The following is a 72,089-nucleotide window of genomic DNA, read 5'->3' on the forward strand; positions in this document are numbered from 1 at the left end:
TCCTTTCTTTAATAGCGGTGTTACATTTGCTACCTTCCAATCTACTGGTACCATTCTAGAATCTAGGGAATTTTGGAAAATCAAAACCAATGCATTCACTATCTGCAGCCACCTCTTTTAGAACTCTAAGATGTAGGCCGCCAGGTCCAGGGAATTTGTTAGCTTTTAGTCCCATTAGTTTCTCTTGTTCTTTTTCTCTACTTATATTAATTATGTTCAGTTCCTCACGCTCATTAGACCCTTGGTTCCCCACTGTTTTTGGTCTGCTTTTTGTGTCTTCTTCTGTGAAGACAGATACAAAATAATTGTTTAATGTTTCTGCCATTTCCTTATTCCTTATAATAGTTTCTCCTGTCTCAGCCTCTAAGGGACCAACATTTACTTTTGCTACTCTCTTCCTTTTTACATACTTGTAGAAGCCCTTCCAATCTGTTTTTATATTTCTTGCTAGTTTTCTCTCATTCTATTTATTCCCTTTTTATCAATTTTTTGGTCATCCTTTGTTGGTTTCTGAATCTCTCCCAATCCTCAGACTTACTACTATTCTTCACAACATTATAAGCTTCTTCTTTCAATCTAATGCTATTCTTAACTTCTTTAGTTCGAATCGAACTTATCCAAAATCAAAGAGGTTCTACAACAGGCAGCCAATCCGCTCCGACAGGTTACTGCGCAGACAGTGAAGTTAAAAATTATCATCATGGTCTTTTCATGATTAATTACCAGTGAAACTCAATAATGACTCAACAGGAAAGACATTTAAAGATTTAAAGATTTTTCTCATGGAAAGTTAACAACCTGAAACATTAGCACTGTTTCTCTCCCAACTGATCTGCTGCGTGTTTCCAGCATTTTTTGTTTTTATTTAAAGAGTTTTTATGGGAACTTCATTTCGGTAAGGAGTTGTCTTAATGAGGTTAAACAATGCTGTTAGGTGTCCGGAGGCTGTTATGGATTGCTAGGCCTCACATAAACACAAAAATGAGTTTAAATCTTGCTTTGTTAAAGGTGTTCTAAGGCCATTTTTCCGGTAATAAGTTCCTATTGATTAAATAAAGCAATGTGTTGAATTTATCATTTTTACTGCAAATTATCACGATGTCACTCCTCAGTACCTGGCATGCTACATCAAAACAGAGTAATTATAGAAACAAAAATCCAAAAATCCTGAAACATTTTTCCTTTCCTGAGTTCCAGCTGGAAGAACAGAGAATCTTTGGACCGTTCTGATGGAGCTTTTCTCTGAAGATAAGCCAACAGGAGATGTGTTTGCCTAAGGCAAATAAGGATGAATCTGAGTCCTGCTGATGCAATATTGGCATTGAACATCAAAGGGAATGTTGTGTCGCTTTGGAAGCAACTACTGGGAGCTAGGCATTGAAGGTTCCTAATGTGTTGCTTTTATTCTACATGGGGTTTTGTACAAATAAATTTAGTGTCACTTAAATCACTATTCATACAGTGTGCAAAACTCTTTATTGTCTAAACATAACACAGATACAATGACATTAAGTATAGATCTGCTGCATGTAAGAAAAATAAAAGTCCACATTTAAGTTAATTGACAAAAATCTGCATTGAGCATCCTTTCATTTATCTTTTCTTGAAAACTTGATGGCACACTTGGTCGGTACACGTTAACTCCTGCATGGGAAAAAAGAACAATCAATTAAAATACATTATTTAGCATATCACCAATGAAATAGCATATTCACGGGGTCAGGCTTGACTGTGATGCCCCAACAGATGAATAGCCCCTAACACTTAAATTTCTGAAAGATGGCCATTTGGACAAAGTATCAAAGGGCTCCAGGTGCTAACACAACATATTCCCTTCAGGGGAGGAAAGGTGACAGAAGAAAATTGGGGAATAAAAATTAATGAAAGAAAAAAAAATATTCTTTACCACACATTGAAGGGGAAATTTTAACTCAGTAAGCCAGCTGGGCGAGCGGACAACCCCTGAGCAGCAGTGAGAATTTGACTGATTTTAAAGGCCAGGCCTCATTTACATCCCGGTCACTGCCCATCTGAAGTGAACAAAAAGAGGCAGTTGGCTTCGTGTGTGGAGAGTGGGAGAGCCCAGTGCAGCAGAGGCCCAGACTTTCCTTGTGGAGCCCAGAGGAGCACTCCTGCTCCTCCTAGACCCACAAATGAAAGTTTTCGACTGACCTTGCTGGGCTTCTTCTTCTTGCAGACCAGGTTTCACTGAGGGGTCGGCCCCAGTCAGCATCCCGCTCAGTCAGCTGTTCAAATGCCATTGGCGTCCTATCTACATCGTAGGACCTAACTTTTCATAAATGTAGAAGGTTCCTACTGATTCAGGTGGCTGCCTTGGCCACTTGAAGAAATAGGGGGCTTAAAACCGCTGTGTGGTGGGAATAGAGCGGGAAATTAACTCAATCTATTTTAACTCCTACTCTGCCTGATTTTCCTTTATTTTACAATAACCACTGGGCTATATTTGCTTCCTTTACTGCTGAGGTATGTTATTGCTGGTGAATGTAACACTAATCTGTAATATATACACCTGTGAGTATGTTCATAGGTTTGTAGAGCTGTTGAAATGGAATTCCTCATCAGCGCCAAGCTCCGAAATCTCCTTCGGGAGCCGGCACCTCACAACTCGAGCCGCCTCGGGGAAATCCCCTCCGTGCCTTTCAGTTCTGCGCGGAGGGGTTTCCTGTACGGGCTGCTCCTGCACACTCTCAACTTTGCCATCCTCGTCTGCCGTCCGGACACACCATGGCGTACCATCTTGCCGTCCGGAGGAGGCGGGGGTCCCCGATGGAGGGCACTCTACGCGGGAGTCCTCCCACTATTCATCGGGGACTTGGCCTGGAGGGTGGTGCATGGAGCAGTCCTGTGCAATAAATTTTTAAGTCGGTTCATGGACTCCCAGGCCGCCTGCAATTTCTGCGGTCTGGAAGAGTTCGTGTTCCATGTTTTTATTGAATGCATGAGGTTGCAGCCCCTGTTCCATTATTTAAAGGGGCTGCTCCTCAATTTCTGGCTGCACTTCAGTCCTACACTCCTGAACTTTGGGCACCCTGTGTGGAGGTGAGCGGGTAGGTCCGAGGGCCTCCTCGTAGGACTGCCCTCGGACCTACTGCCAAGGCTGCCATCAGCCGGTCCAGGCAGTGGGCAGTCGAGGGGATCGTTCAGCCCAACTGCCTGCCTCTCTTCCGTGCTTACATCCAGGCCATGGTGTCCCCAGAGATGGAGCACGCGGTGTCCACCGGTACGCTCGCGGCCTTCTGCGAGAGGTGGGCGCCGGAGGGACTGGATTGCATTATCACCCCCGGCAACCAAATTTTAATTTGATTTTATATGTTTTAAAGTTTAATTTGTTTTAATTGCCGGTTTTAGTGTCCCCCTCGCCTTTTATAGGGGGCACTTGTAAATTTATGCTTTTAGTGCCCCAAAAAACCCCACAAAAAAACCAAAAAAAACACAAATAAAGGGCACTTGTTTGAAAGTGAGTGGAGTGTCCCCCAAATCAGGGGGCACTTGAGTTAATGTTTATTTTCTCCAATCAAAAGAGTTGTAGAGCTGTTGAAATGGAATTCCTCGTCGGCGCCAAGCTCCAAAACCTCCCTCGGGAGCCGGCACCTCACAACTTGAGCCTCCTCGGGGAAATCTGTGCCTTTCAGTTCTGCGCGGAGTGGATTCCTGTACGGGCTGCTCCTGCACACTCTCAATCTTGCCATCCTCGTCTGCCGTCCGGACACGCCATGGCATAGCATCTTGCCGTCTGGAGGAGGCAGGGGACTCCAGCGGAGTGCACTCTATGCGGGAGTCATCACTCTATTTATTGGGCACTTCGCCTGGAGGGTGTTGCACGGAGCAGTCCCGTGCAACAAATTTTTAAGTCGGTTCACGGGCTCCCAGGCCGCCTGCAATTTCTGCGGTCTGGAAGAGTCCGTGTTCCATGTTTTTATTGAATGCATGAGGTTGCAGCCCCTGTTCCATTATTTAAAGGGGTTGCTCCTCAATTTCTAGCTGCACTTCAGTCCCACACTCCTGATCTTTTGGCACCCTGTGCGGAGGTGTGCGGGTAGGTCCGAGGGCCTCCTCGTAGGACTGCTCCTGGGCATGGCCAAGGGTGCCATCAGCCGGTCCAGGCAGCGGGCGGTCGAGGGGGTTGTTCAGCCTGACTGCCTGCCTCTCTTCCGTGCTTACATCCGGGCCAGGGTGTCCCTAGAGATGGAGCACGCGGTGTCCACCGGTACGCTCGCGGCATTCCGTGAGAGGTGGGCGCCGGAGGGACTGGAGTGCATTATCACCCCCGGCAACCAAATTTTTATTTGATTTTGTATGTTTTAAAGTTTAATTTGTTTTAATTTCCGGTTTTAGTGTCCCCCTCCCCTTTTATAGGGGGCACTTGTAAAATATATGATTTTAATGCCCCCCAAAAAATCACAAAAAACCCCCCAAAAAAACCCCAAAAAACATTAAAAAAAGAGGGCAGTTAAAAGTGTCTGGAGTGTCCCCCAGATTGGGGGGGGGGGCACTTGATCTAATGTTTATTTTGTCCCCCCAAAAGAGTTGCAGAGCTGTTGGAAAAGAGGCAGTTGAAAAATGTTTGGAGTGTCCCGCAGATCAGGGGGTACTTTGATTTAACTGTAATTTCGTTTTCAGCTAAAAGAGTTGTAGAGCTGTTGAAATGGAATTCTTCGTCGGCGCCAAGCTCCAAAACCTCCCTCGGGAGCCGGCACCTCACAACTTGAGCCTCCTCGGGGAAATCTGTGCCTTTCAGTTCTGCGCAGAGGGGATTCCTGTACGGGCTGCTCCTGCACACTCTCCACATTGCCATCCTCGTCTGCCATTCAGACATGCTGTGGCGCACCATCTTGCTGTCCAGAGGAGGCGGGGGTCCCCAGTGGAGTGTACTCTATGCAGGAGTCATCACTCTATTTATTGGGCTCTTGGCCTGGAGGGTGTTGCACGGAGCAGTCCCGTGCAATAAGTTTTTCAGTCGGTTCACGGGCTCCCAGGCTTCCTGTAATTTCTGCGGTCTGGAAGAGTCCGTGTTCCACGTTTTTATTGAATGTACAAGGTTGCAGCCCCTGTTCCAGTATTTGAAGGGGCTGCTCCTCAAATTCTGGGTGCACTTCAGTCCCACACCTCCTGATCTTCGGGCACCCTATGCGGAGGGGAGCGGGCAGGTCGGAAGGCCTCCTCGTAGGACTGCTCCTGGGCATGGCCAACGGGCCATCAGCTGGTCTAGGCACTGGGCAGTTGAGGGGGTCGCTCAGCCCGACTGCCTGCCTCTCTTCCGCGGTTACATCCGAGCCAGGGTGTCCCTGGAGATGATGTCCACCGGTATGCTCGCTGCCTTCTGTGAGAGGTGGGTGCCTGAAGGACTGGAGTGCATCATCACCGCTGACAACCAAATTTTAATTTGATGTTTTTTGTCTAAAGTTTAATTTGTTTATTGTGCCAGTTTTAGTGCCCTCCTTCTTTTAGCCAGGGGACACTTGTATAATTTGTGTGTTGGTGCCCTCAAAACAAAATGCAAAAAAACAAAAAAACAAGGGGGCACCTGAAAAGTTTTTTGGAGTCTGCCCCCCCTTTATTCAGGGGGCTTTGTTTATTGTCTCACAAAAAAATAGTTGTAGAGCTGTTGGGATGGAATTCCTCATCGGCGCCAAGCCCCGAAACCTCCCTCGGGAGCCGGCACCTCACAACTTGAGCCTCCTCGGGGAAATCCCCTCCATGCTTTTCAGTGCAGCGTGGAGGGGATTCCTTTACGGGCTGCTCCTGCACACTCTCCACGTTGCCGTCCTCGTCTGCCGTCCGGACACGCCATGGCGCACTATCTTGCCGTCTGGAGAAGGCGGGGGTCCCCAATGGAGTGTACTCTATGCGGGAGTCCTCCCTCTATTTATTGGGGACTGGACCTGGAGGGTGGTGCACGGAGCAGTCCCGTGCAATTAGTTTTTAAGTCGGTTCACGGGCTCCCAGGTCGCCTGCAATTTCTGCGGTCTGGAACAGTCCGTGTTCCACATTTTTATTGAATGTGCGAGGTTGCAGCCCCTCTTCCAATATTTGAAGGGGCTGCTCCTCAAGTTCTGGTTGTACTTCAGTCCCACACTCCTGATCTTTGGGCACCCTGTGCGGAGGGGAGCGGGCAGGTCGGAAGGCCTCCAAGTAGAACTGCTCCTGGGCATGGCCAAGGGGGCCATCAGCCGGTCCAGGCAGTGGGCGGTCGAGGGGGTCGTTCAGCCGGACTGCCTGCCTCTCTTCCATGGTTTCATCCGAGCCAGGGTATCCCTGGAGATGGAGCACGCGGTGTCCACCGGTACGCTCGTGGCCTTCTGCGAGAGATGAACGTCAGAGGGCCTGGAGTGCATCATCACCCGCTGTGGTGTATGTAGCACACAAATCACTGACTCCACACGGTCTGATGTAAGTCTAACTGCTGTGACCTTTGTCCTTTATTGTTCAGCTCCAGAGTGCCTCTCAGGTGTGGTGGTCAGCCTTTTATAGTGCCTGTTGCAGGTACTTCCAGGTTTCCCACCACAGCGCCCTCTGTGGTGTAGCATTGTGCTTACATTACATTTAAGGTACCAGGACGATACACACATCAATACATAACACCCCCAGCAACCAAATTTTATTTTGAACCTTTAGTGTCTAAAGTTTAATTTGTTTAAGTTTGTCAGTGTTAGTGCCCTGTCCCCTCCCCAAAAAAACAAGGGGGCACTTGAAAAGTTTTTGGAGTGTGCCACCTCCCCCCGCCCCCTTTAATCAGGGGACACTTGATTATTAGTTTACAACAAAATAATTGTATAGCTGTTGAATTGTGAGTGGCTTAGCCAGTCATGTGACGTTCACAAGACTCAATAAAACCACAGTCAGTTGGGTTTGGGGAATCCACGATGGGGCATACGATTTTGAGCCAAGTGGATGAATTGGTAATGTGTCGTGTGATTGTTAAACCTTTGTTAATCAACCAACTAGTTCTTAATAGCAATATGAATGCTTAAGCAAAGAACTCATGAAGCAAATACATTACATAATCCATCTCAGGTGCATAAATGGGTGGATATTAACTCACCTAAATCGGCATTAATGAGGCACTAAGGGCCTCAAAATGGGATCGTAGACTTACCAATTCATTAACGGTGACACTCAAGCCATTTTGAAAGCCCACCTGAAGAGAGCATCTGAGCCCATCGTCCTCCACTAGTCGGCCGACCATAAGTTAAAATCTACCTGATAATGTCAGCAGCAATTGCTGCCTCATGGGCTAGATGCAGAGCAAAGTCGTCTGTACTCTGCTGTGCTCCAATAGTGTGCTTTTACAGCAACCTAATGATTAAACTTCCCAATTAATCTACGTGAGACTTTTTCATTTCCCATACTACCTACCCTGTGGCCTTTCTGAATAACGTACCAATCTAAAGCCAAATTATAAGTGGTTTTGCACAATCTATTTGTGCCCACTAGGAACTGGATTCAAACTGTCAAACTCATTTTACATGAGACCCCTACAGTAAGGAAACACTTCTGGCTGGATTGAAAGGATAGTGCACTAATCTCTTTTATTATTCAGTTCTAACTCATTTTTCTTCTAAAGTCATTTTTCTCCTCTCTTATTCTATATTGTGTCATTCTCTTCTCCGTCTATAACTTCTTTTGTGGGGGGATGTGGGGAATGCTGGCAAGGTCGGCATTTATTGCCCATCCCTTGTTGCCCCGACAACTCTTTGAACGATTCAGTCCTTGTTTGCCACGTGTGATCCACAGGTGAATGATCTATACATCAGTGCCTCCAGTGACATGAAATTCACAGGAACCATTAACGTATATTGTTCATAGAGAGGCAACTGGTGAGATATAGGCAGTGCATCAGAAGAGATGCACAAAGCAGAGCCAGTGGCAGTGCTTTCGTTTTACTCTCTGCAGGTAGCAGCATCCTCTTATCGTGACACCCAGATGTATTTTATACTTGAACTGAAAATACTGGAGCGTTAACTTCAAAGCAATTGTTCATCCATATTTTATAAGTAATCAACTGAATGATCAGTTTTGTTTGGCAAAGCATTTGACCCCAGCATTCATTTAAATAATAGTTCATCACATTAATGGGACGCTTTACTGAGAATGCTGCGTAATCATCCTGCATAACATTTCCTACCAAGTGCAGTTTATCACCCTCGATCCAGTGCTTCCAGCCTCTGTTGGCCTTCTCACCCTGCTGAACGCAGACCAGTTTGTCACCGTCCCACTTCACCAGTGTCTGCAAGAACATAACATAAGAACATAAGAATTAGGAACAGGAGTAGACCATCCAGCTGCTCGAGCCTGCTCCGCCATTCAACAAGATCATGGCTGATCTGGCCGTGGACTCAGCTCCCCTTACCCTCCCGCTCCCCATAACCCTTAATTCACTTATTGGTTAAAAATCTATCTATCTATGATTTGAATACATTCAATGAGCTAGCCTCAACAGCTTCATTGGGCAGAGAATTCCACAGATTCACAACCCTCTTGGAGAAGAAGTTCCTTCTCAACTCGGTTTTCAATTGGCTCCCCCGTATTTTGAGGCTGTGTCCCCTAGTTCCAGTCTCCCTGACCAGTGGAAACAACCTCTCTGCCTTTATCTTGTCTATCCCTTTCATTATTTTAAATGTTTCTATAAGATCACCCCTCATCCTTCTGAACTCCAACGAGTAAAGACGCAGTCTACTCAATCTATCATCATAAGATAACCCCCTCATCTCCGGAATCAGCCTAGCGAATCGTCTCTGTACCCCCTCCAAAGCTAGTATATCCTTCCTTAAGTAAGGTGACCAAAACTGCACGCAGTACTCCAGGTGCGGCCTCACCAATACCATATACAGTTGCAACAGGACCTCCCTGCTTTTGTACTCCATCCCTCTCGCAATGAATGCCAACATTCCATTCGCCTTCCTGATAACCTGCTGCACCTGCAAACTAACTTTTTGGGATTCATGCACAATGACCCCCAGGTCCCTCTGCACCGCAGCATGTTGTAATTTCTCCCCATTCAAATAATATTTCCTTTTACTGTTTTTTTTCCCAAGGTGGATGACCTCACACTTTCCAACATTGTATTCCATCTGCCAAACCTTAGCCCATTCGCTTAACCTATCTAAATCACTTTGCAGCCTCTCTGTGTCCTCTACACAACCCACTTTCCCACTAATCTTTGTGTCATCTGCAAATTTTGTTACACTACACTCTGTCCCCTCTTCCAGGTCATCTATGTATATTGTAAACAGTTGTGGTCCCAGCACCGATCCCTGTGGCACACCACTAACCACCGATTTCCAACCCAAAAAGGACCCATTTATCCCGACTCTCTGCTTTCTGTTTGCCAGCCAATTCTCTATCCATGCTAATACATTTCCTCTGACTCCGCGTACCTTTATCTTCTGCAGTAACCTTTTGTGTGGCATCTTATCGAATGCCTTTTGGAAATCTAAATACACCACATCCATCGGTACACCTCTATCCACCATGCTCGTTATATCCTCAAAGAATTCCAGTAAATTAGTTAAACATGATTTCCCCTTCATGAATCCATGTTGCGTCTGCTTGATTGCACTATTCCTATCTCGATGTCCAGCTATTTCTTCCTTAATGATAGTTTCAAGCATTTTCCCCACTACAGATGTTAAACTAACCGGCCTATAGTTACCTGCCTTTTGTCTGCCCCCTTTTTTAAACAGAGGCATTACATTAGCTGCTTTCCAATCCGCTGGTACCTCCCCAGAGTCCAGAGAATTTTGGTAGATTATAACGAATGCCTCTGCTATAACTTCCGCCATCTCTTTTAATACCCTGGGATGCATTTCATCAGGACCAGGGGACTTGTCTACCTTGAGTCCCATTAGCCTGTCCAGCTAGTGATAGTGATTGTCTCAAGATCCTCCCTTCCCACATTCCTGTGACCAGCAATTTTTGGCATGGTTTTTGTGTCTTCCACTGTGAAGACCGAAGCAAAATAATTGTTTAAGGTCTCGGCCATTTCCATATTTCCCATTATTAAATCCCCCTTCTCATCTTCTAAGGGACCAACATTTACTTTAGTCACTCTTTTCCGTTTTATATATCGGTAAAAGCTTTTACTATCTGTTTTTATGTTTTGCGCAAGATTACCTTTGTAATCTATCTTTCCTTTCTTTATTGCTTTCTTAGTCATTCTTTGCTGTCGTTTAAAATTTTCCCAATCTTCTAGTTTCCCACTAACCTTGGCCACCTTATACCCATTGGTTTTTAATTTAATACTCTCCTTTATTTCCTTGGTTATCCACGGCTGGTTATCCCTTCTCTTACCGCCCTTCTTTTTCACTGGAATATATTTTTGTTGAGCACTATGAAAGAGCTCCTTAAAAGTCCTCCACTGTTCCTCAATTGTGCCACCGTTTAGTCTGTGTTCCCAGTCTACTTTAGCCAACTCTGCCCTCATCCCACTGTAGTCCCCTTTGTTTAAGCATAGTACGCTCGTTTGAGACACTACTTCCTCACCCTCAATCTGTATTACAAATTCAACCATACTGTGATCACTCATTCCGAGAGGATCTTTTACTAGGAGATCGTTTATTATTCCTGTCTCATTACACAGGACCAGATCTAAGATAGCTTGTTCCCTTGTAGGTTCTGTAACATACTGTACTAAGAAACAATCCCGTATGCATTCTATGAATTCCTCCTCCAGGCTACTCCGTGCAATTTGATTTGACCAATCGATATGTAGGTTAAAATCCCCCATGATTACTGCCGTTCCTTTTTCACATGCCTCCATTATTCCCTTGATTATTGCCCGCCCCACCGTGAAGTTATTATTTGGGGGCCTATAAACTATGCCCACCAGTGACTTTTTCCCCTTACTATCTCTAATCTCCATCTACAGTGATTCAACATTTTGTTCATTAGAGCCAATATCGTCTCTCACAACTGCCCTGATATCATCCTTTATTAACAGAGCTATCCCACCTCCTTTCCCTTCTTGTCTATCTTTCCAAATTGTCAGATACCCCTGTATGTTTAATTCCCAGTCTTGGCCACTCTGCAACCATGTTTCTGTAATGGCCACCAAATCATACCCATTTGTAATGATTTGTGCCATCAACTCATTTACTTTATTTCGAATGCTGCGTGCATTTAGGTAGAGTGTTTTAATACTAGTTTTTAAACCATGATTTTTAGTTTTGACCCCTCCTGCAGCTCCTTTATATTCAGTGGCCCTTTTTGTTTTTTGCCTTCGGTTTCTCTGCCCTCCACTTTTACTCATCTCCTTTCTGTCTTTTGCTTTTGTCTCCTTTTTGTTTCCCTTTGTCTCCCTGCATTGGTTCCCATCCCCCTGCCATATTGGTTTAACTTCTCCCCAACAGCACGAGCAAACACTCCCACTAGGACATTGGTTCTGGTCCTGCCTAGGTGCAGACCGTCCAGTTTGTACTGGTCCCACCTCCCCCAGAACCGGTTCCAATGCCCCAGAAATTTGAATCCCTTCCTGCTGCACCACTGCTCAAGCCATGTATTCATCTGAGCTACCCTGCGATTCCTACTCTGACTAGCAAGGAAACAGTAAGTTTATTACGGGCTTCAAGACTAATGAGTATAATTACTTTGTGTAGCTGAGCAATACAGATCAGGAAGGCCCGAGGTTCTCTGATCTGTGCTGAACTAGCTTATCTCAGTTAGGTTGCTACAAGTGGCCTCTTTGTCCCTGGGGTAGGGAGTGGAAGTTCAGGAAGCGTTTCTGTTCTTGATTGGTGTCCAGTAACATCTATAAGCATATGGATGTGTGAACATTGGTGAGGATGGGGTCAGGATTGGCTCTGATGCCCCTGCAGTCAAATAGTCTGCCTGCACTCACTGTCAAGACTCACTCCTGAATGTTCGGCACTTGGGTGTGGTGCCAGAGGATATCTGGCACTCGTGGAACTATATCCCAACATTTTTGGGGGTGAAGCACAAGAATTATTATTTTTTTAAAATCTACCTTTGAATCGGTATAAAACTAATCTCATTTACTCCACTGCCACAAATGCCGGCTGGACTCCAGAACACCAGTTCCCCAGTAAGTACCGGTAAAGCTGTGTGTTCAAAATAACATTCAGTGCCTGACTTTACCTGACCAATAAAAAACACAGATGTTTCCAGTCATTGATAACTAAAGAGGCATCAAACTATCGAACATGGTCGGGATTTCTCTCTTCTTCCAGCCTAAAAAAATGTTTTGTTTGGATGGTAAGTGAATGTAGTACCTGTTCATTTGGAATTTAAATGACAACAGCTCCGACACCTGTTACTTCGGATAGCTGAAACTTATTGACGAGGGTTTGCCAATGCTGAGGCATAGGTAATATACAAATCAGAAAGATGGAATTCTTATTTACAGTCCTTAACTAGAGGGAGTGATATGATTCCTACAGTAGGTTCACCTATATTAATCAGCAATGGTTCTAACTATTGACATTAACATATGAAGGAACATGAAGAAGTGTGGGATCATAGGAAGCCTGCATTCAGCTATTGATAGAGGCTTACAGAGGATAGGATATAAAACATTTTTACCTTCTGGAATTTAAGGGGAGGATGGTGAAGATCGACACTAATCATAGCTGCCTACCCCGCTTTGCCATTGGGATCTCGGAGAGGAACCCTGTTCTGCGCAGTCATGGAAACCATGGGAACTAACAAGCCTAAGTTGGGGAGATTTTCCGGGATAGCCCACAACATGTGACCACACTGCTGTCAGCACACTGGGAGGGCAGGCAGAAGAAGCACCCGCCCTCCTCCAGGCTGTGATTTTCACCTTAACATAAATAGGGTGGAAACTTGGAAAATCTGGATTCCACCCCACATCGTGACTCCCCTGGCACAACTACCCTGGAATGTTGCCCCCCTGAGGACAGACCTTTTACCAACAACAACAACAACTTGTATTTATATAGCGCCTTTAATGTAGTAAAACGTCCCAAGGCGCTTCACAGGATATCCAGTACTGGATGTCGAACAAGCAGTCTGACAATTACGAGACCATGGAGGGGTCAAGAAAAGTGGTGATGAATTAGAGCTGGGTGTCGTCAGCGTACATGCGGAAACTTTTCAGAGGTCGTCACCAAGGAGTCGCATATAGATAAGAAGTAGGAGGGGGCCAAGCATACCTTAACATGTTTATATATTGTAAACTTGTTTATTAAGGGCAACTAATTAATAAGCATCATTGTGGAATAAAATCTTGTAAAGTTCTCAGTTGATATTTCTTGTTTATAAAAATATTCCATTTGGGAGTAACATGATGGGGTTAAACATTTGCGTGGGCATTCTTTGGTACTAGTATAAAAGCAAAATACTGCAGATACTGGCATCTGGAATAAAAACAAAAAATGCTGGAAATCTCAGCGGGTCAGGCAGCATCTGTGGAGAGGAAGCAGAGTTAACGTTTCGGGTCGATGACCCTTCGTCAGAACTGGAGAGTGTTTGGAAAGAACAGATTCTTAACTAGCACTGAAAGGGGGAGGGGAAGAAAGAACAAAAGGGAAGGTCCGTGATAGGGTGGAAGGTAGGAGAGATTCGAGAGATAAAAGGGATGATGGGCCGAATTAAAATGGTAATGCCAGGAGTTAGAAAAACATTGCTCAAGATAGGGTGTGAATGGCGGAATAATAACCGGCTGCCATTAGGGACAAGGAGAAAAAAAGAAACAGGTTCGGGGGAGCCAGGGGTGGGGGGGGAGGTGAGGGTTGGGGTGGGGGGGGAGGGAGTCAAAGGTTGGCAGCGGTTACACTCTGAAATTGTTGAACTCGATGTTGAGTCCAGAAGGCTGTAAAGTGCCTAAACGACAGATGAGGTGCTGTTCCTCGAGCTTGCGTTGAGCTTCGTTGGAACAGTGTAGGAGACCGAGGATGGAGAGGTCAGAGTGGGAATGCGGTGCTTGGGGTGACTGCGGAATTGACCAGTGTCTCGAGGGAGCGGTCGTGGTTAACATGGCCCTCGACCATGTCCATTCTATTTCCTGCAGCTCTGCTCTCACACCTTCCCCTTCCTTTCAGAAGCATGACAGGGTTCCCCTTGTCATCACCTTACACCCCACCAGCCTCAACATTCAATGGATCATCCTCCGCCATTTTCACCACCTCCAGTGTGATCCCACCACCAATCGCATCTTCTCCTCCCCTCCCCTCTCAGCATTCCAAAGGTACTGCTCTCTCCGCGAAACCCTGGTCCATTCTAAAGTCACCTCCAGCACCCCCTCCCCTTCCCACGGCACCTTTCCGTGCAAGCGCAGGAGATGCAACACCTGCCCTTTTACCTCCTCCCTTCCCACTGTCCAGGACCCCAAATACTCCTTCCAGGTGAAACAGCCATTTACTTGTACTTCTTTCAATTTAGTATACTGTATTCGCTGCTCGCGATGTGGTCTCCTCTACATTGGGGAGACCAAGCGTTGACTGGGTGACCGCTTTGCGGAGCACCTCCATTCAGTCCACAAGTGTGACCCTGAGCTTCTGGTCGCCTGTCACTTTAATTCTCCGGCCCACTCCCACTCTGACCTCTCCGTTCTCGGCCTCCTACACTGTTCCAACAAAGCTCAACACAAGCTCAAGGATCAGCTCCTCATCTGTCGTTTAGGCACTTTACAGCTTCTGGACTCAACATCGAGTTCAATAATTTCAGAGCGTAACCGCTGCCAATCTTTGGCTCACTTTCTCCCCTGAGCCTGTTTCTTTTTTTCTCCTTGTCTCTAATGGCAGCTGGTCAGTCTTCCACCATTCACACCCTATCTTGACTAATATTTTTCTAACTCCTGGCATTATCATTGCAATTCGGCCCAACAGCCCGCTTGTCTCTCTAATCTCTCCTCCTTCCACCCTATCACAGACCTTCCCTTTTGTTCTTTCTTCCCCTCCCCCTTTCAGTGCTTGTTAAGAATCTGTTCTTTCTGAACACTCTCCAGTTCTGACGAAAGGTCATCTACCCAAAACGTTAACTCGGCTTTCTCTCCATAGGTGCTACCTGACCCACTGAGATTTCCAGCATTTTCTGTTTTTATTCTTGGTACAAGTGCCTGATTTAAAAGGGCCATTCATGTTAGCCTGGAAACAGGTCACACATCCTCCTTTTCAGCTGTAAGGTGTTAGGCTAAGCAAATGAAGAAGAAAAAAGCAAGAAAAATACAAAAAGGTGGAAACATCCAGAAAGATACCCTAATTGAAAAACAATCCATTAGCCATATACCTTGACTGTTCTATTATCCAGGCCTTTTGTGAATTCCTCAAATTCTTCTCCAATTGTGTAATCCAGGTTGTAGTTTCTGAAAGTACTTTGACTTTTAGTGACAAACTTGTCTCCTTCCTGTTTGATTTCCTTTGTCTGCTTGAGATGAATTGCAATCTTCCTGGTGGCAAAGTCTATGTCTGTATTGGAGAGAAGAGAGTCAGTTGAGCATGAGGAATCTAAAGCACTTGTTAGGGTTTTATTTAAGCTTGCTGATTGCTTGAAATGCGGTTGCTTGTTATCAGGATGAAGCATTTATATCAGAGCCTTTTTGACAGTGACATGGCATTATATACAAATAGGAATGACACTTCAGGCCTACAGAGGTAAGCTTTTCCCCTGAGGGAAATGATCAAGACTCTATTTGGTGAGAACATTATTACAGAGCTGAGGTCCCTTCTATTATATATGAACAGTGATTTCATAGTTACAGCTAGAACATTGCAGTCAATATATGTTTCATTTTATCTGTGAGCTAGCTGACTTTTTTAAAAAAAGGAATATTTTTCCCAGTTTGACACTGTGGCCTGCTTTTACTCAGATGAAACCTTGTGCTATGTTGTTTCCAATGAAACACGGTTGTGTTTAGGTTGCAGCGGATGATGTCATGTATTCAACCAGCATTGTAACCCATGTATAATCTGACCTAAGTTTTACACTGCGAGAACAATGACCACTAGGTGGTGAACTTGTGGGAGGGACTCCTAACCTGGACCTTCAGGTATAAAAGGGGAAGCTCCACCCACTTTCATCACTTGAGTGCTAAGGAATAAAGGACAGGTCACAGACTGACCTTCTCTCAAGCATGGGCCTCGTGTGCATTTATACTGTATAGTAAGAATGTATCAGATACCACATTGAATACTATTACCAGCAGATGTCAGACAGTTGGCAATAATGAAAAACTATTACCTTAAGCATGAGAGCCCATTATCTAATCATACTTAGTCGTCTAGTTGAAGAATATAATCATTGGAAATCTTGTTCGTGAGGTGGGAGTCAGAGGAGGCCAGCGGCCTATAAAGGCCCGTCAGTGAGGAGTTCGGGAAGTCCGTGAGGCGGGAGTCAGAGGAGGCCAGCGGCCTATAAAGGCCCGTCAGTGAGGAGTTCGGGAAGTCCGTGAGGTGGGAGTCAGAGGAGGCCAGTGGCCTATAAAGGCCCGTCAGTGAGGAGTTCGGGGAGTTCGTGAGGCGGGAGTCAGAGGAGGCCAGTGGCCTATAAAGGCCCGTCAGTGAGGAGTTTGGGGAGTTCGTGAGGCGGGAGTCAGAGGAGGGCAGTTGGTGCAACAGGGAGAGAAAGCAAAAAAGAAGTAGAAAGAAATCGAAAGGTGACATCACAGCCAAGGGGGTAAATGATTGGCTGGTGAATGGTAAGTAGTTTTTCCTTTTTTTTCCTTATCAGTAGGTAACCTTTAGTATTATTGTTGCCAAATTAAGTTAATCTAAGGGTTAAGTCATGGCAGGAGAGCTCGGGAAGTGCATCCGCCTGTAGCACCTGACAGACCGCATTGCAGCACTGGAGCTGCGGGTGGATTCACTCTGGAGCATCCACGATGCTGAGGATGCCGTGGCACGTTTAGTGAGTTGGTCTCACCGTAGGTAAAGGTTACACAGCCAGATAGGGGATGGGTGACCAACAGGAAGAGCAGTGGAAGGAAGGTAATGCAAGGGTCCCCTGCGGTCATTCCCCTGCACAACAGATACACCGCTTTGGGTACTGTTGAGGGGGATGATTCATCAGGGGAGAGTAGCAGCAGCGAAGTTCATGGCACTGTGCGTGGTTCTGCTACCCAGGAGGGCAGGAAAAAGAATGGGAGAGCTATAGTAATAGGGGATTCTATTGTAAGGGGAATAGATAGACATTTCTGCAGCCGCAACTGAGACACCAGGATGGTATGTTGCCTCTCTGGTGCAAGGGTCAAGGATGTCTCGGAGTGGGTACAGGACATTTTGAACGGGGAGGTAAACAGCCAGTAGTCGTGGTGCATATAGGTACCAAAGATATAGGTAAAAAACGGGATGAGGTCCTACAAGACGAATTTAGGGAGCTAGGAGCTAAATTAAAAAGTAGGACCTCAAAAGTAGTAATCTCAGGATTGCTACCAGTGCCACGTGCTAGTCAGAGTAGGAATCGCAGGATAGCTCAGTTGAATACGTGGCTTGAGGAGTGGTGCAGAAGGGAGGGATTCAAATTAGTGGGACATTGGAACCGGTTCTCGGGGAAGTGGGACCAGCACAAACTGGATGGTCTGCACCTGGGCAGGACCGGAACCAATGTCCGAGGGGAAGTGTTTGCTAGTGCTGTTGGGGAGGGGTTAAACTAATAAGGCAGGGGGATGGGAACCTATGCAGGGAGACAGAGGGAAGTAGAATGGGGGCAGAAGCAAAAGCTAGAAAGAAGAAAAGGAAAAGTGAGGACAGAGAAACCCAAGGCAAAAAGCAAAAAGGGCCACATTACAGCAAAATTCTAAAGGAGCAAAGGGTGTTAAAAAGACAAGCCTGAAGGCTCTGTGCCTCAATGCGAGGAGCATTCGCAATAAGGTGGACAAATTAACTGCGCAGATTGCAGTTAACGGATATGATGTAGTTGGCATCGCGGAGACATGGCTCCAGGATGACCAAGGCTGGGAACTCAACATCCAGGGGCATTCAACATTTAGGAAGGATAGGCAGAGAGGAAAAGGAGGTGGGGAGGCATTGCTGGTTAAAGAGGAAATTAATGCAATAGTAAGGAAGGACATTAGCTTGGATGATGTGGAATCGGTATAGGTGGAGCTATGGAATACCAAAGGACAGAAAACGCTAGTGGGAGTTGTGTACAGACCACCAAATAGTAGTAGTGAGGTTGGGGACAGCATCAAACAAGAAATTAGGGATGTGTGCAATAAAGGTACAGCAGTTATCATGGGCGACTTTAATCTACATATTGATTGGTCTAACCAAACTGGTAGCAATGCGGTGGAGGAGGATTTCCTGGAGTGTATTAGGGATGGTTTTCTAGACCAATATGTCGAGGAGCCAACTAGTGGGCTGGCCATCCTAGACTGCGTGATGTGTAATGAGAAAGGACTAATTAGCAATCTTGTTGTGCGAGGCCCCTTGGGGAAGTGTGACCATAATATGGTAGAATTCTTTATTAAGATGGAGAGTGACACAGTTAATTTAGAGACTCGGGTCCTGAACTTAAGGAAAGGTAACTGATGGTATGAGATGTAAATTGGCTAGAATAGACTGGTGAGTAATACTTAAAGGGTTGATGGTGGATAGGCAATGAAAAATATTTAAAGATTACATGGATGAACTTCTACAATTGTACATCCCTATCTGGAGTAAAAATAAAACGGGGAAGGTAGCTCAACCGTGGCTAACAAGGGAAATTAAGGATAGTGTTAAATCCAAGGAAGAGGCTTATAAATTAGCCAGAAAAAGCAGCAAACCTGAGGACTGGGAGAATTTTATAATATGGCAGAGGAGGACAAAGGATTTAATTAGGAGGGAGAAAATAGAGTATGAGAGGAAGCTTGCTGGGAACTTAAAAACTGACTTGCAAAGCTTCGAAAGATATGTGAAGAGAAAAAGATTAGTGAAGACAAATGTAGGTCCCTTGCAGTCAGATTCAGGTGAATTTATAGTGGGGAACAAAGAAATGGCTGTCCAGTTAAATCAATACTTTGGTTCTGTCTTCACAAAGGAAGACACAAATAACCTTCCGAATGTACTAGGGGACAGTGGGTCGAGTGAGAAGGAGGAACTGAAGGAAATCCTTATTAGGCGGGAATTGTGTTAGGGAAATTGATGGGATTAAAGGCCGATAAATCCCCGGGGCCTGATAGTCTGCATCCCAGAGTACTTAAAGAAGTAACCCTAGAAATAGTGGATGCATTGGTGATCATTTTCCAACAGTCTATCGATCGGTTTCTTTGGACTGGAGGGTAGCTAATGTAACACCACTTTTTAAGAAGGGAGGGAGAGAGAAGGCGGGTAATTATAGACCGGTTAGCCTGACATCAGTAGTGGGGCAATGTTGAAATCAATTATTAAAGATGAAATAGCAGCACATTTGGAAAGCAGTGACAGGATCGGTCCAAGTCAGTATGGATCTATGAAAGGGAAATCATGCTTGACAAATCTTTTAGAATTTTTTGAGGATGTAACTGGTAGAGTGGACAAGGGAGAACCGGTGGATGTGGTGTATTTGGACTTTCAAAAGGGTTTTGACAAGGTCCCACACAAGAGATTGGTGTGCAAAATTAAAGCACATGGGATAGGGGTAATGTACTGATGTGGATCGAGAACTGGTTGGCAGACAGGAAGCAGAGAGTCGGGATAAACGGGTTCTTTTCAGAATGGCAGGCAGTGACTAGTGGGTTGCCGCAGGGCTCAGTACTGGTAGCCCAGCTATTTACAATATACATTAATGATTTGGATGAGGGAATTCAGGGAATTGAGTTTGCAGATGACACTAAGCTGGGTGGTGGTGTGAGCTGTGAGGAGGACGCTAAAAGGCTGCAGGGTGACTTGGACAGGTTAGGTGAGTGGGCAAACGAGTGGCAGATGTAGTATAATGAGGATAAATGTGAGGTTATCCACTTTGATGGCAAAAACACGAAGGCAGAATATTATCTGAATGGCGGCAGATTAGGAAAAGGGGAGGTACAACAAGACCTGGGTGTCATGGTACATCAGTCATTGAAAGTTGGCATGCAGGTATAGCAGGCGGTGAAGAAGGCAAATGGTATGTTGGCCTTCATAGCTAGGGGATTTGGGTATAGGAGCAGGGAGGTCTTACTGCAGTTGTACAGGGCCTTAGTGAGGCCACACCTGGACTATTGTGTTCAGTTTTAGTCTCCTAATCTGAGGAAGGACGTTTTTTCTATTGAGGGATTGCAACGAAGGTTCACCAGATTGATTCCTGGGATGGCAGGACTGACATATGAGGATAGACTGGATCGACTGGGCCTGTATTCACTGGAGTTTAGAAGGATGAGAGGGGATCTCATAGAAACATATAAAATTCTGACGGGACTGGACAGGTTAGATGCAGGAAGAATGTTCCTAATGTTGGGGAAGTCCAGAACCAGGGGACACAGCCTAAGGATAAGGGGTAAGCCATTTAGGACTGAGATGAGAAGAAACCTCTTCACTCAGAGAGTTGTTAACCTATAGAATTCCCTACCGCAGAAAGTTGTTGATGCCAGTTCATTGGATATATTCAAGAGGGAGTTAGATATAGCCCTTACGGCTAAAGGGATCAAGGGGTATGGAGAGAAAGCAGGAAAGGGGTACTGAGTTGAATGATCAGCCATGATCTTATTGAATTGTGGTGGAAGCTCGAAGTGCCGAATGGCCTACTTCTGCACCTATTTTCTCTGTTTCTATGTCTAAGTTTCCATGTTGTGCCTCTGGGCTATAAGAGAGACTTTTTGTCACTGTCTGCTTATTAAGCTACTGCTGTTGGTACAACAGGACTGTCAGCAAGCTATGCTACGGGTACACGTTAGCTAGCGCAATCAATAAATATGGTAAAATAATTTTGCGGTCATCTTGACTCAGTGCAAGGTTTTGCGCCCATTGATCACAATAGTCCAACAGAAATCCCGAACATTCAGTCACTCCTGTAATCCACTTTCAAGCTATTCACCTCCAACAGAAGCCAATATTTCAAAAGTATTTTTAATTAAATATAGAATAAAGAATATCCAGAAATGATTACAAGGCAAGAATCCAATGGAGCTACAATAAGTTTCAAGATTGAAGTTTGAGCTATATATATATATATATATATATATACACATATACCTGTCATCTGAAACGCAAGATCAGATGATAGACTTGAGTCATTTCTGCCCATAATTTTTTTAAATCTACAGTTTAATTTCATGTTGAAGTTTTATTAAATTTTTAATCGATTTTTGTGCCAGTTGGCCACACATTGTTAATATATGAAGTTGCCAGGAATTAATAATTGGGTAGGTGTCAAAAATCCTTGGCCAACCTATCATTTCTTATTAGGAAATTCTATAGCAAGTCTATCTCACAGCTGAACAAACCATGGTTCAGTTGTCAGTAATATGAAAGATGCAGAATCCACTGCCTAAATACTGAGAAAAGGCTCAGTTACTTCCTTGAATTAGTTTTTATTTTTTAGCTGTTGCTTAGAGTGCTTTAAATAAACTTCAATATTTTTGTATTATACTGCAAGTTTTTTTTTAAAGAGTTATTGAGTTGACTCTTTCACCTTTGTGGATTTAAATTAATGAAGAATAGACTTACTCAATGAATCAATGACCCAGTTCTTTTCAACCAGATACATTGCAGTAACCTCCAAGTAAGTTGCAGTGATACTTTATTTCTGCTCCTTCGGTTTTAAGTTGTCACAGCAGCTTCCATTTGTCACCAAGAGTGACCAGTTTGATACACCAATAAATTCACCTCTGACCATGAAGCGCTGAGACAATTCCTTAAATTACTGAAGGAATGATGATGATTCAGCACAATGATGCTCCAACATGTGCCACTGTGCTATCTGGGGGAAGTTCTAACTCGAGAATGGATACTTCGCCACAAAGAATGAAAGAAAAAATTCATAGGTTGAGAAATTTTTTATCCTTTGATTTTTTTCCCCCATCTCCCCAATGAGCATTGACCATTGCTGCTGTATAGCTCCACAGATGCTGAAACCCTTCAGTTTTATGCTTGTGTGACCATTTTACAAAAAAGTGCCTTATCAGTGAATCCCAACTGACTATTTTATCAAGGAGAGCATCATAGGTGATTGCATTATCACTTGATGCCCAGCCATCCATTCTTTCTAGCTTGGGCTATTGGATACTCATTAGGAGTGAGAACCCTTGGCCTATTCTTCTCTTCTCTAGCCCAGGGATACTAACCCTGACTGTAGTCCTGGTTGGCATCAGCTAACTAAGCACAGACCAGAGCCTAGGAACATATGAGCATTGACATCAAGGCAGCATTTGACCGAGTGTGGCACCAAGGAGCCCTCGTAAAATTGAAGTCAATGGGAATCAGGGGAAAGACTCTCCACTGACTAGAGTCATACCTAGCACAAAGGAAGATGGTTGTGGTTGTTGGAGGTCAATCATCTTAGTCCTGGGACATCACTGCAGGAGTTCCTCAGGGCAGTGTCCTAGACCCAACCATCTTCAGTTGCTTCATCAATGACCTTCCCTCCACCATAGGTCAGAAGTGGGGATGTTTGCTGATGATTGCACAGTGTTCAGTTCCATTTGCAACTCCTCAGATAACGAAGCAGTCTATGGCTGCATGCAGCAAGACCTGGATGATAGTCAAGCTTGTGCTGATAAGTGGCAAGTAACATTCGTGCCACATAAGTGCCAGGTAATGATTATCTCCAGCAAGAGAGCACCTAACCACCACCCCTTGACATTCAGTGGCATTACCATCACCGAATACCCCAACATTAACATCCTGGGGGTCACCATAGACCAGAAACTTAACTGGACTAGCCACATAAATACTGTGGCTACAAGAGCAGGTCAGAGGCTGGGTATCCTGCGGTGAGTGTCTTACCTCCTGACTCCCCAAAGCCTTTCCAGCATCTACAAGGCACAAGTCAAGAGTGTGATGGAATACTCTCCACTGGCCTGGATGAGTGCAGCTCCAAAGCAATCAAGAAGCTCGACACCATCCAGGATAAAGCAGCCCGCTTGATTGGCACCCCATCCACCACCTTAAACATTCACTCCCTGCACCACTGGTGCACCATGGTTGCAATGTGTACAAGATACACTGCAGCAACTCGCCAAGGCTTCTTCGACAGCACATCCCAAACCTGTGACCTCGACCACCAAGAAAGACAAGGACAGCAGACATAGAAACATAGAAACATAGAAAATAGGTGCAGGTGTAGGCCATTCAGCTCTTCGAGCCTGCACCACCATTCAATAAGATCATGGCTGATCACCCACCCCAGCACCCCACCCCCACACCCCCTCCACACCCCCTGACCCCCACAGCCGCAACTCCCTCCCGAACACATCCAATGAACTGACATCAACAACTCTCTGCGGCAGGGAACCCCACAGGCCAACAACTCCCCGAGTGAAGAAATCTCTCTCCATCCCAGCCCCAAATCCCCAGACGCATGGGAACATCATCACCTCCACCTTCCCCTCCAAGTCACACACCATCCTGACTTGGAAATATATTGCCGTTCCTTCATAGTCCCTGGGTCAAAATCCTGGAACTCCCTTCCTAACAGCACTATGGGAGTACCATCACCACGTGAACTGTAGCGGATCAAGAAGGCGGCTCACCACCATCTTCTCAAGGGCAAGTTGGGGGCGGGCAATAAATGGTGGCCTTGTCAGCGATGCTCACGTCCTGTGAATGAATTAAAAAAATAGGAACATAGGAACAGGAGTCGGCCATTGAGCCCCTCGAGCTTGTTCCGCCATTCAGTGCGATCATGACTGATCTGTGACCGAACTCCATATCCCCGCCTTTGGCCCACATCCTTTAATACCTTTGTTTAACAAAAAGCTATCAAGCTCTGATCAAAAATTAACAATTGACCTAGCATCAATTGCTGTTTGCGGAAGAGAGTTCCAAACTTCTACCACTCTTTGTGTGTAGAAGTGTTTCCTAATTTCACTCCTGAAAGGTCTGGCTCTAATTTTTAGACTATGCCCCGAGTCCTAGACTCCCCAACCAGCTCAAATAGTTTGGTTCTACCTACCCTATCTGTTCTCCTTAATATCTTGAAAACTTCAATCAGATCACCCCTTAACCATCTAAATTCTAGGGAATACAACCTTACTTTGTGTAATCTCTCCTCATAACTTAACTCTTGAAGTCCGGGTATCATTCTGGTAAACCTACGCTGCGCTTCCTCCAAGACCAATATCTCCTCCCTGAGGTGCAGTGCCCAGAACTGCTCACAGTGCTCCAGGTGTGGTCTAACCAGGGGTTCATATAGCTGCAGCATAACTTCTACCCCTTTGTATTCTAGTCCCCTAGCTATAAAGGCCAGTATTCCATTAGCCTTTTGGATTATTTTCTGTACCTGTTCATGATATTTTAATGGTCTATGTACCTGGACCCCCAAGTCTCTTTGGACCTCCACTGTTTTTAGCTTTTCAACATTTAGAACGTAGCCTGTCCTATCATTTCTAGGTTGAAAGTGGATTACCTCCCATTTGCCAACATTGAAATCCATTTTCCACAGTTTTGCCCATTCCCTTAATCTATCAATATCCCTTTGTAATTTTATGCTTTCATCTACACTGCCTACAGTGCCACCTATCATCGTCAGTGTCAAATTTGGATATATGACTTTCTATGCCATCATCTAAGTCATTAATAATCACTGTGAATAGGTGAGGTCTCATCACAGATCCCTGTGAGACACCACTAGTAACACGCTGACAATTTGAGTCCCTACCCATTGTCCCGACTACCTGTCTCCCGCCGTTCAGCCAATTTCCCTCAATTCCATGGGCTTCCACCTGAGTTAACAATCTCTTATGTGGGACTTTATCAAATACCTTCTGAAAGTTCATATAAATTCCACCCATAGACATTTCCCTGTCCACTACTTTAGTCACCTACTCAAAAAAACTCAATCAGGTTTGTCAGGCTTGACCTACCTTTCACAAATCCATGCTGGCTCTCTCTGATCAACTGAAAATTTTTGAGGTGTTCAGTCACCCTATCCGTAATTATAGACTCTAGCAATTTTCAGGCAACAAATGTTAGCCAAACTGATCTATAATTCCCTGGTTTCCCTTGCTCGCCGTTCTTAAATAGCAGAGTGACATGTATAATTTTCCAATCTAAAGAAACGGCTCCTGAATCTAGAGAACTTTGGAAGATTATAGTGAGGGCATCTGCAATGTGCTCACCTACTTCCTTTAAAACCCTGGGATGGAAACCATCTGGTCCTGGGGATTTGTCACTCTTAAGTGCCATAATTTTCTTCATCACTGTTATTTTATTACATTAATTTTATTGAGTCCCTGTCCATGATTCTTTAATAGTGTTCTTGGGATTTCTGTCATGCTATCCTCTTCCTCTACTGTAAATACTGAAGCAAAATAATTATTCAACATGTCCGCCATTTCCTTATGATCATTGACAATATCACCTATATCAGTTTTTAAGGGGTCAACATCGTTCCTGACTTCCCTCTTTTTCCTAATATAATTGTAAAAATTATTTGTGTTGATTTTGATATCCCTTGCAAATTTAATTTCATACTCCCCTTTTGCTCTTACTATCTGTTTTATGCACCTTTGCTGTCTTTGCATCTTGCCCATTCGCCAGTATCTGTGCTATTTTTTACATTTTTGCATTCTTTTTCTTTTAGTTCAATGCTCTCCCTTTTTGGCAAGTAGAGCTCTAGCTCCTCTGGGGTATAAATGGCAAACATGACTAAACCTGAAACTTTCCTGGCCTGTATGGCACACTAGTTCATAGATCCCAGCAGTAATGAAAATTGCGTTTAATGAGTCTTCTATTTCAAAGCCATCACGGGCCTTCCACATTTAAAAAAGATTTGCTGAGCCAAACTGATCCCCAAGACAGCGATGGTTTGTGAACTGCACTTTGATGGCGTAAAGCTCAAGTGTTGTGCTCTACAGATAATTCTCCGTGCTCTGTCAACAGATGATAAAATTGATTGGTAAGTAACTGACAGCTGCTGTTAAGTGTTTTTTCTGGCCCACTTATTACTCTGAGGGATTGTCCGCATAAACAAAGAAACATAGAAAATAGGTGCAGGAGTAGGCCATTCGGCCCTTCGAGCCTGCATCGCTATTCAATGAGTTCATGGCTGAACATGTAACTTCAGTACCCCATTCCTGCTTTCTCGCCATACCCCTTGATCCCCCTAGTGGTAAGGACTACATCTAACTCCTTTTTGAATATATTTAGTGAATTGGCCTCAACAACTTTCTGTGGTAGAGAATTCCACAGGTTCACCACTCTCTGGGTGAAGAAGTTTCTCCTCATCTCGGTCCTAAATGGCTTACTCCTTATCCTTAGACTGTGACCCCTGGTTCTGGACTTCCCCAACTTTGGGAACATTCTTCCTGCATCTAACCTGTCTAAACCCGTCAGAATTTTAAACGTTTCTATGAGATCCCCTCTCATTCTTCTGAACTCCAGTGAATACAAGCCAAGTTGATCCAGTCTTTCTTGATATGTCAGTCCTGCCATCCCGGGAATCAGTCTGGTGAACCTTCGCTGCACTCCCTCAATGACAAGAATGTCCTTCCTCAAGTTAGGAGACCAAAACTGTACACAATACTCCAGGTGTGGCCTCACCAAGGCCCTGTACAACTGTAGTAACACCTCCCTGTCCCTGTACTCAAATTCCCTCGCTATGAAGGCCAACATGCTTTCTTAACCGCCTGCTGTGCCTGCATGCCAACCTTCAATGACTGATGTACCATGACACCCAGGTCTCGTTGCACCTCCCCTTTTTCTAATCTGTCACCATTCAGATAATAGTCTGTCTCTCTGTTTTTACCATCAAAGTGGATAACCTCACATTTATCCACATTATTATTTCATCTGCCATGCATTTGCCCACTCACCTTGCCTATCCAAGTCACTCTGCAGCCTCATAGCATCCTCCTCGCAGCTCACACTGCTACCCAATTTAGTGGCATCCGCAAATTTGGAGATACTACATTTAATCCCCTCATCTAAATCATTAATGTACAATGTAAACAGCTGGGGTCCCAGCACAGAACCTTGCGGTACCCCACTAGTCACTGCCTGCCATTCTGAAAAGTACCCATTTACTCCTGCTCTTTGCTTCCTGTCTGCCAACCACTTCTCAATCCACGTCAGCACACTACCCCCAATCCCATGTGCTTTAACTTTGCACATTAATCTCTTGTGTGGGACCTTGTCGAAAGCCTTCTGAAAGTCCAAATACACCACATCAACTGTTTCTCCCTTGTCCACTCTACTGGAAACATCCTCAAAAAATTCCATAAGATTTGTCAAGCATGATTTCCCTTTCACAAATCCATGCTGACTTGGACCTATCATGTCACCTCTTTCCAAATGCGCTGCTATGGCATCCTTAATAATTGATTCCATTATTTTACGCACTACCGATGTCAGGCTGACCGGTCTATAATTCCCTGTTTTCTCTCTCCCTCCTTTTTTAAAAAGTGGGATTACATTGGCTACCCTCCACTCCATAGGAACTAATCCAGAATCTATGGAATGTTGAAAAATGACTGTCAATTCATCCACTATTTCCAAGGCTACCTTCTTAAGTACTCTGGGATGCAGAGCATCAGGCCCTGTGGATTTATCGACCTTCAATCCCATCAATTTCCCCAACACAATTTCCCAACTAATAAGGATTTCCCTCAGTTCCTCCTTCTTACTAGACCCTCTGACCCCTTTTATATCCAGAAGGTTGTTTGAGTCCTCCTTAGTGAATACCGAACCAAAGTACTTGTTCAATTGGTCTGCCATTTTTTTGTTCCCCGTTATGACTTCCCCTGATTCTGACTGCAGGGGACCTACGTTTGTCTTTACTAACCTTTTTCTCTTTACATATCTATAGAAACTTTTGCAGTCCGTTTTAATGTTCCCTGCAAGCTTCCTCTCGTACTCCATTTTCCCTGCCCTAATCAAACCCTTTGTCCTCCTCTGCTGAGTTCTAAATTTCTCCCAGTCCCCGGGTTCGTAGCTATTTCTGGCCAATTTGTGTGCCACTTCCTTGGCTTTAATACTATCCCTGATTTCCCTTGATAGCCATGGTTGAGCCACCTTCCCTTTTTTATTTTTACGCCAGACAGGGATGTACAATTGTTGTAGTTCATCCATGCAGTCTCTAAATGTCTGCCATTGCCCATCCACTGTCAACCCCTTAAGTATCATTCGCCAATCTATCCTAGCCAATTCACGCCTCATACCTTCAAAATTATCCTTCTTTAAGTTCTGGACCATGGTCTCTGAATTAACTGTTTCATTCTCCATCCTAATGTAGAATTCCACCATATTATGTTCACTCTTCCCCAAGGGGCCTCGCACAACGAGATTGCTAATTAATCCTCTCTCATTACACAACACCCAGTCTAAGATGGCCTCCCCCCTAGTTGGTTCCTCAATATATTGGTCTAGAAAACCATCCCTTATGCACTCCAGGAAATCCTCCTCCACCGTATTGCTTCCAGTTTGGTTAGCCCAATCTATATGCATATTAAAGTCACCCATGATAACTGCTGCATCTTTATTGCAGGCACCCCTAATTTCCTGTTTGATGCCCTCCCGAACATCACTACTACTGTTTGGAGGTCTGTACACAACTCCCACTAACGTTTTTTGCCCTTTGGTGTTCTGCAGCATTACCCATATAAATTCCACATCATCCAAGCTAATGTCCTTCCTAACTATTGCATTAATCTCCTCTTTAACCAGCAATGCTATCCCACCTCCATTTCATTTTATTCTATCCTTCTTGAATGTTGAATACCCTTGGATGTTGAGTTCCCAGCCCTGATCATCCTGGAGCCATGTCTCTGTAATCCCAATCATATCATATCTGTTAACATCTATTTGCACAATTAATTCATCCACCCTATTACGGATACTCCTTGCAGTAATTCACAAAGCCTTCAGGCTTGTTTTTTTAACAGCCTTTGTCCTTTTAGAATTATGATGTAGTGTGGCCCTTTTTGTTTCTTGCCTTTGTTTACTCGGCATTCCACTATTGCTTTTTACCTTTCTACCATCTGTTTCTGACTCCATATTACTTCGCCCTGTCTCGCTGCATAGTTTCCCATCCCCCTGCCATATTAGTTTAAACACTCCTGAACTGCATTAGCAAATGTTACCCCCAGGACATCAGTTCCAGTCCTGCCAAAGTGCAGACCGTCCCTTTTGTACAGGTCCCACTTCCCCCAGAACTGGTTCCAATGTCCAAGGAATTTGAATCCCTCCCTCTTGCACCACTGCTCAAGGCACATATTTATTCTAACTATCCTGCTCCCTCTACTCTGATTAGCATGTGGCACTGCTAGCAATCCAGAGATTACTACTTTTGAGGTCCTACTTTTTAATTTAACTCCTAAAAATGTGGGGCTGTTATTAGAAAGGAGAAGGAGAGCAAAATAAACACAGCAAAGATGAAGCAAAAATTAACGGAGGATATATTTTGTTCTGTATGTTCGTGAAAGAAGATTTCCCATTTCGTAAATAATTTTTCTTTAATTTTATAGCCAGAGCAAAAAAATGCAAGTAAAGACAAAAATATCCTCTGCATCCTATTGATAGCAAAATAATAAACGTGTTTTTAAAGAATTATTTTATGATTCCAACAAAATTGCACTCCCACAAAATTTCCCTAAAAAACTCTGAGAGACGGAATAAAGGTTCCATATTTACAGTAATATAAAATTTTACCAGAAAAATTAGCTGTGCACAGATACATAAGTCATAACAATAAAAAAAAAGATGATTCCAAACCTACCCTCTCCACGTACCAAATGCAGTTAGCATTTTCATTGATTTCTCCTAATTGTTTCAATCAACAACCATAGCTGAAAGGATGAAGTTATGTGTCAGTTCTGTCTGATGCCTACTGCAATTGAATGAAATTCCAAAATATCGAAAAATAATCACAATCTGTACAATGCAATAATTAGCATATACTTTCCAGAGATGTCTTATTCATTGACTCGGAAGCACAGAATTCATCATCTTGCACAGGACAAATGTTCACATGCATCTATACTTATCTGCGTAGTATTTATTTCAATCCTAAAATGAATGAATCAATGTCAGCTGGATTCTATTCAGCTCTCCGCACTGTGGGTTATCTTAATCTGGATTGTGGCTTGTTATTTTAAGAAGAAAAATAATAAAACTTTGTAATTCCACAGGGAAATTTGAGAGGTTATGATGACCTTGAAATTAAACAGAGTGTCTGGGTGAAATTCAACTTTAGCGGGTATGCAAAACGGGCGATAGCAGATTGCCCGGCCACTATGCACTCCGCCCTTGAATCAGGCAACATGGCTGATCCTCGGCCACCCATTTTGTACCCCGCCAAAGTTGAATTTCACCCTTTATACATTTTCATGTGTTTTATTTCTTACAGGGACAATCTTTTTAAGAGGAGACTGAAGGTTGCAATTTACTTTGTCAAAGGTTGGCATCTGTGCTGCATGCATTCATGTTATTTTGGCAGTGCTTTAATTTTGGTGATCATTTGTCAGATTAGCACTGATGCAACAGAAGATGTTTTCCAAGTTGCACATGAGTATGTCAGTAAAACACCACCCCATGATTCGGTTGATAAAGGCAAGATGTCACTGACCCAAGCAGAAAAGAAAGTCTCAGTTTTGATTTCCAATCTATCCTGAGTTAGCTGCTTTCAGACAACATGGCAGCTGAGGTGCTACAATTGGCCTCAATGATCCTGGACTAGCGAGAGGAAAATGAACAAGGATTTCTATTTCCAGTGGCCCATGCTGAGGAAATGATCAGGATCAAACATGGCTACTGCCCATGGTCAAATAGTCTTTCTAGGCTCACACTATGAATAATGTTGAGGCAGCAGAGGGGTGACCGCTACCCATCGAACCATACTCCAACAGCAGTTAGTGCCTCTCGAAGAAGAGGAGGAAAAAGAAGGGAGAAAATTGGTAACAAAATAATTCCTGCATATTTTGTTGGAATACAAATCACTGTCTCTGAAAGATATTCAGAATATTTTTGAAAATAAGCAAGCTTTCCTAACCTTGAGCAAATCACTCATAATGCAGTAAGCGAGATACTCTGATAGCAGTTACCCTATTGCTCTGATTGTACTGGCACAGAGAGATTAGACTGACTCCAAAATCACTGCACTTCCACCTCCAACATGGCATATGATACATTCAAACTGCAGTTGTTAAATTGGTGCCAATTTCAACTCCAGTTGCTTTGCGGATTAGGTTCATACCAGTACTAATTCAAATGCACATCAGTCCCTTTTGGCAATGGACTTGATGCCAAATCCTCTTTCAAAATCATGCAAGATGTTTTTCCTGGTGGATTCACACGGCTTTAATGAAAAGAAATCTAATAAAAATACTTTTAACTGTATGCAAGTAGATGCAGCACATGTGCCTCAGCTCATCTGCTGCTGAAACCCTCATCCATGTTTTGTTACCTCTAGACTTGCCTATCCCAATGCACTCCTGGCTGGCCTCCCAGCTTCCACCCTCCATAAACTTGAACTCATCCAAAACTCCACTGCACATATTCTAACTTGCACCAAGTCCTGTTCACCCATTACCCCTGTGCGAGCTGACCTACATTGGCTTCCAGTCCAGCACCACCTCAATATAAAAATTCTCATCCTTGTTTTCAAATCTCTCCATGGTCTCACCTCTCCCTATCTCTGTAAACACCTCCAGCCCTGCAATCTTCCAATATCTCTGCACTCCTCCAATTCTGGCCTCGATTTTAATCACTCCACCATTGGCAGCTGTGTTTTTGCCTGACTGGGCTCTAAGGTCTTGAATTCCTGCCCTAACCCTCTCCTCCTTTAAGATGCTCCTTAAAACCAACCTTTTTGACCATGTTTTTTGTCATCTGTCCTAATATCTTCTTATGTGGCTCGGTGTCAAACTTTGTTTGATAACGCTTCTGCCTTGGGATGTTTTACTATGGTAAAGGTGCTATATAAATGAAAGGTGATGTTGTTATGTTGTAAATATATAAATTGTACCTGTCTCATTTTTAAGTGCAATATGAACATCAGCTGGTGACAAGAGATTGAAGGGAATATTTTAGTCCTAGATCAACAATGATTTAAAATGTTAATAGCTACATTGATATAAATAGCATAATTTCTTGAGGACTAAACAAGTTAACAGTTTATCAATTGTGAAGAAGTTTTGCATACCAAGTGATTCCCAGTAGATACAACTTTATTTTACTGCAAACTGGATTTTGTAAATTCAGTCAAGCTTTTTTTTATATATATGTATTTTCATATTGTTGATTTGAAGCTTGTGACTATAGATGCATTGTACTATGGTTAAGTTTCCCAGGAATCTAACTTCAATAGAATTAATTGCTTAAATCCAAGTGCAGAACAAGTGTTGCAATTCTTATGATTTCCATTGGTTGTGCAAAAGTAAGCTTTACATTTAACTCCATATCTGTGGGAGATGTTTCAATTTACACAATGCTAATATTGGAAGTGTTACAATGGTCGTGGAGCTTTCTGGCATGTATCAGCATAACTACGGAGGTGCACCATGTTTTTTGCTATTGAGGAAATTCACATGTAACTGATTTATAACAGTTTTATGCTGAAACTTCATAATGAGCAAATTTCCTTGATTGTTTGCACCATTTCTGAGATGCGTCTGCAAAAACCCTCTGCTATTAGTTTACATAGCCCCACCCCCATGCAAAAGATCTGCTCACATGAGTATCCTGGATTTACCCAAAGAATGCATTGGCGTAGATTTACTCCGAAAAGGATTGGCGCAGAATGGTCCAAAGTCACCTGCAATATTAGTCATGCTCTTTGGGTTGTACGAACTGCCAGAGTGAGAAAGCTGGAGAGGGGAAGTGTTCACCTAGCATCGTGCCTGCATCCAGATGGTAAGGAAGCAGCAAAATTAACACAAATTCACCAGGATTCCCACTATAAGGTTCTACTCCCTGCTAGTGAACTATCAGGTGTGTAATGGAGAGTACACCAGAGTATTCTGAGTATACTCACTGACTCTGGTCATATGTGCAGCTCTCCCCCACTTTGTCCCACCATTGGATCCATGTCTTCAGCTGGCTAGACCCGCATGCTCCGAATTGCCTCCCTAAACTCCTTCACCTGTCCACCTGCTTCTCCTCTTATTAGGTCCTCCTTATAATCCACCTCTTCGACCAAGTTTTTAGTCATTCTTTCTAATATCTCCTCTTTGACTCAACGTCCATTTTTATCTGATTATGTCTCTGTGAAGCATCCTGGAATATTTTTCTGCGCTAAATGGAAGTTATTGTTTTATTTTAGAGGGTAAGGTATGAATGAGGATTTAACATAGTGTGTTATGCTTAATCCTCATCAACATATATTGCACATAAATATACACACTTGTATCAGATTTTTCACCCCCCCCCCCCCATCGGTGTGGGAGACATTTCCACCGGGGCAGGAACTCTACCTGCAATGGACATACACCCATGACCCTAGACAAATGTTCAACCTCGGAGTCATTTACATTTTGGAGGCAGGCTTTTTGGCCTAGCTGGAGAGTCATGCTGAAATGAACGTGCAAAATTCAAGGGCCCAGTCACAGTGGAAGGATGCAAGGAGCCTCCATGCTGCCGAAGTGAATAGGCCAGTAAATATGTCAGAGGGTACATTTTTCTCATTTGCATTTATTTAACAGACTCCAGTCACATATGGGTGGACTCTAAGAAATGGGGGAAGACACACAGATGTGGTGATGTAATGGAGGACATACTTGAGCAAATTTCTAACTGCGCCAGCTCTAGATCTGCTGAGCTGAGAGGAACTGATTAATCCAGCCCACTATGTTTAATTTTCATTCTTACATTGTCCTCATTATCATAATTTACTACTTGCAATCCTTATTCATATATGTTCCATATTTCTCCCTTCATCTACATGGTTATTATTAATAGTTAGGTAAGAAATCCCATCCCACTATTAAATGGATAATAATTACATAAATGTATCTTTCCCTACTTATTGTTCAAATCTGACATTTGATCAATGATTTGGACACAGCTCACCTTAGCCTGTATCAGTCCTCCTTTGAAGGCGAGATTCTCATTATTTAAGATTTTTGCGGATGAAGCGAAATTGTCCACTTTAATTTTGATCAAGCTCCCTTGACATTCAATTCATCGTTTCAAATGACTGAATTCAGCTTATATAATTTTGACAATTTACATATTAATGAGGAGGCAGAATAATTATATGATGAGAAATAAAAAGAAATGACAATAGGAGAAAAATTTAAGAAATACATTCTTAATATTTGCTCACAGAAAGGCTAATAATACATCAGTGATTTATCATGCATTTTGTTATTTGACAAGTTGGGACTCGGGTGGAAGCTGGTGTGTACACAATCACATATGACTCAAGTAATGTGAGGACATAACTATAGGGTTTGTTCACATCCTGATAACTTCAGCCTGGAATATTAAATAACTTACCAACTGTCAAGAAAGAACAGGTACAGCTGTGCAACAGCAACCTTAACCTGCTAGTTGGTAAATAACTTGATTGTTGGCATTAGGGCAGATTTTCTGAGTTCCTTGTGATGAGGTATTTTGGATGCCGTGAACACGCATTGGAAAATAATGAGCAGTGGACGTGGTTTACCGATGCATGTTTTTGGCATGTGAGGTACCTCGCAACAGGAGAGGATTTGGAAATTCTACCAATGTCCATAATGACGGCAAGAACTTCGAGCCAACATTCCGATATTTTGTATTCATTCTTAGGATGTAGGCATCGCAGGCAAGGGCATTTATTGCTCATCTAAAGTTGCCAAAGTGGTGTCGTTCTGACTGTGGATGACTAGAATTTCAGGCATAAGCTAGAGTTACACCCATTCAAAAATACACACTAAATAGTGGTAGAATTGGCTCCTGGCAGATTACATGCCCACCCCAAAGTGGTACCTGTATGCAAACATTATCATCATCATAGACAGTCCTTCAAAATCGAGGAAGACTTGCTTCTACTCTGAAAGTGAGTTCTTAGGTGACTGAACAGTCCAATTCTGGAATTACAGTCTTTGTCACAGGGGGGTCGTTGAAGGAAAGGGTGGGTGGGGAGTCAGGTTTGCCGCATGCTCCTTCCGCTGTCTGCGCTTGCTTTCTGCATGCTCTCGGCGACAAGACTCGAGGTGCTCAGTGCCCTCCCGGATGCTCTTCCTCCACTTAGGGTGGTCTCTGGCCAGGGACTCCCAGGTGGGGATGTTGCATTTTATCAAGGAGGCTTTGAGGGTGTCGTTGAAACATTTCCTCTGCCCACCTGTGGCTCACTTGCCATGTAGGAGTTCTGAGTAGAGTGCTTGCTTTGTCAGGCATGTAGCCCACCCAATGGAGCTGGTCGAGTGTGGTCAGTGCTTCAATGCTGGGGTTGTTGACCTGATCGAGAACACTGACGTTGGTGCATCTGTCCTCCCAAGGGATTTGCAGTATCTTGCGGAGACATCGTTGGTGGTATTTCTCCAGTGATTTGAGGTGTCTACTGTATATGGTCCATGTCTCTGAGCCATATAGGAGGCGGGCATCACTGCAGCCCTGTCGACCATGAGCTTGGTGCCAGATTTGAGGGTCTGATCTTCGAAAACTCTCTTTCTCAGGCAGCCGAGCGCTGCGCTGGCACACTGGAGGCAGTGTTGAACCTTGTCGTTAATGTTTGCCCTTGCTGATAGTAGGCTCCCAAGGTATGGAAAGTGGTCCACATTTTTCAGGGCCGCGCGTGGATCTTGATGACTGGGGGGCAGTGCTGTGTGGCAGGGTCAGGTTGGTGGAAGACCTTTGTCTTATGGATGATTAGTGTAAGGCCCATGCTTTCTTACGCCTCAGTGAAGATGTTGACTATGACTTGGAGTTCAGTCTCTGAATGTGCGCAGACAGAGGATGGGACGGTCTTGGATCTGGCCAGGAGATGACGAAGGTTGAACAGGTTCCCACTGGTTCTGTAGTTTAGTTCCACTCCAGCAGGGAGCTTGTTGAGTGTGAGGTGGAGCATGGCAGCGAGGAAGATCGAGAAGGGGGTTGGCGCAATGATGCAGCTCTGCTTGACCCTGGTCCGGACGTGGATTGGGTCTGTGATGGATCCTGTCATGTATGTACTTTTGGGATCACTAGCCACTAGATAGCATCACTGTTGGAGTGCGTGCAGCCCAAGTATAAAAGGCCAGCCATTTTGTATATTAGTCATTTTGGGCCTTAATAAAGCAGAGTCAAGGTCATACCTCTTGCAGTTAAACAGTACTCAGTCTAACAGTTATTGCATACACAACATTTGGCGATGAGGCAACAAGAACCTTTGCATGCAAAAATGAGCACAATTGGATTGTTGGAGCGATTCATGGAAGGAGAATATTGAGCTAGTTCTCCGTGGCCAACAAAATGGAGGAGGTCGGCGTTGCAGATTGGTGCTGGGCGGTGTTCCTCACGGTTTGCGGTCCAAAAATTTATGGTCTGATAAAGAATCTACTCCTGCCTGTGAGTCCAACAGAGAAGACGTATGAAGAATTGTGTATACTGGTACAGAACCACCTTAAGCCAGAAGAAGGCATCATCATCTCAAGATACAGATTTTACATAAGAACATAAGAACATAAGAACATAAGAATTAGGAACAGGAGTAGGCCATCTAGCCTCTCGAGCCTGCTCTGCCATTCAACAAGATCATGGCTGATCTGGCCGTGGACTCAGCTCCACTTACCCGCCCGCTCCCCATACTCCTTAATTCCCTTATTGGTTAAAAATTTATCTATCTGTGATTTGAATACATTCAATGAGCTAGCCTCAACTGCTTCCCTGGGCAGAAAATTCCACAGATTCACAACCTCTGGGAGAAGAAATTCCTTCTCAACTCGGTTTTAAATTGGCTCCCCCGTATTTTGAGGCTGTGCCCCCTAGTTCTAGTCTCATCGACTAGTGGAAACAACCTCTCTGTCTCTATCCTGTCGATCCCTTTCATTATTTTAAATGTTTCTATAAGATCACCCCTCATCCTTCTGAACTCCAACGAGTAAAGACCCAGTCTACTCAATCTATCATCATAAGGTAACCCCCTCATCTCCGGAATCAGCCTAGTGAATCGTCTCTGTACTCCCTCCAAAGCTAGTATATCCTTCCTTAAGTAAGGTGACCAAAACTGCACGCAGTACTCCAGGTGCGGCCTCACCAATACCCTGTACAGTTGCAGCAGGACCTCCCTGCTTTTGTACTCCATCCCTCCTGCAATGAATTACATGCACGTTCGCTCAGAAGGCCAGAATGTGGCAGAATTCGTTGCCGACCTGAAATGTCCAGCGGGACTGTGTAAGTTCGGGGCTGTGTTGGCAGACATGCTGCGGGACTTCTTTGTAATTGGCATCAACCATGAGGTGATCCTGCGTAAACTACTGGTGGTGGAGATGTTGGACTTGAACAGGGCCATCACGATCGCTCAGTCATGCATGTCGACAGATAGAAGTCTAAGGCAGATATAAGTGAAAAATCGAAACTCGGCAAGTACTGTAAATATGATTGATTCGGCATTCGGCAGAGTGGTCCATGGCAGGGCCTACCCGACTGCATACGCGCAACCTGTGGCTGCCCAAAGTCTGCCAGCGGGAATGCTTCCGATTTCTCCATGTTGGCATTGTGGGGGAAATCACCGGCACTAGCAGTGCCGATTTAAGCAATATAGTTGCATAGGCTGTCTGAGAGTGGGGCATCTCCAGTGCAAGTGTCCGCAGATGAGCAAGCGTGCTGCGACACACTATGTGGAGGATGATGGTCAGACTTGCGCGGATCCAGATACGCAGTACCAGAGGAGGAAGGGTATGGACTGTACTCGTTCCTAACTAAGAGCAAATCGATTATGATCAACGTGAAATTTAATGGGGTGCCGCTATCGATGGAACTGGACACGGGGATGAGTCAATCGATAATGAGCCAGAGGGCATTCGACAAGCTGTGGGATACTAAGGCTGTGAGGCCCAGGCTGAGTCCAGTCAATGCCAAGTTGTGCAAGGACACCAAAGAACTCATAACGGTGATTGGCAGTGCCACAACTAAAGTGTCGTATGACTATGCGGTTCGTGAGTTACCGCTGTTGATTGTCCCAGGCAATAGCCCAACGCTGTTCAGCAGGAACTGGCTTGAAAAGATCAGATGCGATTGGAATGACATCAAGGTGTTGTCGTCGGAGATAGATGCATCTGCCCAAGTACTGAGCAAGTTCCCCTCACTGTTCGAACTAGGCATCGGCAACTTCTGGGGAGCCAAGGTACAGATCCACATGGACTCGGATGCAAGACCTGTCCATCATAAAGCTTGGGTAGTTTCCTATGTGATGAGGGAGAAGGTCAAAATTGAACTGGACAGATTCCAGCGTGAAGGGATCATATCACCGGTTGAATTTAATGAATGGGCCAGCCCCATTTTTCCTGTGCTGAAAAGTGATGGCACAGTCAGAATCTGTGGAGGCTACAAAGCTACGATCAACAGGGTTTCGAAACAGGATCAGTACCTGTTACCGAAAGCTGATGACTTGTTTGCAACGCTAGCTGGAGGGAAGTCGTTCACCAAACTGGACTTGATGTTGGCCTACATGACACAGAAGCTGGTCGAGATGTCAAAGAGACTTACGTGCATTAATACATATAAAGGACTGTTTATTTATCACAGATGCCCTTTTGGAATTCGCTCGGCTGTAGCAATATTTCAGAGGAACATGGAGAGTCTACTGAAGTAGACAAAAAGGGCCACTGTACAGCAAAATTCTAAAAGGACAAAGGGTGTTAAAAGAACAAGCCTGAAGGCTTTGTGTCTTAATGCAAGGAGTATCCGCAATAAAGTGGATGAATTAACTGTGCAAATAGATGTTAACAAATATGATGTGATTGGGGTTACGGAGACGTGGCTCCAGGATGATCAGGGCTGGGAACTCAACATCCAGGGGTATTCAACATTCAGGAAAGATAGAATAAAAGGAAAAGGAGGTGGGGTAGCATTGCTGGTTAAGGAGCAAATTAAGGCAATAGTTCGGAAGGACATTAGCTTGGATGATGTGGAATCTATATGGGTAGAGCTGCAGAATACCAAAGGACAAAAAACGTTAGTGGGAGTTGTGTGCAGACCTCCAAACAGTAGTAGTGATGTTGGGGAGGGCATCAAACATGAAATTAGGGGTGCGTGCAATAAAGGTGCAGCAGTTATAATGGGTGACTTTAATATGCACATAGATTGGGTTAACCAAACTGGAAGCAATACGGTAGAGGAGGATTTCCTGGAGTGCATAAGGGATGGTTTTTTAGACCAATATGTCGAGGAACCAACTAGGGGGGAGGCCATCTTAGACTGGGTGTTGTGTAATGAGAGAGGATTAATTAGCAATCTCGTTGTGCGAGGCCCCTTGGGGAAGAGTGACCATAATATGGTGGAATTCTGCATTAGGATGGAGAATGAAACAGTTAATTCAGAGACCATGGTCCAGAACTTAAAGAAGGGTAACTTTGAAGGTATGAGGCATGAATTGGCTAGGATAGATTGGCGAATGATACTGAAGGGGTTGACTGTGGATGGGCAATGGCAGACATTTAGAGACCGCATGGATGAACTACAACAATTGTACATTCCTGTCTGTCGTAAAAATAAAAAAGGGAAGGTGGCTCAACCGTGGCTATCAAGGGAAATCAGGGATAGCATTAAAGCCAAGGAAGTGGCATACAAATTGGCCAGAAATAGCAGAGAACCCGGGGACTGGGAGAAATTTAGAACTCAGCAGAGGAGGACAAAGGGTTTGATTAGGGCAGGGAAAATGGAGTACGAGAAGAAGCTTGCAGGGAACATTAAGATGGATTGCAAAAGTTTCTATAGATATGTAAAGAGAAAAAGGTTAGTAAAGACAAACGTAGGTCCCCTGCAGTCAGAATCAGGGGAAGTCATAACGGGGAACAAAGAAATGGCGGACCAATTGAACAAGTACTTTGGTTCGGTATTCACTGAGGAGGACACAAACAACCTTCCGGATATAAAAGGGGTCAGAGGGTCTAATAAAGAGGAGGAACTGAGGGAAATCCTTATTAGTCGGGAAATTGTGTTGGGGAAATTGATGGGATTGAAGGCCGATAAATCCCCAGGGCCTGATGGACTGCATCCCAGAGTACTTAAGGAGGTGGCCTTGGAAATAGTGGATGCATTGACAGTCATTTTCCAACATTCCATTGACTCTGGATCAGTTCCTATGGAGTGGAGGGTAGCCAATGTTACCCCACTTTTTAAAAAAGGAGGGAGAGAGAAAACAGGGAATTACAGACCGGTCAGCCTGACATCGGTAGTGGGTAAAATGATGGAATCAATTATTAAGGATGTCATCGCAGTGCATTTGGAAAGAGGTAATATGATAGGTCCAAGTCAGCATGGATTTGTGAAAGGGAAATCATGCTTGACAAATCTTCTGGAATTTTTTGAGGATGTTTCCAGTAGAGTGGACAAGGGAGAACCAGTTGATGTGGTATATTTGGACTTTCAGAAGGCTTTCGACAAGGTCCCACACAAGAGATTAATGTGCAAAGTTAAAGCACATGGGATTGGGGGTAGTGTGCTGACATGGATTGAGAACTGGTTGTCAGACAGGAAGCAAAGAGTAGGAGTAAATGGGGACTTTTCAGAAAGGCAGGCAGTGACTAGTGGGGTACCGCAAGGTTCTGTGCTGGGGCCCCAGCTGTTTACACTGTACATTAATGATTTAGACGAGGGGATTAAATGTAGTATCTCCAAATTTGCGGATGACACTAAGTTGGGTGGCAGTGTGAGCTGCAAGGAGGATTCTATGAGGCTGCAGAGCGACTTGGATAGGTTAGGTGAGTGGGCAAATGCATGGCAGATGAAGTATAATGTGGATAAATGTGAGGTTATCCACTTTGGTGGTAAAAACAGAGAGACAGACTATTATCTGAATGGTGACAGATTAGGAAAAGGGCAGGTGCAAAGAGACCTGGGTGTCATGGTACATCAGTCATTGAAGGTTGGCATGCAGGTACAGCAGGCGGTTAAGAAAGCAAATGGCATGTTGGCCTTCATAGCGAGGGGATTTGAGTACAAGGGCAGGGAGGTGTTGCTACAATTGTGCAGGGCCTTGGTGAGGCCACACCTGGAGTATTGTGTACAGTTTTGGTCTCCTAACCTGAGGAAGGACATTCTTGCTATTGAGGGAGTGCAGCGAAGGTTCACCAGACTGATTCCCGGGATGGTGGGACTGACCTATCAAGAAAGACTGGATCAACTGGGCTTGTATTCACTGGAGTTCAGAAGAATGAGAGGGGACCTCATAGAAACGTTTAAAATTCTGACGGGGTTAGACAGGTTAGATGCAGGAAGAATGTTCCCAATGTTGGGGAAGTCCAGAACCAGGGGACACAGTCTAAGGATAAGGGGGAAGCCATTTAGGACCGAGATGAGGAGGAATTTCTTTCCCAGAGAGTGGTGAACACTGTGGAATTCTCTACCACAGAAAGTTGTTGAGGCCAATTCACTAAATATATTCAAAAAGGAGTTAGATGAAGTCCTTACTACTAGGGGAATCAAGGGGTATGGTGAGAAAGCAGGAATGGGGTACTGAAGTTGCATGTTCAGCCATGAACTCATTGAATGGCGGTGCAGGCTAGAAGGGCCGAATGGCCTACTCCTGCACCTATTTTCTATGTTTCTATGTTTCTATGAAGTCCGTTCCCAGAACCGTTGTGATCCAAGATGACATTCTGATCACAGGCCGTGACTCCGAGGAACATCTGAACAACGTGGAAGAGGTTCTACATCATCTGGACAAAGTGGGCAGACTGAAATGCTCGAAGTGCATCTTCATGGCACCATAGATCGAATTCCTGGGGAGGAAAATTGCTGTTGACAGCATCAGGCCCAAGGACGCGAAAACCAAGGCCATCAAGAATGCACCCAAGCCGTAGAATGTGATGGAGCTGCATTCGTTCCTGGGTCTACTCAACTACTTCAGTAACTTCCTACCTAAATTGAGCACCTTATTAGAACTACTGCACATGCTGCTAAGAAAAGGCGACAACTAGGTGTGGGGTGCATCTCAAGACAGAGCTTTTGAGAAAGCCAGTAATCTGCTTTGCTCTAACAAGCTGCTGGTACATTGTGACCAATGTAAATGTTTAGTATTGGTCTGTGATGCTTTGTCATATGGAATTGGTTGCGTACGCCAACAAGCTAATGAGTCGGGTAAACTTCAACCAGTCGTGTATGCTCCAAAAAGTTTGTCTAAAGCGGCAAGTGCCAACAGCATGGTAGAGAAAGAAGCACTAGCCTGTGTATATAGGTTTAAAAAGATGCATCAATACCAGTTTGGTCTTCGGTTTGAACTGGAGATAGATCACAAGCCACTCATTTCACTGTTCTCTGAAAAGCAAAGGTATCAATACCAATGCTTCATCCCGCATCCAGAGATGATTATGTCATTCGCCATAGACCTGGCACCGAGAATTGTGCCGATGCTTTGAGCCTTCTGCCGTTGCCCACACCAGAGGTGGAAACGCCACAACCGGCGGACCTATTGTTAGTTATGGATGCTTTTGAGACTGAAGAAACCCCTGTCACAGCTCAACAAGTTAAGACCTGGACCAGCCAGGACCAGATTTTATCGGTGGTGATGAGTTGCCTCCTCAAAGGTGATTGGTCTGCCATAACCAAGCAAATATGTGAGGAGACCAAACCTTACATTCGTCGCAAAGACGAAACTGTCTATTCAGTTGGATTGAATACTGTGGGGCAATCGTGTTGTTATGCCCAAGAAAGGGAGAGAGAAATTTGTACGTGAGCTACATAGCACACATCTTGTAATGATGAAAGCCATCGCCAGGTCTCATGTATGGTGGCTGGGAATTGACTCTGAGCTGGAATCATGTGTGCATCAGTGCAACACTTGCATTCAGCTCAGCAAAGCACCAGCGGAATCGCCGCTGAGTCTGTGGTCGTGGCAGTCCAAACCATGGTCCAGGATCCACATAGATTTTCGGGTCCCTTCCTGGGGAAGATGTTTTTAGTTGTGGTGGATGTATATTCGAAGTGGATAGAGAGTATAATCATGTCATCTAGCACATCCACAGCTACCATTGAGAATCTCAGTGTCATGTTCGTGACACATGGTCTGCCTGACATCGTTGTTAGCGACAATGGATCGTGCTTCACCAGTCAGGAGTTTCAAGAGTTCATGTAACTCAATGGTATCAAACATGTAAGGTCAGCACCATTCAAACCTGCATCCAATGGGCAAGCAGAACATGCAGTACAAATCATAAAGCAGAGCATGAAGCGAGTACCCAAGGGTCACTGCAGACCCGCCTGTCATGCATACTGCTGAGTTACAGGACAAGACCAACACGCTTACCAGGGTCTCGCCTGCTGAACTAATGATGAAGAGAGGTCTTAAGACCAAGCTATCTCTTGTACACCCTGATTTGAATAATCATGTTAAATATAGAAGGCAAAGTCAGCAAGGGTATCACGATCGCCCAGCTGTGTCACACGATATGTCTGTAAATGGTCCTGTATATGTTCTGAATTATGGTCAGGCTCCCAAGTGGATCGCTGGTACTGTCATGGCCAAGGAGAGAGTATTTATTGTCAAGCTCAAAAATGGGCAAACATGCAGGAATAGTGGATGCATCGATGATCATTTTCCAACAGTCTATCGACTCTGGATCAGTTCCTATGGACTGAAGGGTAGCTAATGTAACACCACTGTTTAAAAAAGGAGGGAGAGAGAAAACGGTAATTATAGACCGGTTAGCCTGACATCAGTAGTGGGGAAAATGTTGGAATCAATTATTAAAGATGAAATAACAGTGCATTTGGAAAGCAATGACAGGATCGTCCAAGTCAGCATGGATGTATGAAAGGGAAATCATGCTTGACAAATCTTCTGGAAGTTTTTGAGGATATAACTAGTAGAGTGAACAAGGGAGAACCAGTGGATGTGTGGATTTGGACTTTCAAAAGGGTTTGACAAGGTCCCACACAAGAGATTGGTGTGAAAAATCAAAGCACATGGTATTGGGTGTAATGTACTGACGTGGATAGAGAACTGGTTGGCAGGAAGCAGAGAGTCGGGATAAACGGGCCCTTTTCAGAATGGCAGTCAGTGACTAGTGGAATGCCGCAGGGCTCAGTGCTGGGACCCCAGCTCTTTACAATATACATTAATGATTTAGATGAAGGAATTGAGTGTAATATCTCCAAGTTTGCAGATGACACTAAACTGGGTGGCGGTGTGAGCTGTGAGGAGGACGTTTAAAGGCTACAGGGTGACTTGGAGAGGTTAGGTGAGTTGGCAAATGCAGTATAATGTGGATAAATGTGAGGTTATCCACTTTGGGGGCAAAAACACGAAGGCAGAATATTATCTGAATGGCGGCAGATTAGGAAAAAGGGAGGTGCAACGAGACCTGGGTGTCATGGTTCAGAAGTCATTGAAAGTTGGCATGCAGGTACAGCAGACGGTGAAGAAGGCAAATGGTATGTTGGCCTTCATAGCTAGGGGATTTGAGTATAGGAGCAGGGAGGTCTTGCTGCAGCTGTACAGGGCCTTGGTGAGGCCTCACCTGGAATATTGTGTTCAGTTTTGGTCTCCTAATCCGAGGAGGACGTTCTTGCTATTGAGGGAGTGCTGCGAAGGTTCACCAGACTGATTCCTGGGATGGCGGGACTGCCATATGAAGAGAGATGGATCAACTAGGCCTTTATACACTGGTGTTTAGAAGGATGAGAGGGGATCTCATAGAAACTTATAAGATTCTGACGGGACTGGACAGGTTAGATGCAGGAAGAATATTCTCGATGATTGGGAAGTCCAGAACCAGGGGACACAGTCTTAGGATAAGAGGTAGGCCATTTAGGATTGAGATGAGGAGAAACTTCTTCACTCAGAGAGTTGTTAACCTGTGGAATTCCCTACCGCAGAGAGTTGTTGATGCCAGTTCATTGGATATATTCAAGAGGGAGTTAGATATGGCCCTTACGGCTAAAGGGATCAAGAGGTATGGAGAGAAAGCAAGAAAGGGGTACTAATGGAATGATCAGCCATGATCTTATTGAATGGTGGTGCAGGCTCGAAGGGCTGAATGGCCTACTCCTGCACCTATTTTTCTATGTTTCTATGTTTCTATGGAACATATGGATCAGACAAAGCTGCGGCACACAGACGAATCAGGACAGTCGGAGGAAGAGACAATCGACAACCAACCAACCTACCCCCAGTCATCAGAGGACTCAGTGGTCATCAGTGAATCGGGACTTTCAATCACTGACATGTTCAATGAAAATGGACTTTCAATCCCCGACATGGCTATTGCCACTCCGACCAGGTCAGCCATCCAGCCACCAGTCACAACAGACTCTGAACACTCACCCAAGGCTGGAGTTGAACTGAAACAGTCAACCTGGGAGCGTAAAACACCGGACCGTCTCAATTTGTAAAAGACTGTGTTAATATCTTGTATGCAGCCAAGTATAAAAGGCCAACCATTTTGTATATTAATCACTTTGGGCCTTAATAAAGTAGAGCCAAGATCATACCTCTTGGAGTTAAACAGTACTCAGTCTAACAGTTATTGCATACACAACAGGATCACGGCTTGCATGTCGTCGTGGAGCAGGCGGAGGATGGCGACAAACTTTTGGGGCCAGCCGAAATGGAGGAGGATGCTCCATTGTCCCTCGCGGTTAACAGTGTCGCAGGCCTTTCTAAGGTCAAAGAACGCCATGTACAAGGGTTGCATGTATGCATGTATACAAACAGGATAATGAAGACAATAGGTGCTGTCTCAGAAATGCTGGCATTTACATTAGACTTAAGTTGAGCTTGTCGAGAAGAAAGGTAAGTTATCAACAGGAATTGCTAAATCAGGAAGTGGTTGAGTTCAGAAGTTTTGAATATCCACACTCTTTGTCCGAAAGATCAGTTTTGACTGAAGTGATTGGAAAGATCTGTTCTTAGCTGTGCAACTAAGAAATGATTTTGCAAGCTGACTTTCAGCAGTTTCAGGAAAGGAAGTAATTTTCTTCCCACCCTCCTGTCATGGAGCCTTAACCATGAGGTTCATCATGGATAATCCCATATTTGTGCCCTTAGAATGGAGGCAGACAAGAGCAGAAGGAAGATAAAATGGCAGAGACAGGCAGGGTTATGCTGTAGCAAATGAGACCATGCAACTCTCTCAAGGTCTACTTAAGGAGGCAATGCCAACAATGCCCACATCCTGGGAATGAACAATAAAAAACTGAGAAATTGCCAAGTATTGTGGATCATGTCACTGGAGTCCATTGATTAATTTAGAGTGTGCCCTGACAGTTATGGGTCCACAAGTAACCACGTGACAAAGGGTATAAAACTTTATTGATTTGATAAAAATAGAATTGTTGTCATGTTTTCTGTGTGTTGGCACTCAGAAGAAATGCACTTGAAGTTAGACTGCCTGAACACTTCAGAAAATGGTTTATTCATGTGGTTTCAATCCTTAGAAGTCAAGTTCAGACCGAGAATTGTTCTTGTAAAGTAGCTACCTGTCAATCTTGACACAGATTATCACACGTCCTCACTCCGCAGTCTTCTTTCCCTGTGAAAAAAGCCTTTGAAGAAAGCATACCACAAAAGCCTTTAAGTGCTTAGCTTGTGCATTGTGAAAGCAAAGCCAAAAGGTAATCTACATCTGCCTTTTCATAAATTCAAAAAGTACATGCTGCTTCCTTTCCTACTGAGTGCTCATGGTGAATGAAAGGTAAAACAATGCCATTGATTTACTTGTGAATACAAATTTGATGAAGCAATTTATTATGACCATCAGAGAATATTTAGCAGATGAAGCAATATTTTGTCAATACCTTTTGCATTCTAACTGTAATGCCAGTGTACCAATGCAGAAGTTCGGCTTATTGTTTGCAATAAATTACGCAGGAGACGTGATCATTGCAAAATAGGATATTTCAGACAATTGAAGCATTTTGTGTGAATTTTAAAAGGGTAAACTTTCCAAATAAGCACCTATTGTAATATACACCCTTCTGGCCTGACCTAATCTTTTTTTTACAAAAAGTTTGCATTCTTAGCCTGGCAGGCCTGATCTATTCGAAAATGTTCTTCCTAAAGTTATAACTAAATCAAAACTATAATTTTTCTTTCAACAATTCACTTTTGTATTTTGACTGCGTTAAGAAGTGACCAAGGACATACTGACAAGTTTACATGAAGGCGAATGATCTAGGTCAAATAACTGCAATATACATAAATCCCAATCTAGAAAACAAATGCAAGCTGAGCAGTAGCTTCAAGAACACAGACATAGCCTGCAAAAAGTTGACAACTCAAGATCAGCCTGATTATAAGCCTATTCCATGTGAAAACATGTGGATACAGAGGCTTTGTAACCTAAGTTGTAGAAATACACGTTGTTCCTTCCATGTATTGGAGAAAAGAAATGTAAATAAAAATTGGAATGAGAATCCGAATGTTGAAGGCACAAAATTGGTTGGATATTTCTGGGGTGGGGGGTGTGGGGGGAAGGGAAGAGAGGAGTGTCAGAGGCCAAACTCCCCAAAATATTTTATATCCTGGTCAATTTTAATTAATTTTATACTTCACAATTGATAGATGTTTAATCTTAAAAAAATGAAAACAAGAGTGACACTTGGAGCTTCAACAGATTAACCAGACCATCACTTGCTCACAAGTTAGCTCAACAGTCACTCTTGTCTATCCGCCCTACCCCAACTCTATTTCACTGTAACACTTTTTTTATTTGTTCACGGGACGTGGGCGTCGCTGCCAAGGCCAGCATTTATTGACCATCACTAATTGCCCTTGAGAAGGTGGTGGTGAGCCACCATCTTGTACTGCTGCAGTCTACGTGATGAAGATACTCCCATACTGCTGTTACGGAGGAAGTTCCAGGATTTTGACCCAGTGATGATGAAGGATCGACGTCATATTTCCAAGTCAGGATGGTGTGCGACTTGGAAGGGAACTTGGAGGTGATGGTGTTCCCATGCGCCTGCTGCCCTTGTCCTCCTAGGTGGTAGAGGTTGTGGGTTTGGGAGGTGCTACCGAAGAAGCCTTGGTGAGTTGCTGCAGTGCCTACTCCAGTGGGCTGCTTTGCCTTGGATGGTGTCGAGCATCTTGAGTGTAGTTGAGCTGCACTCATTCAGGCAAGTTGTGAATATTCCATCACACTCCTGACTTCTGCCTTGTAGATGGTGAAAAGGCTTTGGGGAGTTAGGAGGTGAGACACTCACTGTATTACTCACTTTAGACCCAGTTCACAAAGATAATTTACACCATCCAACTCCCCAGCTCACATTCTCTCCTTTTCCAACCCACATTTCAAACTAGTACTCTCCTTCCCTCTTTCCCTCAGTTCAACTTGGTAATCTTTCTTCTCTCCCTTCACAATTCATGCAGGCATTACCCCTGCTCCCCACCTCTTTAAATTAAAGAATTAATGCTCCCTCTGTAATATCATCATCATCATCATTATAGGCAGTCTCTCGGAGTCGAGGATAACTTGCTTCCACTCTAAAAGTGAGTTCTCAGGTGACTGAGGAGTCCAATGCGAGACTGGAGGCTAGAACCTCCACTTTTGTGGTTATTTCTGGCATGGCGGCAACAAAGGGTTTTCAAATCGTTGGCTTCTCGCCCATTCTCAAACCACCTAGTCTCCACTTTTGAAAATGGGTTTTACCGCGAGCGATATAAAATGGGTGGTAGCGTTAAATTTTTTTGACCTTCTGCCGTAAAGTGTGACCATCCTTAGCAACGGCATGGCAACGCTCGATTCTCGTGATTCGAGAGATCAAGGATCACCATGACATGCGCAGAAGAGGAGACAGAGAGAGAGGGAGCGCAGAGGGACTGAAAGCGTGGCTAGGTGTGGTGTGGCTGCTTTGGGAGGAAGGAGGGAAAACTTAGAGCTTCACAGCAAGTAGGCAAACAAAAAGTAGCTGTTACCAGCCACATATTTGACTGAATTTGGTCTATAATGGAGAGAGAGAGGAGGACACATCACAGCACGCTGTGGAGACTGATGCTGGAGAGAGCAGTGAGGTGGAAGAGGAGCACATTGGAGGGCGCAAAAGAGCCAGGAGGTTCTCGGACGAGGCAAATGCCTCCCTCCTGCAGAAGGTCGCGTTACGCTGGGGTGATTTGACACAGGGAGGGCATGGGAAGCGCACTCCAAAGGCAGACCAGAAGATATGGACCGAGATAGGCGAGGTGGTCTCGTCGGCGACCAAAGAATTGCGTGAGGGCAACCAATACCGCAAACGATGGAACGACCTTGTGAGATCCACAAGAGTAAGTATTACATTGATTTACATGTACTTATGTATTTATATAATTTGATTTGTAACAGTCATGAGTGACTATCAGCAGATGTGAGGTCTTGCACTTTTACCGAGAATGTTTTACTCAAAGCCTGCGGTCATGGTGTACGTCTTGAGGTAAAGAATGATAATTATCATAATAATCCTGATTACATCTTTCGGTTATGTGTTGTATCTGTGTTTGTGACAGTACCTAGCAATGATATCACGCAATGATCTCATGTCATGTCGTCCTGTCACCTTTTACAGAAGAAGCTATTGACGATGAGGTCGGTGCAGAGGCGAACGGGGGCGGCGGGGTGGGGGGCCACCAGTCACCAGCGACATCACTGAGATGGAGGAACGTATGCTAGCACTCGTGGGAATGCACCCCAGGACAGCCACGGACGCATCTGCAGACCCTGAAGTGATGCCACGTGAGTAAAGCTTACATCATTGCGTGATATAAAGTCTATAGATGCCACACCCACTCATATCCGAACAATCATATATGATAGATGATTTCTAAAATTTCATAGAAATAATGCTGGCCTAATGAAAATCACTACAATGCACAATGTGTTGATAGTCATGAAATGTGATGTCTCTGATGATTTTGATAGTGGTGGTGCTTTTGTCTGCATATGCTGTGTGTAGTGCTGGACTCACCTTGTCATCCTGGCACCCCCTTCTCCTCTAATAACCTAATTTGTGATTTGCCGCTCAGCCAGCAGCGCCGCCCCAGGCAAGACCACAGAAGCCAGAAGGTGGGAGTGGAGGCAGAAATCGGTGGACAATCCTACTACATATGGTGCTGAGGGGCTCCGATTCTCACCCGTCAATCCGCTGGGTCTGCTCTCCACAGATGAGAGCGCGGACTTCGAAGAACCTGCATCACTACGCTCCAGAAGCCATTCCACCCCAAGGCCATCTAGCGGTCCTCCGGTCATTCCCACCTCCACTCTGGAGGTATCGGCCCCAAGCATCTTGCCACAGGGCACCCCATTTGTCCCCAGGATGGCACTGACCCCGCAGAGACCTTGTGGACACAGCAGGTCTGTTCCACAAGCGCGACATGAGAGCGGAGAGATGGTACAGTTGTCCAGGAGGACTGTAGACATTGGTGACCAGCTCATCGAAGCATTGGGGGGGGGTATATCCCGACAGCTGGCCACCATGACTGAGTACATTCTGCGCATGGCGGAGTCCCTGGATGCGATAGCCAGGAACACTGCAGCCACAGGCCTCCCAGTGATCCCCGAGCGCGGCACTCCACCCCTAGGTTCTGCACCACCAATGCGAACGACAGATGAGAGCAAGGACCAAGATCCTGTTTCTGCATCAGAGAATATTGCCCCCTCGGCACCCCCCCACTCCAGTACCCGTGCAACAAACTCATCTGCCTTCATCCCCCCCTCCAATGAGGCATTGCCAGGCGCCGTGGAGCGAGGAGGGGAAGGAGTAGAGGTGGGGAGAATAAGGGGAGGGGGGAAGGAAAGTGAGGTGCAAGTGTTATATCTCCATCTGGGTTTATGCAATTTGTTGCAATGTATGGGGGCTGGGGACTTCGCTCCTGCTTTGCCTTTGTATTCTCTGTTGCTGGACATGTTGAATGTGTGATTTATGTCAATGATGGAAAAAGTGGGATGTGGCAGGGGTTGGGTGTTATTGGCTGTGATACATGATTTCAGACCAATGTTGTATAAAATTTTTATTATTGAACATAACCTTGTGGCGCATTGTCTCAGATAGCTGGACCGTTACACACTGGTGATTCCTTACCATGAAAGGGTTAAATACAACTTAACATCAATCAACGTAAACTTTAACTGGCACCACGGTGAAGGGCACCATTGATGTCTGAGCTGCGCACACACAGCAGTGTGTCAGCGTTGTCACTCACATTAGCGCTCTTTCAGGCAAATCTTTCAGATATCAGCTCCTCACGTAAGAGTGGGATTTCACAAATGCCAGCCACACCGCTGGCGTTCGTTCTGGTTAGTTCCACTTTTTGTGGGTAGTTTTTTGGGCGAGCGATATTGTGGGCGATATGTTTGCGAGGTGGGGAAATTGACGCTGGATGATCGCATGGCTGCTAGTTTAGGTAAATATACTCTTTTTGACAAAAAACAGTGGGCGGGCGTTAATATTGAATCTCGGCGTTAATTCAACGCAGAAAGTAATGCTGTGCGATATTATGGCCGTTTAATTTGCCCATTCTGCTGATTCCGCCCCAAAAAAGTGGCGGGTGGTAATATTCTTTCCCAGCGTTAAGCCCATTGGGAAAATAACGCTCGCCGATAAGTTTCCTAAAAATGCCCGTCAGTTTCCATTTTGTGCCAAAATGGGCAATATATGGGCATTATACGTCATTTCAGCGGTAAAATGGGCGTTAAGTGGGCGTTAAGCATGTAAAAAAAGTGGAGGTTCTAGCCCCTACAGTCTCTGTCACAGGTGGGGCAGACAGTGGTTGAAGGAAAGGGTGGGGTGGGGTGCCTGGGTTGACACACGCTCCTTCCGCTGTCTATGCTTGGTTTCTGCTTGTTCTCAACGATGGGAGTCGAGGTGTTCAGTGCCCTCCCGGATGTTCTTCCTCCACTTTAGGCAGTCGTGGGCCAGGGGTTCCCAAGAGTCGGTGGGGATGTGGCACTTTATGAAGGAGGCTTTGAGGGTGTCTTTGAAGCCTTTCCTCTGCCCACCTGTGGCTCGCTTCTTGTGTCAAAGCCCCATGTAGAGCTCTTGCTTTGGAAGTTTTGTGTCGGGCATGCAGACGATGTGGCCCACCCAACGGAACTGATCGAGCGTGGTCAATGCTTTGATGATGGGGATATTGGCCTGAGCGAGAACACTGACATTGGTGCATCTGTCCTGCCAATGGATTTGCAGGATCTTGCAGAGGCAGCGCTGGCGGTGTCTGCTGTATATAGTCCACGTCTCTGAGCCATATAGCAGGGCAGGTCTCACTACTGCCCTATAGACCATCAGCTTGGTGTCGGATTATGGTCCTGGTTTTCAAACACTCTTTTCCTCAGGCGACCGACGGATGCACTGGCACACTGGAGGTGATGTTGGACCTCGTCATCGATGTCTGCCCTTGCTGATAGTAGACTATAGTATGGAAAATGGTCCACATTGTCCAAGGCCAATTCATGGATTTTGATGATTGGGGGAGCAGTGCTACATGGCGAGATCAGGTTGGTAGGTCAATGACAAAGGATGGGGCGACTTTGGATCTGGCCTGGAGATGGCGGAGGTTTAACAGATTCCCTTCTGTTCTCTAATTTAGCTCCACTCCAGCGGGGAGATTGCTAGGGGTGAGATTTAGCATTGCAGCAAGGAAGATTGAAAAGAGCATTGGTGCGATGATGCAGCCTTGCTTGACCCCAATCCGGATGTGGATTGGGTCTGTGGTGGATCCATTGGTCAGGATCACTGCCAGCATGTCATCGTGGAGGAGACAGAGGATGGTGACAAACTTTTGATGGCAGCCGAACGGAGGAGGACGCTCCATAATCTGTCATGGTTGACAGTGTCAAAGGCCTTTGTGAGGTCGAAGAAGGCCATGTACAAGGGTTTGTGCTGTTCCCTTCATTTGTCTTGTAGTTGTCTTGTACTCAACCTGGTATTTTTTCTTCTCTCCCCTCACAGTTCATGCCGGCCCTTCCCCCCCCGTCCCCCTACCTCTTTAAATTAATGAATTAATGCTCCCTCTGTAATGTATGCACCTGCGAGTATGCTCTCTGTTTCAGTGGCTCAGTGGGGAGCACTCTCGTCTCTGAGTCTAAAGGATATGGGTTCAAAGCCCACTCCAGGGACTCGAGCACAAAAATCTAGGCTGACATGCCAGTGTAGTGCTGAGGGAGTGCTGCACTGTCGGAGGTGCCGTCTTTCGGATGAGACGTTAAATCGAGACCCCCATCTGCTCTCTCAGGTGGACATAAAAGATCCCATGGCATTATTTCAAAAAAGACCAGGGGAGTTATCCCCAGTGTCCTGGCCAATATTTGTAGAGGATGCTCAAGCACGTGGAATGGTCCCGTCCGAACTGAACCCGTCCAGACGGAATTCCTCATCGGCTCCAAGCCCCGAAACGTCCCTCGGGAGCCGGCGCCTCACAACTTGAGCCTCCTCCGGGAAATCCCCTCCGTGCCTTTCAGTTCTGTGCGGAGGGGATTCCTATATGGGCTGCTCTTGCATACTCTCCACTTTGCCGTCCGGACACGCCATGGCGCACCATCTTGCCGTCCGGCGGAGGCGGTGGTCCCCAATGGAGTGCTCTCTATGCGGGAGTCCTCCCTTTATTTATTGGGGACTTGGCCTGGAGGGTGTTGCATGGAGCAGTCCCATGCAATAGGTTTTTAAGTCGGTTCACGGACTTCCAGGCCGCCTGCAATTTCTGCGGTCTGGAGGAGTCCGCGTTCCATGTCTATGCTGTATGTGTAAGGTTGCAGCCCCTCTTCCAATATTTGAAGGGGCTGCTCCTCAAATTCTGGTTGCACTTCATTCCCATGCTCCTGATCTTTGGGCACCCTGTGCGGAGGGAAGCGGGCAGGTCGGAAGGCCTCCTCGTAGGACTGCTCCTGGGCATGACCAAGGTGGACATCAACCGGTCCAGGCAGCGGGTGGTTGAGGGGGTCGTTCAGCCCGATTGCCTGCCTCTCTTCCATGGTTACATCTGAGCCAGGGTGTCCCTGGAGATGGAGCATGTGGTGTCCACCGGTACGCTCGCAGCCTTCTGCGGGAGGTGGGCACTGGAGGGACTGGAGTGCATCATCACCCCGGCAACCAAATTATAATTTGATTTAAATTTGTCAAAAGTTTAATTTGTTTAATGTGTCAGTTTTAGTGCGCCCCTTTAATCAGGGGGCTCTTGATTTACAGATCAACTAAAAATAGTTGTAGAGCTGTTGCCATCCTGAGGAGGTGGGGTTCCCCAATGGAGTGCTCTCTATGCGGGAGTCCTCCCTTTATCTATTAGGGACTTGGACTGGAGGGTGTTGCATGGAGCAGTCCTGTATAATACGTTTTTAAGCCGGTTCATGGACTCCCAGGCCGCCTGCAATTTCTGCGGTCTGGAGGAGTCCGTGTTCCACGTCTATGTTGTATGTGTGAGGTTGCAGCCCCTATTCCATTATTTGAAGGGGCTGCTCCTCAAATTCTGGTTGCACTTCAGTTCCATTCTCCTGATCTTTGGGCACCCTGTGCAGAGGGGCGCGGGCAGGTCGGAAGGCCTCCTCGTAGGACTGCTCTTGGGCGTGGCCAAGGTGGCAATTAACTGGTGCAGGCAGCAGGTGGTCAAGGGGGTCATTCAGCCCAACTACCTGCCTCTCTTCCGCGGTTACATCCGAGCCAGGGCGTTCCTGGAGATGGAGCACGTGGTGTCCACTGGTACACTCGCAGCCTTCCACGAGAGGTGGGCACTGGAGGGATTGGAGTGCATCATCACCCCCGGCAACCAAATTTTAATTTGATCCACTAATGTTAAAAGTTTAATTTTTCTAATTTGTCGGTTTTAGTACTCCTTTAACAAGTAGGCACTTGATTTATTGTTTTACAAAACTATTTGTAGAGCTGTTGTCATCCGGAGGAGGTAGGGGTCCCCAGTGGAGTGCTCTCTATGCTGGAGTCCTCCCTTTATCTATTGGGGACTTGGCCTGGAGGGTGTTGCACGGAGCAGTCCTGTATAATAAGTTTTTAAGCCAGTTCCTGAACTCCCAGGCCGCCTGCATTTTCTGCGGTCTGGAGGAGTCCGTGTTCCATGTTTACATGAAATGTGTGAGGTTGCAGCCCCTCTTCCATTATTTGAAGGGGCTGCTCCTAGATCTCTGGTTGCACTTCAGTCCCACGCTCTTGGTCTTTGGGCACCCTGTGCAGAGGGGGCAGGCAGGTCGGGGGGGTTCCCATCGTAGGACTGCTCCTGGGCATGGCCGAGGGGGCCATTAACAGGTCCAGGCAGCGGGTGATCAAGGGCATCATTCAGCCTGACTGCCTGCCTCTCTTTCGTGGTTACATTTGCGCCAGAGTGTCCCTGGAGATGGAGCACATGGTGTCCACCGGTATGCTCGTGGCCTTCTGTGAGAGGTGGGCACCGGAGGGACTGGAGTGCATAATTTCAACAGGGAACAAAATGTTAATTTAATTTGATTTGGCAAGGTTCCCTTTAACGTGTATTAGTTAATTTGTGGATTTTTGTGCCCTTACAAAAGGGGGCACTTGATTCAAAGTTTTAACCCAAAATAGTTGTAGAGTTGTTGCATTGTGAGTGGCTTAGCCAGACACGTGCTATTCACATGACTCAATAAAACCCCAGTCAGTTGGGTCTAGGTCATCCACGATGAGGTATGCAGTTGTGAGCCTATTAGATTTACTAATAAGGTGTAGTGTGATTTGTTAATAAACCAATTAGTTCTTACTAGCAATGTGTTGCTATGAATTATTAAGCAAAGAATCCATGAAGCAATGCATTACAACCTCCCACTCCTCCTCAGTTAATGCTAAAATTCTCCCACTGCCCCCACGCAAAGCACCACTCCCAGCTTCTCCCCTCTCACCCACAAGTGCTGCCCCTAGAATCTCCTTTCTTCTTTCATAAAGCACTGTTTTAAGCTACAACCCTTCTTCTCTTTTTTGTCTTTGTTTTCCCTCTTCCCTCTCCCCATGGTGCTACTGTAAGTGATTCCAGCCACTGCATGCTTGACACAGGAATTCCTGTTTTTACAATAATTCCCACCTGCAGTATACAGCGATGGGAATTACTTCTATTAGCAGTGACGACTAAAGTAGCGGTGATAAGGCGAGAGTATTCTAGTTTGCAGATATATTTGCCGGTAAACGGAGATATGTGGATCCGGCTGCCAAAATGCTAATGGTTGACTTGCATTAATTTAGAAGGAAAGAACTTTTTATAGTGCCTTTCATGTTGTCAGAACATCCCAAAGTGCTTCACAAGCCAATTACTTGCTTTTATGAAGTATTGTCACCGTTGTTTTGTAGGCTTACACAGCAGCCAATTTACACCAGCAAGGTCGCACAAACAGCAAATGAGATAAATCATCACTAAGTTTATCATTTTATAAACCGATAATTAACTTGACTCATAAGTAGACTACAAATAGTGCATGTGGCAACATTTTCTGTACCACACTTCGGGCCCGAAATTGGTGAAAGCTAAGTTCTGCCCAAGTACCGTTCATGGACCGCTGAGATCCTGACGGTACTTTGGACGGAAGTTTCATGAAAAAATCTGGGAAAGACTGCCCGGTAGAAAAAATGGGTCTTATGTGCCGAATCTGGGTGGCAGCGGGCGGTAGCTCCCATTCTCGGTGGCAAATGCAATCCTCGGCAAAGTACCGCCGAGGATTAAGTTGGGCTCAGGGAGGGGGGAAGTGATAAAATTAAACATTTTCAAAACATATAAAAACCCCACTAGAAATCCTTCAGGGGACCCCATCCACCTAAATCCCTGCAAAAAAAATAAAGAAAAGTGGACTAACTTTTTTTTGCAGGTCTTCATACTTACCATTGAGGTCAGACCTGCCTCCACGTAGTGATCATTTCCCCTGCTGGAGCGGAGGACCACCTGGACCAAGCTGGCAATGCGGGAGGACTCTTGTGGGCATTGCACGCCGGCATACGCCAACGGACGGTCCCCAGCGGTCTTCTCTGCCCGCCGGCACGAGGACTTCACCAAACTCGCTCGGAGGGGAGAGCACCCAGAAACCAGGAAGACCACCAAGAATATTCGACAGTAGCGCACAGTAAGTCCACCAATTTCAGGCCCTTAAGTGTTACCCACATAAATTACCTGTTTAGAAGATATATGCCCTGGTTCTTTTATTATCTTGGAAAAACTCCTAATTACCATTGTTCTTCATTACCCATAAGCTGTTCTCCTGCAAGGCAGCTTATCACAATGTAAGGCATTTTCATGAAGAGAAGCAAGAATTAAAGGAACTTGTATTACAGACATTAAACAGAATTGGTGCCATTGATCACTTATAGGCACACACAGGTCTTGAGTTGTGTTCCTCCCACATTATCATGGCTTCAAGTTTATAGGCTGCAACTCCATTATTCTGTGCATAGATCTATCACTAAAATAAAAATGAGAACATTTTCATCTTCATGGTTGCCAGTCCTTCAGTAAATTCTATAGAGCAGTAAAAACTTACCCAAAGCTTTCATGTAGCCTTCAAAATTCTCATTTTCTATCATGTCCCATGTACCGTTGTAATCTGCTGGCATTTTGTCTGTTTTCTGCAGCAAAGACTCAAGGAAAAGCAAATCTTCTTTGTTGAAAGGTCTATCAGGACAGTATACTGAATGCTCTTGCTCTTATATTCCTAGCAATATCATTAAGACCATAGTTCAACAGATTAGAAAGCGTTATCACAAAAGGGAATTGCAAAACTCTTACCCGTTGCACAAGCTCTTTTCATCTTTGCTTAAATGGCAAAGTCATAAACCAACTCAACTTACAAAGGCTGGGGGGGGGGGGGGGAGAAATTTGGTTGGATCGTGAGGTGCGCTAAAGGGTTTGCAGCCGCAAGCGCCGACATTTGTGCCGCTTGGCAAATTCAGTGTGCTGGTAACAGCTGCATTGAGGAGTATTGCCCGGGAGTGTCACGCCGGTGTACAATGCCCCTGGTATCGACACGGAAGCAAAAATTTGGTTTGCGCTGCACCCATAGTGACCCTGCCAGAGAAAGCTGGCATGTAGAGCTGTTCCACGGCGCTAAGGGAAGGAATGACGACATGAGGTAAGTGTGATTGATAATTTTTTTTGCGATTCAACTTTATTTGGGGTGAGTAATATATAGGGAATGTTTCGCGACAAAGCCGGCTCTTTAGCATGGGATATTCAGTTGTGCACCTGGCCTAGCATCCTTAGAGAAGTGTGGAATGCTTCCCTTAGCTCTCCACTCCACTCACAGGACACAAACTGAATTTTGCTGTTCCTGTCACTAAAAATCTTCCGGTGCTAAATTTAGCGGGTGCCCGACATTAGCGCCTTAGGAACCCTCCAGCTAAATTTCTAGCCCGGAGTATTTTAGTTCATTTTACACTCAATTTTGGAATGTAAATGAGTGATAGATGTGATGTGGGTAAATCTTCTGAAGTAAAGCAGTTAAATACTCAAAAGGGCGACATAGATATTATGGTTATTAATATCTGTGACAGAGGCTGAATTGTTTTGATTGGAATGCTCAAACTGTGTCGATAGCAGATGGCCTAATTAATTTAATTAGAAGGGGCTACCTGTGACATATAAGATCCAATTTTAATCTGGAGCAGGAATCGGGCAGGTGGGCTGAGTGCCAGCATGAGGCCCAGGATGCTCATCTGATAGCCTTGGGAAATGAGCAGCCTGGCCATTTTTGCGGTGAAATTTCTAGCAGGCTGCCCGAGGCCTATTTAAAGCAGGAATGCACCTTTAAAGTGAGGTTGCATTTACTGCTATCAGATTTTTGGCAACACTATGGACACAATTCTCTTAGCAGTAATGAGTTGTAGGGCAATCCCTCAGTTTTTCTGATGCCTCCTGGAGGTCCTGGTGTAGGAGGTCAGGGTGAGGAGGGTAATAATGTTCCTCAGCATTTGCAAGAAGATACCGAGGACTAATATCCATTAGGCTTGGACAGCGATAGTTAAGAGAGTAAAGTCCAGGAGCATCACCCCCAGGACTGGGGTTCAATGTAGGAAGAGGTTTAATGACCTCATGAGAGCAGAAAGGGTGAGTCTCTTCATCTTTTCACTCCTCTCAAAAACACTGCCAACACTCCTTTCATCTCTTCCCTAGCACTCAACAATTCCCTCCCTCCATCACCTCATTTGGCATTAAATCTCACAACATAAGCAACAGCAGACTTCAACCAACTTTGCTGAAGCCACTCGGGGTGTGCATCGTAGAAGTCGTTGAGGTACTCTTGTTTTATGAAAGACACGATGGGTCGACACTAGGGTGAGAAATGATTTCAAGGCTGTTAGTATGTTTGGCATTAAATTAATCACCTTGATCACATTTACCACTTTGGTCTGCAGTGTGGTTTGAAAGCAACTTCTGATTCTGCATTATTAGTACATCATTGATATTGGTGGCTGAATGGTTTCAATATTGTTAAATGTAAGATTAAAGGAGTGGTAAATGTAGCCCACCATCTTCTGCTCCATTCTCACCTTCATCCTGGTCTTCCTCATCCAATGAAGAATACTGCTGCTGCTTAACATCCTCCAAATGCAGTCCTCTCCATGTGGCAAGGTTGTGCATCATGCAGCCCATCATAATGACGTGAAAAACTCTTTATGGGGGCTATTGTAGAGAGCCCAGAGTCCAGTTGAGACGACTGATCCTATGTTTGAAGAGCCCTATAGTGTTTAATTATGATCCTGCTGGGCCCAGAGCTCGAAGGGCCGAATGGCCTACTCCTGCACCTATTTTTCTATGTTTTCTATATTACACCTGTGATGCACTGCTCTTCAGATAAATTTTTGAAACTTACTCTTGGTCTGTAGACCCTGTGGGATGTGTATGGCCTCCCACACAAGCTACCCCCCGCCTCCCCAATTGATATGGATCCTGGGTGCTGAGGCTGCTGCTGTTCTTGCTGCTCCCTCCATCCGAATCAAAATGGCTCTAATGGCGCCCATGCTAAGCTGTGAGAGCTTAATCAGGGTGGGGCAAAAAATGCCAGAAAGAAGCAATCTGGAAGCTGGAACCTCTCCTGGCAATCTAAACAATGGCACAAATATCCCTATAATTCAATTATATACAGCTGAGTGACCCTTTAAATAGTGCTTTCAGTGGCTCCAATATCAATATATGATAGGTTTTACTAGCGGGTTGGGCACGGCAATGATTTTGCATTCAAATCGCATTGTAGTGCTAATACATAACATAGAAACATAGAAAATAGGTGCAGGAGTAGGCCATTCGGCCCTTCGAGCCTGCACCGCCATTCAATGAGTTCATGGCTGAACATGCAACTTCAGTACAGCATTCCTGCTTTCTCGCCATACCCCTTGATCCTGACCCCATAGGACCCCGAGTTATATATATTTCTACCTGTTTCTGGTTGGCACCTTGGCCTACTAAACAAAAATGCACGGTTAAAGTGGTGGTCAGCAAAAAAGCAATGGGAAGGGGGTGCTAAGTACTCTGAAGCAACTTTAGCACAAGTCAATCCCATTCCTGTTGGATGGGGTAGGTTAACTTTGCCCCTGTAGAACTGTTTTTTTCATTAGTAAAGACAGTAAACCAATAAGCCCATTCATCTTGTACATGTGAATTGATTTTGACTCTCACCAGGCACTCTTTGGTATTTGTACAATGAGTCTACCCTCCTTAATTGGATTTACACATGAAGTATTACTTGAATGACCAGTTTACAATCACCTATATCAACCAGAAAGTTGTACTTAAGTGTTTGATTCCTCCGAGAACCAATACATCTGCCAGTTGATCGAAGTATTGTTTTCTTAACACATAAGATGCTTTTAAAGCATAGGGGCTATCATAAAAACTGTTGGGAGAGATTGTCAACACTCTAGCCAGAAGATTGTGCCAGAGGTTAAAATGGAGGCTGAATTTGCAAAATAGCATCAAAAGTTTCACAAGTTCATACAATTGAACCAAATCAGAATTATGCTTACAAAGGATAATTAATCCATTATGCACATTCTCACTGTGCATATATTATACAGGTTGCACCTCCTTTATCCAGAACTCCCTTATCCAGAACCACCCCTCGTCCGGAACCATTCCCGGCCACAGGCTGGCGCATGCACAGAACTCCAACATGAACAAATTGAATAAATTGAAGTCCTTCTTCGCTGCTGACTCCCGCAATTGCTGGCCTGACCCCGCGATCCACCGCCCCCACCCCCCCGCACACCATGATATCTGCCGCACTCCCAGCCCCAAGCCAGCCAGCCCCAACATCACCTTGCTCAGTACTTGTACCATCCAATTTAATGTGACCACCCCTCGTCCGGAAAAATCCCTTATCCAGAACAGACCAGGTCCCAAAGGTTCCATATAAGGGAGGTTCAACCTGCACTAACATAAGAACATAAGAAATAAGAGCAGGAGTAGGCCATACAGCCCTCGAGCCTGCTCTGCCATTCACTAAAGTCATGGTGGATCTTCTACATCAATCACTTGCCCGTGCTATCCCCATATCCCTTGATTCCCTTAGTGCTGAAAAATCTATCGATCTCAGTCTTGATGGATGGAACAATGCATGGCAAACTGGGATATGTTGGAAATGTCTGCTGTGGCTCCTTGGAAAGAACCAGTGGCATAGAAATTCAGGGTGATGGTGACCTTGGATGCCACTGAGAGAGCCGTCTTCATCCTTGTTTGAGGTTCCATGTCTGGCTGCAAGAGATGGCAGAGCTCCGTGACCACGTCTTTCCTGAATCGCAATCTCTGGAGACACTGCTCATCATTGAGGTCGATGTAAGAAAACTGTTGTCAGAAGACCCTTGCAGCATAGGGCCTTTCGCCACTATGTCTGCGTCTGCATTTTGCTCTGCCACCTTCCTCATCCCCTCCTGCTTCCTGGTCATGCTGCTCCCGACCCTCTGCACATCTTCCTACTGCTGTTGTTGCCTTCTCCTCTCCATGTCCCTCTCTCTCTGGCTCTGGGTGTCCATGTTCCTCCCGCTCCTCCTTGCTGTGTGCCCTTCTCCGTGTCCTTCTCTATGTCCAGCTATGTGGCCAGTTCCATGGCCATCTCCATCTGGGTGTGCCATCCTGTCTGGGTCCCTTTCCCGCTGCCTCTGTATTTGCTGGCGCCGCTCTCTTCTGCGAACTATTCTGCGGTACAGAATGGGCTACTCTGCTAATGCTAGCTATTGGAGCAAGGTTAGGTACTGCGGGTTGTGAAAACTGAGGCCCAGTAATCGGTGAAGGCGGAATCGGACGCAAAAACCTGGAAGCAGATTTTGGCCGACAACAATGGTGACAGCGCGCCTTTGAATATTGCTGGCAGTTCACATTCCCAATTTGACAGCGACAGAAGCAGCTGTCGTTGGCACCAACAAGCGTTCAGGGCAATGTCTCTTCCAGGGCAGTGACCAGGCTGTGCGCACGGTGATGACTTCTTTATCGCCGTGCACGGACAAATGGGGCAGATGTCGGCAGAGCAGGGCAGTAACCTTTTGGGCCTGCAGAAATTAGGAGGGCAATGTCCTGATCGTCGTTGAGGCCACCCCGACCGGGCGGGGACTCATTTCCACCCCGTTACCACCTCAATTAATGGCCATTAATAAAAGAGCAAATTTTGGCCCCATGGTGTACTCAGGATATTTTGACACAATTGCATTTCATGCAGAAGCACAGGCTTCAGTCTTGCTCTACAACATCCAACTTTGTAATTGCTTGGCCACACAATGCCAAAGGCACAGTTCAGTTATGCAAACATCATTGCAGTTTACAGTTCAGATGACAACTATTACTTTTCCATGGACTTTAACCCAAGAGGATTTATTCTGCTCTGCCCTTCAAACTTCACTGCAAATTGCAAATAGATTATTTGCCGTTGTTCTGAGACTAGATATTAAGGTCACAGACCTCAATAAATTAAAATTGCAGTAAGACAAATGCTTGTCATATGGGGACTCCGTAGACCTGTCACATTTGATCAAATCTGTCAAAACATTTAATCAAGTAATTTAATATGGGTTATTGCTTTTCAAAAGCTATTGTCAGGTGGGATATAATTTACTGCAGATAAACATATATATCTGGTTTAAGCATGGAATGTAAATGTACCAAACCAGTTACTGTCATTATACACAATTCCCAGTTGAGACAGAACACTTCAATATGTAATTTCAATCAAAGAATAAAAAGTGTTTGCCAGTTATTCACATTTTTAGCTTCTATTTGCTTAGCACCAGGGCTATCATTTTTGCATGTCAGTCATCTGCTACACACCAGGCAGGATTTGATTTTTACTACTTCTGTCAACAGTAGTACCCCATAAGTGCTGAAATTATTTTCTATTCCAAAGGTATAAAGTGGATATTATGCGACTGGATGATAGACCTGATTCAAATTTAATGTTCTTTATGCACACGTCACATTGCCACAATATTATTACCATTTTGTGTACAACTTAAGCTGGTTGGGTTTTGCATGCCTTGAGACCCGCCAGCTAAAGCAAGACGAAGACTGCTAGATCCAGGAGGTAAGTGCCTTTACACTTATCTCCTTGACGCAGGGTTCCTACCTAACCCACCCACCGCAATTGGAGACCCACACCCCCAACAAGACCTCCGACCGCCAGCCCCCGCTCCCCCCCCTCAACCGCAGGCCTCCGATCAAACCCACCAGGCTTCTTCCTCCCCCAGGGTCACCATCCCACCCTGACCAGGTCTTCGATCCCACCCACAAGGCAAGCTTCCTCCTTGCTCCTCCGGCCCTCCCCATGCTGCTCCCAGCCCCCGATCTCATAAGAACATAAGAATTAGGAACAGGAGTAGGCCATTTAGCCCCTCGAGCCTGCTCCGCCATTCAATAAGATCATGGCTGATCTGGCCGTGGACTCAGCTCCACTTACCCGCCCGCTCCCCGTAACCCTTATTTCCTTTATTGGTCAAAAATCTATCTGTGATTTTAATACATTCAATGAGCTAGCCTCAACTACTTCCTTGGGCAGAGAATTCCACAGATTCACAACCCTCTGGGAGAAGAAATTCCTTCTCAACTCGGTTTTAAATTGGCTCCCCCGTATTTTGAGGCTGTGCCCCCTAGTTCTAGTCTCCCCGACCAGTGGAAACAACCTCTCTGTCTCTATCTTGTCTATTCCTTTCATTATTTTAAATGTTTCTATAAGATCACCCCTCATCCTTCTGAACTCCAACGAGTAAAGACCCAGTCTACTCAATCTATCATCTTAAGGTAACCCCCTCATCTCCGGAATCAGCCTTGTGAATCATCTCTGTACCCCCTCCAAAGCTAGTATATTCTTCCTTAAGTAAGGTGACCAAAACTGCACGCAGTACTCCAGGTGCGGCCTCACCAATACCCGATACAGTTGTAGCAGGACCTCCCTGCTTTTGTACTCCATCCCTCTCGCAATGAAGGCCAACATTCCATTCGCCTTCCTGATTACCTGCTGCACCTGCAAACTAACTTTTTGGGATTCATGCACAAGGACCCCCAGGTCCCTCTGCACCGCAGTATGTTGTAATTTCTCCCCATTCAAATAATATTCCCTTTTACTGTTTTTTTTCCAAGATGGATGAGCTCACATTTTCCGACATTGTATTCCATCTGCCAAACCTTAGCCCATTCGCTTAACCTATCTAAATCTCTTTGCAGCCTCTCTGTGTCCACTACACAACCCGCTTTCCCACTAATCTTTGTGTCATCTGCAAATTTTGTTACACTACACTCTGTCCCCTCTTCCAGGTCATCTATGTATATTGTAAACAGTTGTGGTCCCAGCACCGATCCCTGTGGCACAACACTAACCACCGATTTCCAACCCGAAAAGGACCCATTTATCCCGACTCTCTGCTTTCTGTTAGCCAGCCAATTCTCTATCCATGCTAATACATTTCCTCTGACTCCGCGTACCTTTAACTTCTGCAGTAAACTTTTGTGTAGCACCTTATCGAATGCCTTTTGGAAATCTAAATACACCACATCCATTGGTACACCTCTATCCATCATGCTCGTTATATCCTCAAAGACTTCCAGTAAATTAGTTAAACATGATTTCCCCTTCATGAATCCATGTTACGTCTGCTTGATTGCACTATTCCTATCTAGATGTCCCGCTATTTCTCCTTAATGATAGCTTCAAGCATTTTCCCCACTACAGATGTTAAACTAACTGGCCTATAGTTACCTGCCTTTTGTCTGCCCCCTTTTTTAAAAAAGAGGCGTTACATTAGCTGCTTTCCAATCTGCTGGTACCTCCCCAGAGTCCAGAGACTTTTGGTAGATTATAACGAATGCATCTGCTATAACTTCCGCCATCTCTTTGAATACCCTAGGATGTATTTCATCAGGACCAGGGGACTTGTCTACCTTGAGTCCCATTAGCCTGTCCAGCACTACCCCCCTAGTGATAGTGACCAGCAATTTTTGGCATGGTTTTTGTGTCTTTCACTGTGAAGACCGAAGCAAAACAATTGTTTAAGGTCTCAGCCATTTCCACATTTCCCATTATTAAATCCCCCTTCTCATCTTCTAAGGGACCAACATTTACTTTAGTCACTCTTTTCCGTTTTATATATTGGTAAAAGCTTTTACTATTTGTTTTTATGTTTTGCGCAAGTTTACTTTCGTAATCTATCTTTCCTTTCTTTATTGCTTTCTTCGTCATTCTTTGCTGTCGTTTAAAATTTTCCCAATCTGCTAGTTTCCCACTAACCTTGGCCACCTTATACGCATTGGTTTTTAATTTGATATTCTCCTTTATTTCCTTGGTTATCCACAGCTGGTTATCCCTTCTCTTACCGCCCTTCTTTTTCACTGGAATATATTTTTGTTGAGCACTATGAAAGAGCTCCTTAAAAGTGCTCCACTGTTCCTCAATTGTGCCACCGTTTAGTCTGTGTTTCCAGTCTACTTTAGCCAACTCTGCCCTCATCCCACTGTAGTCCCCTTTGTTTCAGCATAGTATGCTCGTTTGAGACACTACTTCCTCACCCTCAATCTGTATTACAAATTCAACCATACTGTGATCACTCATTCCGAGAGGATCTTTTACTCGGAGATTGTTTATTTTTCCTGTCTCATTACACAGGACCAGATTTAAGGTAGCTTGCTCCCTTGTAGGTTCTGTAACATACTGTTCTAAGAAACAATCCCATATGCATTCTATGAATTCCTCCTCAAGGCTACCCCGTGCGATTTGATTTGACCAATCGATATGTAGGTTAAAATCCCCCATGATTACTGCCGTTCCTTTTTCACATGCCTCCATTATTCCCTTGATTATTGCCCGCCCCACCTTGAAGTTATTATTTGGGGGCCTATAAACCACGCCCACCAGTGACTTTTTCCCCTTACTATCTCTAATCTCCATCCACAATGATTCAACATTTTGTTCATTAGAGCCAATTTCTTCTCTCACAACTGCCCTGATATCATCCTTTATTAACAGAGCTACCCCACCTCCTTTCCCTTCTTGCCTATCTTTCCGAATTGTCAGGTACCCCTGTATGTTTAATTCCCAGTCTTGGCCACCCTGCAACCACGTTTATGTAATGGCCACCAAATCATATCCATTTGTAATGATTTGTGCCGTCAACTCATTTACTTTATTTCGAATGCTGCGTGCATTTAGGTAGAGTGTTTTAATACTAGTTTTTAAACCATGCAGCCCCTTTATATTCATACATATTGTCCCTTCGTATCACCTTGTGGTTTACACTTACCCCAGTGCTACTCTGCTCTGTTGCCTCGTGTCTTTTGCATTCTTTCTTGGGGTCCTGTTTATCTGAGCTCTCACCCACTCTAACTAGCTCAGAGCCCTCTCCTGGGTTCCGAATACTCCTTGCATTGAGGCACCGAGCTTTCATGCTTGCCTTTTTATTACACTTTGACCCTTTAGAATTTTGCTGTACAGTGGCCCTATTTGTTTTTTGCATTGGGTTTCTCTGCCCTCCTCTTTTACTTATCTCCTTTCTGTCTTTTGCTTTTGTCTCCATTTTGTTTCCTTCTGTCTCCCTGCATTGGTTCCCATCCCCCTGCCATATTAGTTTAACTCCTCCCCAACAGCACTAGCAAACACTCCCCCTAGGACATTGGTTCCGGTTCTGCCAAGGTGCAGACCGTCCGGTTTGTAATGGTCCTACCTCCCCCAGAACCAGTTCCAATGCCCCAGGAATTTGAATCCCTCCCTGCTGCACCACTGCTCAAGCCATGTATTCATCTGAGCTATCCTGCGATTCCTATTCTGACTATCACGTGGCACTGGTAGCAATCCCGAGATTGCTACTTTTGAGGTCCTACTTTTTAATTTAGTTCCTAGCTCCTTAAATTCGTCTCGTAGGACCTCATAATTTTTTTTACCTATATCGTTGGTACCAATGTGCACCACGACAACTGGCTGTTCACCCTCCCTTTTCAGAATGTCCTGCACCCGCTCCGAGACATCCTTGACCCTTGCACCAGGGAGGCAACATTCTATCCTGGAGTCTCGGTTGCGGCCGCAGAAACGCCTATCTGTTCCCCTTACAATTGAATCCCTATCACTATTGCTCTCCTACTTTTTTTCCTGCCCTCCTGTGCAGCAGAGCCAGCCACGGTGCCATGAACTTGGTTGCTGCTGCCCTCCCCTGATGAGTCATCCCCCTCAACAGTAATCAAAGCGGTATATCTGTTTTGCAGGGGGATGACCGCAGGGGACCCCTGCACTACCTTCCTTGCACTGCTCTTCCTGCTGGTCTTCCATTCCCTAACTGGCTGTGGACCCTTCACCTGCGGTAAGACCAACTCGCCACATGTGCTACTCACATCATTCTCAGCATCGTGGATGCTCCAGAGTAAATCCATCCTCAGCTCCAATTCCGAAACGCGGACCGTCAGGAGCTGGAGGTGAATACACTTCCCGCACACGTCGTCGTCAGGGACACCGGAGGCGTCCCTGATTTCCCACATAGTACAGGAGGAGCATAACACTTGTCCGAGCTCGTCTGCCATGACTTAACGCTTAGATTAACTTAAATTGGCAACAACAGTGTTAAAAGTTACTCACTGATATAGAAGAGAAAAAAGAAAAACTACTTACCAGTCACCAGCCAATCACTTACCCCCTTGGCTGTGATGTCACCTTTCTATTTCTTTCTACTTCTTTTTGCTTTCTCCCTGTAGCTGCACAAGCTGGGCCTTTGTAGACCTCTCTGACTCACGGACTCCCGACTCAGCGACGCACCTCCCGACCTCGCAGCCTTTTGTAGGCCTCTCTGACTCATGGACTCCCGACTCAGCGACGCACCTCCCGACCTCGCGGCCTTTCTCTTCAGGCCACCCCCATTTTTCCTGCCACCCCGTAGCCAACGATCTTCTGAAGAGCCCCCAAGCCCCCGCTCCTCCAGCCAGTCCGCGATCCCGATCCTGTGGAGAACCCCCGCCCTGTCCCACCTTGCTACTTCCCTGCCTGGCACGCGATTGCAATCTCCTGGAGAATCTCCCGTTCCTCCAGCCAGCCCATGATTATGATATTCTTCAGACGGCACCCCCGCTCGTCTGGCTGGCCCACAATCTTGTTGAACCCCCATGCTCCCCTAGCTGCTCCCAGTCCCCACGAGATCCCTCTCTCACTCCTCTGTACGACCTCGTGCCACAGGCCTACGGGCCCACAGCCAGTCAGCCTCTCAATCTGGCTGGCTGTCGATAGGAAACAGAGGCTTCCCATTCAAATCAAGCCCTGCCATTAAATTTGGCAGGGCTTGCAGGAACCCGGCCTCCCGGGTTTCCCGACTACCTCAGAGCAGCCCCCCAGCCCCCTCCCCACTGCCTCCAACCTGCCTTCCCCATTAAAATTCAGCCCAATGTTTCAAGTTGATGACCTCTCGTCAGAACTGGAAATCTAACAGGTTTTTACAGAGGCAAGGAAAGCGGGATGGGAGGAATGAACAAAATGGAAGGTCTGCAATATGTTAGAAGGCAGGAGAGATTAAATGGCAGAGTGATGGTGCAAGAAAAAGGTAATGGGATAAGTAAAGAAACAAAAAATGGGTCTGAAGGAGATTCTGCTATTCCCATTTACATCTCATCTAAATCATTTTGTTTCATTCTGACGAAAAGTAATCAACCTGCAATGTTGGCCGGAATTGGGGGTTGAGGAAGGGGGAGCATCCGAGGTGGGCAGGCAACTCGGGAGGCCGGGTTTTCCACAGGTCCTGCCGACTTTAACGGTAGGATCTGATTTGCATGAGAGGCCTCGGTTTCTCGCCCGCAGCCAGCCAGATTGAGAGGCTGGCTTACTGCAGGTGGGTAGGCCTGCAGCTGTAGAGATGGAGCGAGGGTTCGGTCCGGGGACAGGATGGGGAGGTGGGAGGGTCAGTTGGGGATCATGGGGGGCTAGGTCGGAGATCGCGAAGGGCTGGGTCGGGGATTGCAGGCAGCTGGGTCGGGGTTCGCGGGGAGCTGGGTCGGGGAGCAGGGGGAGGAGGGAGTCGGTCGGGGAGCGTGGGGGTGGCCAGAGATCAGGGATAGGATCGGCGGGGGGTTCAGCGAGGGATCAGCAGTACGGGGGAGGGGAGAAAGGATGGGGGCTGGCCAATGGAGGATTGTGGCCGGCCTTAGCATTAATAGTGGGGTGGGGGTAGGGGAGGCCGCATGGTGGGGATCGGAGGCCTAGAGAGGTGATTGTAGGCCTCCTGGTGGGGTCTCTGATCACGGGGGGGTTAGGCAAGGTCCCTGGATCCAGGAGGTAGGTATAAAGCCACTTATCTCCTGGATCCAGCAGTCCCACCTCGGTTTAACTGTCGGGTTTCACAAATTGTGTGAAACTCGTCTACATGCAGTTAAATTCAAAATGGAGGTTAAAAATATAAAGAGGTTTCCAGCCTCATTATAATATTTAAATTGACTTACCACCCTCCCTGGGAGCAGGTTGTTTGCCCACCCCCCTAGACCAACCTCCTTTAAAACCGGAAGTGGGCGGGTTGGAGGTGGGATCAGGTCTGGAATCCAATTTTTAACAATTAACTGCCCCCATGCTCCAAACCCAGCTGTGTTTTAGGAGAAAATTATGGCCGTTAACTCTGTTTCTCTCTCCACAGATGCTGCAATTTCTGTTTTTATTTCAGTTTTTCATCATTTGCAGTATTTTGCTTTTGTAGTAAGGCATGCATAATACTGAAAGTTCATTACTAACATTTGCCATACAGCATTAATGTGTGTCCCCAATCCCATTCATACCAATGTGTAGTGTAATACAACAACCTTACTATATCTCTTTGGGAAAGCAATTAACATATACCATTTTGTTGTGGATTATGAGGATTAGTAGCATGAATCATGTGTTAACATACTTAGCTATGATCACAAAAAATAAATCTGGTTATAAAAGACTTCGAAGAGCTATTTGTATAATGAATAGATTTTCGAATTTAGTTGCAATCAAATGGACCAAGGTACAATACTATAAATTGGTCTTTTATAAACAACCTATAGAAATTCTGATTTAAGCTTACAATGCCTTAGCAAACCGTTGATATGTTTAAATAGAAATGAACTGTAACAGCAACACAGATCAATCCAACTTTAAGTGCTGAACTAATGCTATTGAAATATGCTGACTAATAAAATATATTTAATTCTAACTTATTTATGTTGTAAGGGTCAAGCCATAAAAGCAGGGGAAAGTGCAGTTCTAAGGATAAAGTGCACCACGTTGGGAAATGGGAGTGAAGATTGTGTTTACAAGGCAGTTCTAGTAAATGATTCTCTGATCTGCATTGACCGGAGTGGGTAGATTAGGAATGAGAAGAGAGAGATTTCCTTTACATTCACACAATTGAGTGGGTGAGTGAGGATACAATGAGTAAGAAAGAGATTTGAAAACAAGAGAGCAATAGAAAAAGAGATAGACATGAAGAGACAAAGAGATAGGAAAAGAGGGAGATAGAAAGAGTGCCAGAGATAGAAAAGATGATAAAGGGAGAAAAAAAGCACACACCTCAGAGGAAACCTTGTAAATTCAAACACAACATTAAACTGAATGAAGTTTAGTGAACCATTAATTGGAGAAAGACAGACTGAGACATCTAACAAATCAAATTAGTTTTCAATCAAGGAGCAATATATATGGACAAGTCACTGCTAGTAAAAAATGACATATAAACTATTTGCACAGAATGTCTTATTTCTTGTAACATTTTAAAAGGTGACCATGTTACTGTCTCCACTGATATTATGAACAGGTTTAGACATTATAATAAAGGGGTTAGAGGCTGTAGAGATCCTCCGACTTTAGTCAACATCGCTCCTTTCTTCTTTGTCTCCAGTCACGTGCTGAGGTTCTTCACTGCACTTTCTTAAAGACTTGTTTACTTGTTACATCTCCAACTCGCATTTCCTGGAAGGGGGTGAAGACAGAAATGAGAAAATAAAAGAGAGTTAAAATTAATTGATTTCTATTGTGTTCCTAACACAGATGAGGCTGCACACAGGGAGGTTAAAGTAACAGGGACCTCAGTCTTTATTAAGACACTCCAGAGTAAGGAACAGAGCTTAGGGGCCAGCTTATATACAGTGCTCCCAAGGGATGCTGGGATCCCTTGGGACTTCAGGGGATGAGCTCCCTGGTGGCGGAACATGGGAGTGCATGCTTTACAGATACACAACAATTTCTTTAAGCATTTATAAAATCTACTTGGAAGATCATTCGGTCTAGGATATTACATATACTTTTTAACAATAGTATTTTGGGGTGCTCCCTAATTGGCCAGAGAACAAATTCACTGCATGATGTCTATATTGGGGTGAACATGTCTATATTTCTGAAACCAAATCCAGGGGTTTGGGGCGGGAGCACAGAAAAGGATGGAAAATGTAGGTTGCATAGCGTAGTTAGGCAAATTTTTTTCGGAGCCCCCATCTTAACAGTTGCACGTATACACTATGAATGCAAAACAAATGTGCATATAATTACTGCAGATGTGACATCACACTATTGAAGCACATTCAGATACCATTTATAAATAATACAATAACATTCTTCAGGAACGGCAATTTTTCATACCCACTGTTTAAAAGGCCTATTC

The 72,089-nt window shown here is 45.1% G+C and overlaps 2 protein-coding genes across 2 annotated transcripts in view; both read right to left on the reverse strand.

Annotated features, from left to right (window-relative positions):
- Positions 1-1,593: 1,593 nt before the first annotated feature.
- LOC139265969 (retinol-binding protein 2-like) lies at positions 1,594-57,596 on the reverse strand. The gene is made up of 4 exons (XM_070883625.1): positions 57,524-57,596; positions 15,226-15,404; positions 8,147-8,248; positions 1,594-1,644 (listed from the first exon to the last, which is right to left on the reverse strand). Exons 1-4 carry the CDS (start codon positions 57,594-57,596, stop codon positions 1,594-1,596), a joined length of 405 nt encoding a protein of 134 aa, XP_070739726.1.
- A 13,658-nt stretch (positions 57,597-71,254) lies between these two features.
- The window catches only part of rbp1.1 (retinol binding protein 1, cellular, tandem duplicate 1), a 12,390-nt gene continuing 11,555 nt past the window's right edge, over positions 71,255-72,089 (reverse strand). Inside the window, exon 4 of the mRNA XM_070883624.1 lies at positions 71,255-71,401. Coding sequence (XP_070739725.1) covers positions 71,348-71,401 — 54 coding nt within the window. The 3' untranslated portion in view covers positions 71,255-71,347. The remainder of the gene's footprint in view (positions 71,402-72,089) is intronic.

Source organism: Pristiophorus japonicus, chromosome 6, assembly GCF_044704955.1.
Source record: "Pristiophorus japonicus isolate sPriJap1 chromosome 6, sPriJap1.hap1, whole genome shotgun sequence".
Lineage (NCBI taxonomy): Eukaryota > Metazoa > Chordata > Chondrichthyes > Pristiophoridae > Pristiophorus > Pristiophorus japonicus.

What these genes read in the sequence shown, in the direction of transcription:
- LOC139265969 (XM_070883625.1), bottom strand. Translation starts at nt 57,596, where the DNA reads ATGCCAGCAGATTACAACGGTACATGGGACATGATAGAAAATGAGAAT. An exon ending in AGGCTACATGAAAGCTTTGG is followed by an intron (nt 15,405 to 57,523) that starts GTAAGTTTTTAC and finishes TCTCCAATACAG; the next exon opens with ACATAGACTTTGCCACCAGG. An exon ending in AGGGTGATAAACTGCACTTG is followed by an intron (nt 1,645 to 8,146) that starts GTAGGAAATGTT and finishes TTTCCCATGCAG; the next exon opens with GAGTTAACGTGTACCGACCA.